A 61889-nucleotide genomic window follows, 5' to 3' on the forward strand; every position below is an offset into this window, starting at 1 on the left:
GCAGTGTGTAAATGGGGCCATAGGAAAGCATTGTGTGATTTTAGGTGCAGTAGATAACTTCATCTATCCGCAGATAAAAGCTGAAAGGGGCCTTAAGTAGTCAGCATACCAAGACATTTTGGACAATTTTATGCTCCCATAAACAGTTTAAGGATGGCGAGTTTGGGGTGGAGGAACTTGACTATCCTGCAGAGAGTCCTGACCTCAACCTGATAGAACACCTTTGGGATGAATTAGAGAGGGGACTGTGAGCCAGGCCTTCTCGTCCACATCAGTGCCTGACCTCACAAAGAATGGTCAAACCTTCCCATAGACACACTTCTGGACCATGTGGACAGCCTTCCCAATAGAGTTGAATCTGTTATAGCTGCAAAGGGTAGGCCAACCCAATATTGAACCCTACGAACTAAGACTGGGACCAGTGGCGTAACAACCGGGGGGGGCGCAGGTGTGTCTGCCCTGGGCGCTGAGCTGAGGGGGGGGCCGGCGCCCCCCGGTTATAACTGGGATGAGGCGGGTCTCTGTTGCTGCGGTCCGGACTCTTGCTGCGGTCGGGACTCCGGTCAGACTCGGACTCTCTCTGCTCCGTGACTGCCCGTGCGTATGTGCGGCCGCCGGGCCGCTTGTAGTGCCGCTCCCCTCACGCAGGCAGCAGGCTCTTCCCACAGTGAGTCGGTGGTTTCAGAACAAGGTCTGTCTGCTCTATGTGTTGTGTCCTGACTCCTGGGTATAGCCAGCCCGCCCGGTGGTGACAGTCACAGGTGTGGCACTGCCTGGTCAGGTCAGTGATACCCATATGTATGCTGTGCTGTCAGACAGTATCAGGTGTTGGGGACGGCCGGGTGACCATGATGGGTCCCGGTCTCATGTGGGTTAGTTTAACTTAGTTAGTGAAGGTAGGGTCCCAGTTGTAGTTCACAATTAATATAATGCCATTATAGAACATAGAAATTCTGGGCCAGATTCAGATAGATCAGCGGATCTTTAGATCCGCTGATCTATCTGATTTAAGATCCGCCAGCGCAAGTTTTAGAGGCAAGTGGGTAATTCACAAAAACACTTACCCTCCAAACTTGCGGCGGCGGATCGTAATTCCTCCGGCGGAATTCAAATTCCGCAGCTAGGGGTAGTGTCCCCGCGCCGAGCGAATAGCGCATGCGCCGTCCGGAAATTTTCCCAGCGTGCATTGCTCCAAATGACGTCGCAACGACGTCAGTGGTTTCGACGCTTACGTAAATGACGTCCATCCGTATACGCAAACGACGTTAATTTAAATTTTGTCGCGGGAACGACGGCCATACTTAACATTGGCTGCGCCTCATAGAAGCAGGGGTAACTATGCGCCGGGAAAACCCTTACGTAAACGTCGTAAAAACACTGCGTCGGGCCCGCGTACGTTCGTGAATTGGCGTATCTCGCTGATTTACATATTCTCTGCGTAAATCAGCGAGAACGCCCCCAGCGGCCATTTTTAAATTGCAGTTAAGATCAGACGGTGTAACACAGTTACACCTGTCGGATCTTAAGCATATCTATGCGTAACTGATTCTATGAATCAGTCGCATAGATACGACCGGCCTAACTCAGAGATACGACGGTGTATCAGGAGATACACCGTCGTATCTCTATGTGAATCTGGCCCCCTCTATGTTCTATAATGGCATTATATTAATTGTGAACTACAAGCGGTCAGTCCAACTGGGACTTGTAGTTCCCTGTAACTGATATGAGGATATATTAAAGTACTAGAAATACAATGCCTTTATAATATATGTTTCTATTGTTTTTTCATAAAAAATGTATTGCTCTTTACCACCATTAAAAATGTAATGCCCTTTACATGTGTTTAATTATCCTTATAACCAGAGTGGATGTTTATATACTTTTGGCAATATATGTTCAAGTACTCTCTGACCAAGAGCTCACCTGCAAGATGTCAGTCTCCAAGCAGTCAAAATGTACCATGATTTATACTAAAGTTCATCGTCTAAGCGGAATCGTCCTTTAATGTGTGGTGCCTTAAATATTGTAACTGGTTTGCGTCGATCTTATAGCTTGTCCTCTACACAGGTTCACAAGTGAACGATGCTAATTGCTATTAATTTAAAGGGGTGGTTCCCCCTAAAACAAATTTCTAACAATAGATTCGTAAGACCCGTTACACTGCGGGTAGGCTGGCTTTTGTTTTTGTTTTTTCGTACATACCGAGATCTCGCCGTTTCGTCCCTTGGCGGTGGGCGTTCCTAGTTGATTGACGTTTCTCCGACGGGCACATACGTGACGTCACGACTTTCCGAAAGAAGCCGAACGTCGCTGCGCAGGCGCCGTATAGAGCCGACTCTATACGGCGCCTGCGCAATGACGTTCGGCTTCTGTCGGAAAGAAATTTCTATTGTTAGAAATTTGTTTTAGGGGGAACTACCGCTTTAACTCTGTACAGAAATAATTTAACAGTAGGCACGAATGTGTGCACTTTATGCAAGAATAAAATATTCCACACAAAACAGGTTTTGATATATTGAGTCCATGATAGGAAAAGTCTTAAAAATTGTTAAATGAATTATAGCACTGAGAATAAAATGGCAAGGTAAGCCTTAAGAATAATAATACATTTGCCTGACCAAAGATTGCTTTTGTAATTCTTCCTCTGGTTCTATGTACCTGCTGACATTAATAGTGCATTCCAATAATTTTCACAATGATCCTGCACAAGTACAACACTATTTTATATACATTTTGATCATAGTTATTCTCTAGCAAATAAAAAAAAAGAAGGTTGTGCAGTTTTCTGTATATGGTTCCTTGAGGTGTTTTGAGCTGGAACAGGAGACCTCTGAACTTTAACTCAAGACAATGTCACCTTTATAAAGTTTCAGTCCCGTTAGTCTATTACATTGCACAACTGTTGTCATTTTTCAGTAAGAATGTGCTATTATATTTTTAAGTTGGGCCTTTACATTTTTGTGGTGCATTACGTTAAGGCAGCCCATTGAAATAAAGGGACTGCTAACACAGCCTAATGTGGCAAAAAACAAACATACACCAATTCTGGCAACGTAAGGCACTACTTGGTGAGCTGTCTTAGTGTGTTGGGGGTACCATTCAAAATGAATGGCACCGCAATGCATGTAACATGGGTTGCCATGTATTTCTGTGCCTCAAAAGTGTTAATGGGCCCTTTAACTCTGTCATGATAAAAGTATGAGGCCTGATGCTGATGACCTCTCTATGAATATTAGTTCTCTGGCTGTTATACTGATGTTTTGGCTTCCATGCTTTCAAAATCTCGGACCTGGAACACGTATAGGGGACAGGATTTCTGACACTCTTTTACAGCAGGCTTGTTCCAGGTCTATGATATAAAACTATGGATGCCAAACACAACACAGCAAGGTATCTAACATTTTCAAAAGAGCAGTGTCAGCCTTGCACGTTTCTCATAATAGAGTTGTAAGATGACTTGTGCATCCCTCCCCCCAAAGCAGTAAATGGCGGCCAGGGAAGGCAGCTCCACACTGGAATACCGGAGCCTCTCCCCACTTTGTGGCAATGGCACATTATGGTAAAGGTGGTCCTTGATGATATAGCCTTTGATAAGTCCACTTCTGCTCTATAAGGAGGGTCTTACATCTTACCCTCTAACACGCCTTGTATTTCTGAAACTATTTGCGAAACGTCCTTCTCCACATTTACTGTGATGAAATGTTCGGGTGCTGCTGGAGGCTCCAGTGTGTCAAACTGTGATGCTAACAAATCCACTGGCATGAAATGTCCTGTTCGTTTCTGAATCCTCTCTGAGATCAGTTTCCGTGAACCCTGTAAGTGGATAAAAAATATATCTGGATCCAGGTTTTCTTGCTGCTGTCTGTCAGATGTACATAAGTTTGTCCCAGTAGCCAGCGTTTCCCTGTAGGCTTTCTTCAGTGCAGAGCATGCCAACACCACATGATGACCACGGGCTTCATCACTAAGGGGAGAACAGAACACCAACATGATCATCACTCCCATCCTTTCCGCTTTTAGCAAATTGCTATTGTCTATTCTTATGGCCCTGTTCACACGGGGCAAGTAGCTCTGCACCCTGTGCAGGGCGATTTTTGTTTACCTGCACAGGTGCTGCATTCTTCCACGTACCGGCATATAATTTTAGTCTATTGGGACATGCAGCTGCATGGACAGAGCCACTGTTTCCTTATATGACACGTGGATGTGGTTCCCCGAACACACACAGGATGAGTTTGGGGACTCTCGCGCATAGAGACACAACAACTCTGTCCATGCAGGTGCATTTTCCAATATACTTAACTAGGATTCCAGCACGGGGATGCATGTGGCACCTGTGTATCCCCATGGCGGTAAAATATGGCTCTGTAAGTGGCATGGAGCTAATCCCCCAATTTGTTTAATATGTGAGGGGGTCTTAAAGTAAACCTGTCAAGAGAGAAGTACGGGACTGACCAGGCTGATCTTCTGGGAATCCTGTTTCCCTGGGTGTCATGCTGATCCTCTGGCTTCAAAGCTTACTGACCTTGAACTTGCAAACCATGGGTTGCAGGAAAGAAATTAGCTTGATTTCCCCATCACCACAGACAGTGTTGATGAGGGCATCCCTATGCCGGGTCGTTGTCTTCTCCTGGCGGGGGCGGGGAAGCTACAGCAGCCACTACCGGTATTCTGAAATGCATGTTGTGCAATTTGTCATTTTACCAGAGCGTTTTGAAATTACGGGCGATTCGAAACGCCCAGGTGTGAATGCAGCCTCAATTCTATGATGATGAATGCAGCTCTCGAGTGGAGAAAAGATTTTTAAAATTCAAGTTCTATGATTTTCTAGGAGGGGGACGCATTCCTTAAGTATATCCAAAGCCAGCACATTGCTGTTCTTCCCTTACTTACTGCCCTATGTGAGAAGATCTCCTAAAGCGAATTAAATCAGACCTTAGACCAGGGGTGGGCAATTATTTTTTCGATGGGGCCACATGAGAAACTAAAAATATTTTGGAGGGCCGGGCCAAAAGGCTAAACTCAATACTGCATAAAATCAATTGTATTTCTTTATAAAAATCAGTAAATATCATTGTTGGAAAACTGGGGGACAGAGGCTGGGGACATGGCACAGGAGGGGGACAGAGGCTGGGGACATGGCACAGGAGGGGGACAGAGGCTGGGGACATGGCACAGGAGGGGGACAGAGGCTGGGGACATGACACAGGAGGGGGACAGAGGCTGGGGACATGACACAGGAGGGGGACAGAGGCTGGGGACATGACACAGGAGGGGGACAGAGGCTGGGGACATGGCACAGGAGGGGGACAGAGGCTGGGGACATGACACAGGAGGGGGACAGAGGCTGGGGACATGACACAGGAGGGGGACAGACGCTGGGGACATGACACAGGAGGGGGACAGAGGCTGGGGACATGGCACAGGAGGGGGACAGAGGCTGGGGACATGACACAGGAGGGGGACAGAGGCTGGGGACATGACACAGGAGGGGGACAGAGGCTGGGGACATGACACAGGAGGGGGACAGAGGCTGGGGACATGACACAGGAGGGGGACAGAGGCTGGGGACATGACACAGGAGGGGGACAGAGGTTGGGGACATGGCACAGGAGGGGGACAGAGGCTGGGGACATGGCACAGGAGGGGGACAGAGGCTGGGGACATGGCACAGGAGGGGGACAGAGTCTGGGGACATGGCACAGGAGGGGGACAGAGGCTGGGGACATGACACAGGAGGGGGACATGACACAGGAGGGGGACAGAGGCTGGGGACATGACACAGGAGGGGGACAGAGGCTGGGGACATGACACAAGAGGGGGACAGAGGCTGGGGACATGACACAGGAGGGGGACAGAGGCTGGGGACATGACACAGGAGGGGGACAGACGCTGGGGACATGACACAGGAGGGGGACAGACGCTGGGGACATGACACAGGAGGGGGACAGACGCTGGGGACATGGCACAGGAGGGGGACAGAGGCTGGGGACATGACACAAGAGGGGGACAGAGGCTGGGGACATGACACAGGAGGGGGACAGAGGCTGGGGACATGACACAGGAGGGGGACAGACGCTGGGGACATGACACAGGAGGGGGACAGACGCTGGGGACATGGCACAGGAGGGGGACAGAGGCTGGGGACATGACACAGGAGGGGGACAGAGGCTGGGGACATGACACAGGAGGGGGACAGACGCTGGGGACATGACACAGGAGGGGGACAGACGCTGGGGACATGACACAGGAGGGGGACAGACGCTGGGGACATGGCACAGGAGGGGGACAGAGGCTGGGGACATGACACAGGAGAAGGACAGAGGCTGGGGACATGACACAGGAGGGGGACAGACGCTGGGGACATGACACAGGAGGGGGACAGAGGCTGGGGACATGACACAGGAGGGGGACAGAGGCTGGGGACATGGCACAGGAGGGGGACAGAGGCTGGGGACATGACACAGGAGGGGGACAGAGGCTGGGGACATGACACAGGAGGGGGACAGAGGCTGGGGACATGACACAGGAGGGGGACAGAGGCTGGGGACATGGCACAGGAGGGGGACAGAGGCTGGGGACATGACACAGGAGGGGGACAGAGGCTGGGGACATGACACAGGAGGGGGACAGAGGCTGGGGACATGACACAGGAGGGGGACAGAGGCTGGGGACATGACACAGGAGGGGGACAGAGGCTGGGGACATGGCACAGGAGGGGGACAGAGGCTGGGGACATGGCACAGGAGGGGGACAGAGGCTGGGGACATGGCACAGGAGGGGGACAGAGTCTGGGGACATGGCACAGGAGGGGGACAGAGGCTGGGGACATGACACAGGAGGGGGACATGACACAGGAGGGGGACAGAGGCTGGGGACATGACACAGGAGGGGGACAGAGGCTGGGGACATGACACAAGAGGGGGACAGAGGCTGGGGACATGACACAGGAGGGGGACAGAGGCTGGGGACATGACACAGGAGGGGGACAGACGCTGGGGACATGACACAGGAGGGGGACAGACGCTGGGGACATGACACAGGAGGGGGACAGACGCTGGGGACATGGCACAGGAGGGGGACAGAGGCTGGGGACATGACACAAGAGGGGGACAGAGGCTGGGGACATGACACAGGAGGGGGACAGAGGCTGGGGACATGACACAGGAGGGGGACAGACGCTGGGGACATGACACAGGAGGGGGACAGACGCTGGGGACATGGCACAGGAGGGGGACAGAGGCTGGGGACATGACACAGGAGGGGGACAGAGGCTGGGGACATGACACAGGAGGGGGACAGACGCTGGGGACATGACACAGGAGGGGGACAGACGCTGGGGACATGACACAGGAGGGGGACAGACGCTGGGGACATGGCACAGGAGGGGGACAGAGGCTGGGGACATGACACAGGAGAAGGACAGAGGCTGGGGACATGACACAGGAGGGGGACAGACGCTGGGGACATGACACAGGAGGGGGACAGACGCTGGGGACATGGCACAGGAGGGGGACAGACGCTGGGGACATGGCACAGGAGGGGGACAGAGGCTGGGGACATGACACAGGAGGGGGACAGACGCTGGGGACATGACACAGGAGGGGGACAGACGCTGGGGACATGACACAGGAGGGGGACAGACGCTGGGGACATGGCACAGGAGGGGGACAGAGGCTGGGGACATGGCACAGGAGGGGGACAGACGCTGGGGACATGACACAGGAGGGGGACAGACGCTGGGGACATGACACAGGAGGGGGACAGAGGCTGGGGACAGGCAGCCACTGTTTAATCAATAACAATTGATTAAACAGTGGCTGCATGTGATGGCACAGTGGCTGCGTGTGATGGCACAGTGGTTGCGTTTGATGGGCACAGTGGCGACAATTGATGGCACAGTGGCTGCGTGTGATGGGCACAGTGGCAACAATTGATGGCACAGTGACTGCGTGTGTTGGCACAGTGGCTGCATGTGATGGCACAGTGGCTGCGTTTGATGGGCACAGTGGCTGCGTGTGATTGGCACAGTGGCTGCGTTTGATGGGCAGAGTGGCTGCGTGTTATTGGCACAGTGGCTGCGTGTGATTGGCACAGTGGCTGCGTTTGATGGGCACAGTGGCTGCATGTGATTGGCACAGTGGCTGCGTGTGATTGGCACAGTGGCTGCGTGTGATTGGCACAGTGGCTGCATGTGATTGGCACAGTGGCTGCATGTGATTGGCACAGTGGCTGTGTTTGGGAACAGTGGCAACAATTGATTGCACAGTGGCTGCGTGTGATTGGCACAGTGGCTGTGTTTGGGAACAGTGGCAACAATTGATTGCACAGTGGCTGCGTGTGATTGGCACAGTGGCTGTGTTTGGGAACAGTGGCAACAATTGATTGCACAGTGGCTGCGTGTGATTGGCACAGTGGCTGTGTTTGGGAACAGTGGCAACAATTGATTGCACAGTGGCTGCGTGTGATTGGCACAGTGGCTGCGTTTGATGGGAACAGTGGCTGCGTGTGATTGGCACAGTGGCTACGTGTGATTGGCACAGTGGCTGCGTGTGATTGGCACAGTGGCGACAATTTATGGTGGCAAAGTGGCTGCGTGTGTTGGCACAAGTGGCTGCGTGTGTTGGCACAAGTGGCTGCATGCGTTGGCACAAGTGGCTGCGTGTGATGGGCACAGTGACCCCTCCCGGCCCTGCCTACTGTTATCACCGCGGCGGGGAACATAACAGACAGCGTTCGTTTGAACAGCTGTTTTCCCCGCTGCGCATAGACACTCCCCCTTGGACGGATCTGTCCAATCGCGAGCAAGGGGGAGTGTCTATGTGACTCCCCCTTGCTCGCGATTGGACAGATCCGTCCAAGGGGAGGTGTCTATGCCATAGACACTCCCCCTTGGACGGATCTGTCCAATCGCGAGCAAGGGGGAGTGTCTATGTGACTCCCCCTTGCTCGCGATTGGACAGATCTGTCCAAGGGGGAGTGTCTATGCGCGGCGGGGAAAACAGCTGTTCAAACGAACGCTGTCTGTTATGTTCCCCGCCGCGGTGATAACAGTAGGCTGCGGCGGCGGGGGTGGGCCGGATTAAAAGGTCCGCCGGGCCGTATACAGCCCGCGGGCCGTAGTTTGCCCAGGTCTGCCTTAGACAGTAGCCGTGGGAACAAGTGTCCATATTGGAAGATTTCCCCTCTATTCCCGTTTTGGTGATACCTCAAAATTGTGGATTTTCCATGATTGTCTATTCTGGCAGGTGTGGGGATGATTTCAAAGCATTGCATTGTGGTTTAATCATACATTATCCCAATGGGTGTTATTGCCCTTTTTTTTAGCTCTACTGTACCCCAATGCACCTTAACACATATATTTGTTTACAAGTCTTTTATTGAAAAAAGGAAACGGGTAATAACAGGGGCGGACTGACAACTCATGGGGCCCCCGGGCAATAGGAGATTATGGGGCCCCCAGGCTTAGAGATGGCCGCCATCTTTTTTTGATGCAACATGAATGTGGGCAAACCCATACGGAGAGGCACCAAGCTCCGTGACATGCCGAGTGGCTTAGAGTTGGTGACCCACTAAATTCACCAGAAGCCTCTCATGGGCAAACAATTGCAGCCTCACTGTGCCCCATCAAATGCAGCCAACTGTGCCCCATCAAATGCAGCCCACGGTGCCCCATCAAATGCAGCCCACGGTGCCCCATCAAATGCAGCCCACGGTGCCCCATCAAATGCAGCCAACTGTGCCCCATCAAATGCAGCCAACTGTGCCCCATCAAATGCAGCCAACTGTGCCCCATCAAATGCAGCCAACTGTGCCCCATCAAATGCAGCCAACTGTGCCCCATCAAATGCAGCCAACTGTGCCCCATCAAATGCAGCCACTGTGCCCCATCAAATGCAGCCAACTGTGCCCCATCAAATGCAGCCAACTGTGCCCCATCAAATGCAGCCAACTGTGCCCCATCAAATGCAGCCAACTGTGCCCCATCAAATGCAGCCAACTGTGCCCCATCAAATGCAGCCACTGTGCCCCATCAAATGCAGCCAACTGTGCGCCATCAAATGCAGCCAACTATGCCATCAAATGCAGCCAACTGTGTCCCATTAAATGCAGCCACTGTGACCCTCAGCACCCCCCCCACCATCTTGGTGGCAGGTCAGGCAGTGAGTGACGGCAGTGAGATGTGGGACGGGCAGCGGCGAGCTGCTTACTCCCTGCATCTCTTCTTTTCTCCTGCTAGGCATCCAATAGGAGTGCCTGTCCTTTCAGCCAATCACATGATGGGTATCAGACCCGCACTTCCTGATTGGCGGAGTGCCGGTTCATTGTTATACATTCTACATAGAGGGGGTGGTGCCCTTAATGGATGGACCGCCCCCTGGTATACACATGTACATGCACTGTATACATACACAGTGTATATATATATATATATATATATATATATATATATATATATATATATAGTGAGAAGTGCCATGCTTCTGTGCTGAACTTCTCCAATCTCTGCTACATCTCCCTACTCATCACCTGCCCACCAATACACAGGCACAGCCTCCTCTCCTGTATTACCACATGTGAGCTGCTGGGGCACTACAAGTACCAGCATGGCAGAAGGGGCAGGAGCAGTGTGTTCTATCAGGATAATTTTTGGAAAAAAAGTGCTGGTGTGTGTATATATAGATATATATTTATCGATATATACACACACCAGCACTTTTTTTCCAAAAATCATCCTGATAGAACACACTGCTCCTGCCCCTTCTGCCATGCTGGTACTTGTAGTGCCCCAGCAGCTCACAGACATAGCATGTGGTAATACAGGAGAGGAGGCTGTGCCTGTGTATTGGTGGGCAGGTGATGAGTAGGGAGATGTAGCAGAGATTGGAGAAGTTCAGCACAGAAGCATGGCACTTCTCACACACAGATAAACGATCTAACAGCAAGAGGAGCCCTGCTGCTACACAGCCTCCCCCCTCCCCCTCCCCTCCTCACCAGGATAGGTAAGCAGTACTGATAATACAATTCTTCCAGCTTACCTTTTATGAGGCAGAAATCCACCCCACACTGCAGGCTGTCCCCTCCTCCCTCTCATCTCTCCAGCAGTCGACATCTCCTGCTCATATGTCAAAAAAGCCGCGCTGGAGAAGGGGGCGTGTACACTGTGCTCCCATTGGCTGAGAAGGCAGTGGAGAGGCGGGGAAGCTACAATCTCGAGATTTGTACATCAAAATTATGTCGGTAGTGGCCATTTCAGTGATGGATGTCAGAAAACACTGATTCCAACAAACTGTCCCTGCTTTTACCAAGGCTGCCAACCCCTGATGGGGCCCCCTAGTGGCCAGGGGCCCTCGGTCCGTGCCCGACTGACCGAATGGTCAGTCCGCCCCTGGGTAATAACAAGAGTACCACAACGAGGACATAGATACTGTAAACAAGGATATGCACAACTTAATGGCGCCTCTTGCATTTGGAAGTCAATATAAAAAAACATTGAAACCATGATGCGTTTACAAAGGACTTGAGGGTTTACAATCAATAAACAATAATATCCCCAAGACCCCTTTCACACTGAGGAGTTTTTCAGGCGGTACAGCGCTAAAAATGGCGCTGCTATACCGCCTGAAAAACTCGAGGGCTTTCACACTGAGGCGATGCGCTGGCGGGAGAAAAAAATCTCCTGTCAGCAGCATCTTTGGAGCGGTGAGAGCGGCGTGTATACCGCTCCTTCACATTTAAAACAATGGGAACCGCAGCAATACCGCCCGCAATGCGCCTCTGTAGAGGCACATAGCAGGAGGTATTAACCCTTTATCGGCCGCAAGTGGGGGTTAATACCGCACTGCTAGCAGCCGAATCCCGCAGCAAATCCGACGGTATAGCGCCACTATTTTTAGCGGTGCTATACCGCCAGCGCGGCTCCCGCCCATGTGTGAAAGGGGCCTAAGGCTCCATCACATTATTACAGGCAGAATGGTCGCGATTCCGTATCACAGCAAATCGCGGGACACTCTTGCAATTCCCATCACTCCTAATGGCACCCCAATCGCGTTGCGATTGGAAGTGACAGAGATCGCAAGGGCGTCCCACGATTTGCCATGTTTCAGGATCATAGTCAAAGAGAAGCCCACTTTATCCAGTGGGTAAAAAAAAAAAAAAAAAACCTTCCTGACTTTTTATCTAAAAGAGAAAAACTATTTTGGATTAGAATTATTTTCATATTTTGACTGCTGTGTCTTAGCTAAAAGAGATTTCTGACCTAGCAGACATGACAAAATAGGAATAGAGGGGAAGTGAAGTATTTTACAATCTTTAAAATGTTGTAATGTGGAAGTGAATAATTCACAAGAATAGTAAAAATGGTCTGGGCACGTGATGTTCAAAATGGGAGACAGTGCTAGACAAGGAAAGCGTTAAAGTACCAGCAAGTAACTTAAAAACTGGCAACTCCTCTTGCTGGGACGACACTATAGTGAGACCTCAACTCTGAGCTCTTTAACATCCCCTCACTATCCCACAATCCAGCAACAGTACCTAATAGCATTTCTACTATTGGCTCTGTCTGCTCCAATACGATTGGACTAACCTGATTTCTATTCTGATTTGTTTACCACTGATGCCAAGTGAAGTTGATGGTGTATGTTGTTTAAAGCCCCGTTGACATAGTACACTTTTTTTTTTAAAGTCCTGTACCTCTGCATGATATGATTATTGCTAGAAATGCCTTAAAATTCCTGTGCTCACACTGCAGTGCTCTGTGCTGGCAGAGGTGAGTAACAAATAGACACCTCTCTGCACACGCTTCTAAAGGCCTGTATTTCAGAGAAGAGGAGGAAGTGTGTATCATCAGGTCTGTTACATTAGAATGCACTAACTATGGTGCCTACTGAACTGTAGAGTTCACTTTTTAGGAAAATAATAAATGCACATATTTGTTAACACAAATGTGCATTTATTATTTTTCCTACAGGAGTCTTCAAAGCATTGCACCCATGCTCAGTGGATTGTGGGTGTAATGTCAGGCTATTGCACACGCCCCCTCCAGCTTTTTTTCCTGCACCCCCTTACAGGCTTTCAGTTAGAAAGCTGGAGGAAGAGTGAATGGACTACAAGCGCACTGATTAGCACACTCCTAGTCCATTAAAGACTACAAGCCATCTGCCACGATGGCACTTGAAGTTCACTCATTCAAAGATTCAGATTTTTAAAGCGACACAGCCAATTTTAAATGTGACAGTGGGTGTGGGGGAGAGGATTCCCTGCCTGCTGTCTCAGGGGAAGAGGATTAGGAGCTGGAACATGTTACATCCTAAATACTGGTGTAACACGTTCCTTAACCATTTCCCATTGGCCATATAACAGAATGACATGCGCAGAGTTGTTAAGTTATCCTGACTGGATGTCATATGACGTCCAGCAGGATAAGCCGCAATTGCGCGCCCGTGGGGAACGGTGGTGTGATGTGTCAGTCTGACAACTCAGATCGCGGTATGACATAGGCTCTTTACCACATGATTAGCTGTGACCAATCACAGTGTGTAACCATGAAGTGCTGGTAAGTGGCTTTCCTCGGTTTGCGCTGACAGGAGAGCCGATCGGTGGCTTTCCTGTCAGAGAGAGGGGGGGGGGGGGGTCTGTACTGATAATCAGCACATTGATTATTAGCTCAGCCCCTATCAGAGGTGCCCACAACATCTTCCAGTCAGTGCCCAAAGTGCAAATCAGTGCCCATCAGTAATGACTATCAGTGCCACCTATCGTTGCCCATCAGTGCTGCATATCAGTAAAGAACAAAAAGTAATAAAGCTGCGCTATAACACATGTGTGAAAATCATAATTAAGTGAATATATGAAAGACACCAAAAACAAGTCCATAAGCAAAGAATATATATATATATATATGAAACACCATATATCTTGAATTTGTCCATAAACCACCAGAAAATGAATCTGGGCGGTCCTATACAGCACCAAGACAGACTTGTGCACCTCCACCACATAGAATTCAAGCTTACCATAAAGCAAGCTCTAAAAGCCTGCGGCTATAACCCAGCCAGGGTCTTATCCAGAGATTCAGCAACAGAATCTCTAGGTATAGATGATAGGCAGACCACAGCAAACCTCCAGGGATAGTCGATCACTCAGGTCACAGATACAGGCCAATCAATTACCCAAAATGAAGAGGAATTCACATAGTGTGAAATCGTAACAATAGTATGTTTAATGAATAAAAGTTGCACTTGCACAGGTAAAATCATCAAGGTATATAAAAAAAAAAAAGCCGGCCGGCTAGCAAACACCCATCCACTGCAAGGATACAACATGATGACGTCAGCACGTCCAACCTCCTGAGCGTGTTTCGTCATATAAGTGCTGCCTATTGGTGCCCATCAGTGCTGCATATCAGTGACAATCAATTCTACATATTAGTGCCTCCTCATCAGTGCTCGTCGGTGAAGGAGAAAACAAAATTTTATAACTGAAAACCTTTTTTTTTTTTTGTTTAGCAAAAAATAAAAACCCCAGTGGTGATCAAATACCACCAAAAGAAAGCTCTATTTGGGGGAAGAAAATGCAAAAAAAAATGTTTGGGTACAGTGTTGAGTATGACCATCGAACAACCATACGAGCATCGAAAGATGAAAATTGTCCTGGGCAGGAAAGGGGGGGGGGGGTGAGTGCCCTGTATTGAAGTGGTTAAGGTGAACATATCCTTTAAAACACCCTGCACGACTGCTGTAACAGTTAATTGAAGGTAAGAGTATGAAAATGGATGTTAATTATACAAAGTCAATTTCAACTGGGCCCTCCCCACTCTTCTTCTTTAAAAGGTCAGTCCACCTAAAAATGACACAATTTTTTTCAGTGTCTGGCAAGTTGAGATGCATCCTGGATTATTACATGTCTAATGCCCTGTACACACGATCAGAGTTTCTGTCGGAATAAACTCTGACGCGTTTTTCCGACAGATTTTCGTTCAAGCTGTCTTGCATACACACTGTCACACCAAATTAAGTTCAATGCTTCCGAGCATGCGTCGACTTGATTCTGAGCATGCGTGTATTTCTCCGTGGGAGATCCATACAGACAAACGGAATTTCCAATAGAATTTTTTTCCGTCAGAAAAAAAGAGAACATGTTTTCTTTCTAATATAAAAAGAAAGAAAAATTGCGCCAACCAGTAGTACAATAATATAAACAGTGAAGTCCTTTGTGTCTTCTACACGTGAAACACAGAAAAAATGTGCACCATATAAGTGCATAAATCGTGAACAAATTGTTAAAAAGATCCAATAACAAAGTCCATAAACGAAATTTTCAACCCAGGCAGCACCCAGTGTGAAGATAATTGACAGTCGTGACCCGCCACCATATGGACTGAGGCTTACCACAAGGTAATTTGATAACAGCGTTATTCAAATAACTGTAGGATACTTCTAAACATCGGATAATAGCCAGGAATACACCAGGTCACGGTCCCTTTAAGAAGTCCACGATGGGGTGCAGCAGCGTATAATAGCGATTTACGTCCTCATAGCATGTCACAGCCCAGTCAGTGTCAACATGAAAGGAAGGAGACCGCACATAGGGTAGTATGCACTGATGGTCTGGCCACTCACAGGTTAATCTCCTGGCTGAGCGTTTGATGGGACTGCCGCTTGTCAGTTGTCAGCGCTGCTGGGAGAACTCTAGTTCTCCCAGCAGCGCTGACAACTGACAAGCGGCAGTCCCATCAAACGCTCAGCCAGGAGATTAACCTGTGAGTGGCCAGACCATCAGTGCATACTACCCTATGTGCGGTCTCCTTCATTTCATGTTGACACTGACTGGGCTGTGACATGCTATGAGGACGTAAATCGCTATTATACGCTGCTGCACCCCATCGTGGACTTCTTAAAGGGACCGTGACCTGGTGTATTCCTGGCTATTATCCGATGTTTAGAAGTATCCTACAGTTATTTGAATAACGCTGTTATCAAATTACCTTGTGGTAAGCCTCAGTCCATATGGTGGCGGGTCACGACTGTCAATTATCTTCACACTGGGTGCTGCCTGGGTTGAAAATTTCGTTTATGGACTTTGTTATTGGATCTTTTTAACAATTTGTTCACGATTTATGCACTTATATGGTGCACATTTTTTCTGTGTTTCACGTGTAGAAGACACAAAGGACTTCACTGTTTATATTATTGTACTACTGGTTGGCGCAATTTTTCTTTCTTTTTATATTTGTTTTGTGTTAGTTCACGCTATTGCAGCCTTCCCATTTATTCACTTAATTTATATTCGATTAGCGCAATTTTCCTTTTTTCCATGTTTTCTTTCTAACTCCGTCTGAATTTCGGAATTTCCGACGGAAAAAGTCAGATGGGGCATACACACGGTCGGAATATCCGATGAAAAAACGCCGTCTGACTTTTTCCATCGGAATTTCCGATCGTGTGTACGAGGCATTAGGGGATGCAAGGTCTTCAGTCTTACAGCCAGGCTACATTTCTAACTACCTTTGGGAGTTTCAAATCCTCCAGTTGCAGTCTTGAAAATATAGATTACATTAATAATACAGCAGAGAGGGGGTCTCTTGTAATGGCTATAATAATGTGCTAATTCTGAAAGTCGCAGAGATCTCACCATCAGACTCTCCAAGAGACATAGGTAATCATTATTTGGTTTAGCTCGACTGTTAATGACAAAAATAAATATCCGTTTTGCACGTACTAACCCTTTAAAAACCGAATCAGTCCAAACAGCCACATGTAGCAATATATTACTTATATCACACAACCCTGCCTGGACTTTTAGATCAAATACCTATGGGATATTTCCTATTCTCTACTGCATAAACACGGAATTAAATAAAAGAGCAATCACAGAGCACTGAATACTGTAAAAAAGTGTTACGCTTGGCCAGAAATGAGCTTTCCTTTATGGTCACTGATTAATTCTTTGTAGAGCATGTGTGCATGAGTGCTTCATTAATCATTCCTACAGTCATCAAAACAAAATATTTCAATTTACAGTATTTGATCACATTAAGGAAAGTAGCACAATTACAAATACAAATGTTAGTAGCTTTTACATGGCTTCTATGAGGTGCCTTGAAAACAATTTCTTATATCTGATGTACAAGAGGTGTCTGCATCTGTTTATTCATACTTTTCCTTTTTTTAATTACAGATAGTGCTACATGGCAGATTCAATATACTTTTCCTTAAAGTGTCACTATAGTAAAATATATATATATATATATATATATACAATACACTCAATCACTAGCTTTAACACAGCAGTGTATGTTTTTCTAAATCTCCTCTTGTAACTGGGCATGCTTTCAAGAAAAAGGGGCAGGTACATTTAACCACTTTACCCCCTTAAATACCTCAATGAAGGGCACTTATACCCCCTTCCTGCCCAGGCCATTTTTCAGCTTTCATCGCTGTCACACTTTGAATGACAAATGCGCAGTCATGCTACACTGTAACCATGTGAAATTGATATTTTATTCACACAAATAGAGCTTTCTTTTGGTGGTATTTAACCACTCCTAGGTTCCCCCCCCCCCCCCCCCCCCCCAAAAAAAAGACAAACATTTTGAAAAAAATAAATAGGAGTTTTTCTTAGTTTCTGTCAGTAAATTTTGCAAATAAGTAATTTTTCTCCTTCACTGATGGGCACTGATAGCCTGCACTGAGGTGGCACTTTCGGCACTGATAAGGGGGCATGAATATGCCACACTTATGGGCATTGGGCACAGATAGGCAGCAGTGGTGGGCATTGATGGGCAGCACTAACTGGCATCACTTGTGGGCACCGATTGCTGACACTTTTGGGCATAGATTGGTGGCAATTATGGGGATTGGTTAGCACCGATTGCTGCTAGTGGTGGGCAATCAATTGTAATCAGGGCACTGATGATCAGTGCCCTGATTACATACCTAGCTGTCCCCTGTGAGGAGATGCCGCTGATGGGCTCTCCTCACCTCACACTCTGTCAGTGTGAGGCGAGGAAAGCCGATTACGGCATCTCCGGGTTTACATGTGACTGGCTGTGGGCGGGCGGCAACTGGTTAATGACCAGAGCATTTTTTTCGATTCGGTACTGTGTCGCTTTAACTGACAATTGCGTCGTGCAACAAATATAGATTTCTTTTGGTGGTATTTGGTCACCATTTTACTTTTTGCTATAATAAATATCCCCAAAAATATATGAAAAACAAAGTTGTTTCTCAGTTTAGGCCGATATGTATTCTTCTACATTGTTTTGGTAAAAAAAAAATAGCAATAGGCGAATATTGATTGGTTTTCACAAACGTTATAGCATCTACAAAATAGATTTATGGCATTTTTTTTATTATTATTTTTTTTGTATTAGTAATGGCGGGGATCTGTGATTTTTATCAGGACTGCGGCCGACAGATCGGACATTTTTTACACTATTTTGGGACCACTGACATTTATACAGTGATCAGAGCTAAAAATAACCACAGATAACTGTGTAAATGTCACTGGCAGGGAAGGGTTTAAACACTATGGCCCAGATTCAAGTAGAGGGTGCATCTTTTGGCCGGCGTAGCGCATCTCATATGCGCTACGCCGACGTAACATAGAGAAGAAGTAAGTTATGGCGGCGTAGCGTAAATGGGCCGGCGTAAGCCCGCCTAATTCAAAGTAGGCAGGTAGTGGGCGTGTTGTATTAAAATGAATCGTGACCCCATGTAAATGAAGCGCCGAACGAACGGCGCATGCGCGCGCATGCTCAGAATCACGTTAAATTTACTCCCTAAGATACGCCAGCTCAATGCCTACGACGTGAACGTAACCTACGCCCAGCCCCATTCACACACGACTTACGTAAACAACGTAAAATCGACGGCAGTTCCGACGTCCATACCCTAACATGACTTAGACCAGCTATTTGGTGGTTTATCTTTACGCCGGACATATGCCTTACGTAAACGGCGTAGCTTACTGCGACGGGCGCAAGTACGTTCGTGAATCGGCGTATCTAGGTAATTTACATATTCGACGCGTAAATCAATGGAAGCGCCCCTAGCGGCCAGTGTAAATATGCACCCAAGATACCACGGCGTAGGAGACTTACGTCGGTCCGAAGGAGACAGAATTCAGGCGTATCCGGTTTCAAGAATACGGCGCATAGATACGACGGCGCATCCATGGATTTACGCGGCGTATATAAAGTATAAAGATACGTTGGCGTAAGTCTTTGTGAATCTGGCTATATGAGGCGATCAAGGGGTGGGGGGTGGGCTACCAGGAACATGACAGGGAGCAGTAGATCCCTGTCATATCACTAGGCAGAACAGGGAAATACCTTGCTAGCATAGGCATTTCCACGTTCTGCCTCTCCTCGTCACGATCACCGGCCACGCAGTGGCATACCCGCGCCTGCTAGCCCGGGATTACGAAGGGTTGTACGGGTATGCCCTTTTGCGCACCTGTGCCATTCTGCTGACGTACATCGGCATGTGGAGGTTAAAGGAAGTCCCAGTCTCGGCTTCCAAATGGTCAGAGCAGCTGATAATCAGCCACTGATTTCAGCAGATTGATAAAAGTAAAGACAAACCTCTGTCCTGCAAAATTGGGAGCTGATGGAGAGATAAAGCAGAAATTGGCAGGATCAACAGGTATTTAAGCTCTCCATACACAGGGTGAAAAAAAAATCAAACAGAATCCCCCATCTCTGTTAATCACTTAAGCCCCAGACCATTATGCAGCTAAAGGACCTGGCCCCATTTTGCGATTTAACTGACAATTGTGCGGTCGTGCGACGTGGCTCCCAAACAAAATTGGCTTTTTTCCCCACAAATAGAGCTTTCTTTTGGTGGTATTTGATCACCTCTGCGGTTTTTATTTTTTGCGCTATAAACAAAAATAGAGCGACAATTTTGAAAAAAATGCAATATTTGTTACTTTTTGCTATAATAAATATCCCCCAAAAAGATATAAAACACATTTATTTACGTATTCTTCTACATATTTTTGGTAAAAAAAAAAAAATCACAATAAGCATTTATTGATTGGTTTGCGCAAAATTTATAGCGTCTACCAAATAAAGGATAGTTTTATTGCATTTTTATTAATAATTTTTTTTTCTAGTAATGGCGGCGATCAGCGATTTTTATCTTGACTGCGACATTATGGCGGACACTTCTGACACTATTTTGGGACCATTGTCGTTTTTACAGCGAACAATGCTATAAAAATGCACTGGTTACTGTAAAAATGACACTGGAAGTGAAGAGGTTAACCAGGAGGGGGAGCTGTAGGGGTTAAGTGTGCCTTAAGGGAGTGTTCTTACTGTGGGGGAGGCGTGGCTGTGCGTGTGACGTCACTAATCGTCATTCCCTAACACAGGGAACAGACGATCAGTGACAGCCACACTAGGAAGCACAGGGAGAGGTTTGTTTACACTTACCTCTCCCCGTTCTTCCTCTCTGTGACCCGATCGCGGGACACCGGCGGCGATCGGGTCCGCTGTTCCCGCGGGGACGGTCACGGAGAAGAGGACAGGCAGCGCGCTCGCGACCCACGGCTGGGATCTTAAAGGGGACGTACATGTACGCCCTTGTGCCCAGCCGTGCCATTTTGACGACGTATATCGTCGTGCGGCGGTCCTCAAGCGATTAAACAATGCCGACAGATAAATCTCCTGATATGGCTTTTGTCAGGCAGGAGGGTGCCAACAGGGGCACCTGTAGACAAGATCAATAGGTATTTAAGATTGCTATACACAGGCTCAACTAAAAGAAAAGTAAAGACAAACCTCTGTCCTGCAAAATTGGGAGCTGATGGAGAGATAAAGCAGAAATTGGCAGGATCAACAGGTATTTAAGCTCTCCATACACAGGGTGAAAAAAAAATCAAACAGAATCCCCCATCTCTGTTAATCACTTAAGCCCCAGACCATTATGCAGCTAAAGGACCTGGCCCCATTTTGCGATTTAACTGACAATTGTGCGGTCGTGCGACGTGGCTCCCAAACAAAATTGGCTTTTTTCCCCACAAATAGAGCTTTCTTTTGGTGGTATTTGATCACCTCTGCGGTTTTTATTTTTTGCGCTATAAACAAAAATAGAGCGACAATTTTGAAAAAAATGCAATATTTGTTACTTTTTGCTATAATAAATATCCCCCAAAAAGATATAAAACACATTTATTTACGTATTCTTCTACATATTTTTGGTAAAAAAAAAAAAAATCACAATAAGCATTTATTGATTGGTTTGCGCAAAATTTATAGCGTCTACCAAATAAAGGATAGTTTTATTGCATTTTTATTAATAATTTTTTTTTCTAGTAATGGCGGCGATCAGCGATTTTTATCTTGACTGCGACATTATGGCGGACACTTCTGACACTATTTTGGGACCATTGTCGTTTTTACAGCGAACAATGCTATAAAAATGCACTGGTTACTGTAAAAATGACACTGGAAGTGAAGAGGTTAACCAGGAGGGGGAGCTGTAGGGGTTAAGTGTGCCTTAAGGGAGTGTTCTTACTGTGGGGGAGGCGTGGCTGTGCGTGTGACGTCACTGATCGTCATTCCCTAACACAGGGAACAGACGATCAGTGACAGCCACACTAGGAAGCACAGGGAGAGGTTTGTTTACACTTACCTCTCCCCGTTCTTCCTCTCTGTGACCCGATCGCGGGACACCGGCGGCGATCGGGTCCGCTGTTCCCGCGGGGACGGTCACGGAGAAGAGGACAGGCAGCGCGCTCGCGACCCACGGCTGGGATCTTAAAGGGGACGTACATGTACGCCCTTGTGCCCAGCCGTGCCATTTTGACGACGTATATCGTCGTGCGGCGGTCCTCAAGCGATTAAACAATGCCGACAGATAAATCTCCTGATATGGCTTTTGTCAGGCAGGAGGGTGCCAACAGGGGCACCTGTAGACAAGATCAATAGGTATTTAAGATTGCTATACACAGGCTCAACTAAAAGAAATATATAAAAAAAAAAAACTCCATCCACACTAAACAGTGCAGATACATTATATTATCAAGTATTGGGACGCCTACCCTTACATGCACACAAACTTTAATGGCATCTCAGTCAAGTTCCTCCACCCCAAACTCACTCATCAATGTCTTTATGGACTTGCTTTGTGCACTGGTCCAAATCATTTGGTGGAGGGGGAATTATGGTGTGGGGTTGTTTTTCAGGGGTTGGGCTTGGCCCCTTAGTTCCAGTGAAGGGAACTCTTAAGGCGTCAGCAAACCAAGACACTTGACAATTTCATGCTCCCAACTTTGTGGGAACAGTTTCCTGTTCAAACATGACTGCACATTCATGCACAAAGAAGGACATGGATGAGCGAGTTTGGGGTTGAGGAAAATGACTGGCGTGCACAGTCCTGACCTTAACCCGATAGAATATCTTTGTGGAGTGGAGTGGAGACGGCAAGCCAGGCCTTCTTGTTCACATCAGTGCCTGACCTCACAAATGCGCTTCTGGAAGAATGGTTGAACAATCCCATAGAAACACTGCTAAACCTTGTGGACAGCCTTCCCAGAAGAGTTGAAGCTGTTATAGCTGCAAAGGGTGGGCCAACCCTACGGACTAAGACTGGAATGCCATTAATGTTCATATACATGTAAAGGCAGGTGTCCCAATACTTTTGGTGATATCGTGTGGATGAATCTCCCTCTGTGGCTATTGTCAGCTGGGAGAGTGCCAACAGGGACACCCATAGTGCCAATTAAACCCCAACCAATAGCCAACTATATCTTTGCTCCGTTAAGAAGCATAGTCAACTCTTCAAGGTACACATATTGATAAATATTGTCAGGGAAGGTAAAATTACAGCTTGTTCTCCAGCTTATCAGCAATTTTTGTAAAGCTTACTCACCTCGTTATCAGGTTATGCAACTTACAGAGCCAAGGTTGTCTGTCCTGCAAATGGTAAGCAAAAACATTCCTGTAGGTTAAAATACATACACACACACAGCTACTGTATATCATCTTTTCAAAATTATGATCAGTGTGCTCGCTATAAGTGTGACATCAAAGCCATAGCATGGCAGATTAAATTGTGCCCAGAATGGAGTTACAACAGACATGAGCTGAACCATTTCCTCCCTTTAACCACTTAAGCCCTGGACCATTTTGTTGCTAAATGCCCAGGCCAGGTTTTGCGATTCGGCACTGCGTCGCTTTAATAGACAATTGCGCGGTCGTGCGACGTGGCTCCCAAACAAAATTGGCGTCCCTTTTTCCCCACAAATAGAGCTTTCTTTGGTGGTATTTGATCACCTCTGCGGTTTTTATTTTTTGCGCTATAAACAAAAATAGAGCGACAATTTTGAAAAAAAAAATGAATATTTTTTACTTTTTGCTATAATAAATATCCCCCAAAAACATATATACATTTTTTTTTCCTCAGTTTAGGCCGATACGTATTCTTCTACATATTTTTGGCAAAAAAAAAATCGCAATAAGCGTTTATCGATTGGTTTCCGCAAAATGTATAGCATTTACAAAATAGGGGATAGTTTTATTGCATTTTTATGAATTATTTTTTTTCCTACTAATTGCGGCGATCAGCGATTTTTTTCGTGACTGCGACATTATGGCGGACACTTCGGACAATTTTGACACATTTTTGGGACCATTGTCATTTTCACAGCAAAAAATGCATTTAAATTGCATTGTTTATTGTGAAAATGACAGTTGCAGTTTGGGAGTTAACCACAGGGGGCGCTGTAGGAGTTAGGGTTCACCTAGTGTGTGTTTACAACTGTAGGGGGGTGTGGCTGTAGGACTGACGTCATTGATCGAGTCTCCCTATAAAAGGGATCACTCGATCGATCCAGCCGCCACAGTGAAGCACGGGGAAGCCGTGTTTACATACGGCTCTCCCCGTTCTTCAGCTCGAGGGAGCGATCGCGAGGGGGCGGCTATAAACGAAGCCGCGCCATCGGTCCCGGATCGCTCCCCGCAGGTTACCGACCGCCGCATGTACCGAGGGGGGGGTCCCGATCGGACCTCCGACCCGCGGAAAGGCGGGGACGTACATGTACGCCCATGCCTGTATGTGCCATTCTGTGGACGTACATATACATGCGGCGGTCGGCAACCGGTTAAGCTGGCCATACGTGGATCCACATCCGCTCCAGTTCAGCAGGGACCGGCCAAATTTCGATGCATGTGTGGCCACTGCAGTTAAATAGCAGTCGTTCTACTGGTCGACTTCTGTTCAACCACCCTTTGGGATAAAAGCCGCTCATCAGCAGAGGGGTCAATGCGCTTAAACCAGGGGTGCCCAACCTTTTAAACAGTGAGGGTCACTTAAGCGACTTGGTAACCGGTCACGGGTCACAATGAGCGGAGCGGGTAGATGGCATGTCTGTGTCCGCTCTGCATATGCGGATACGGACGCAGTCCACAATACTTTTTAGCGGATTGTATTGGAGGTAGAACACAAGTTGGTTAATGTCTGCCACTACTTAGAGGTGAATGGAGGGCCCAAGGCTGCTTTTACACTGATGCGCTGCGGTTTACCCGCACCGTGGGTGCAACGCAGTGTACCTTTGGCTTTCCTGAACTTTGCAATAGACTATTATATTCTGCAGGTTTGGTGCACTTTCAGAAAGCTCACCAAACTCACAGGTAATAACAGAAGTCTACGGCTCAGGACAGGTAACCCGCAGGTAAATTGCTCTGCACCTGCAGATCAGTTTGAAAGCAGCCCAGTAACCACTGCAGAACAGATATGCCCATATATACACTGTGATTTTAGTAATAAACTTTAATAACAGTATTCTATTCCATCCCAGAGCAGGAGGTCACGGGCCACATCAGAGGGCTCCGTGGGCCACTGTTTGGGCACCCCTGCCTTAAACACTACACTTTCCAAATGGATCACTGACCCCGTTCAACACTCTACTGCGTTAATTCAGTTGATCCTCATATGAAGCCGATTTTAGACCCCGAGCCTAGGTTCACAAAGACTGCGGGAATGAAATCGTGTGAGTTCAGCTGAACTCGCACAATTTCATTCCCGCTTGTCAGTCCCAAATTTGGGGGTGATTTCAGAGACATCTGTGCTTTTTTCTGCACAGATGTCAATGGAAATCGCACCCCGAAATCGCCAAAAGTTATACAGAAACTACCTTTGAGGAATTGGTGCGGCGTCACAACGATTTGGACGCTGCCATTGCCGCCGATTTGACATGCCAAATTGCATCAATGTGAACCAGGGCTAAAGGGCAATCTGAAGTAAAGGAATGGGGTTCTGTCTGCCAGTGTTTCTGTACACACAAATAGTCATCTCAGGTGACCATTCATACGTTTTCTAATGAAGAGAGACTGCAAAAACGGAAAAAAAAAGCTTCAGCATTAGCTCATAACTGTGACGGGATAATTTTTCTAGCCTGTCTGATCCTTTTCCCCCCTTGGCCAGTAGTGCCTGTGGGTAGCTCACAAACATTATTGTATTTATTGGCGTATAACACTCACTTTTTTTCCCTGAAAATAGAGGGAAAACTGTGCCTGCGTGTTATACGCAGGGGGCTGTGGAAAGTTTTTTTCCTGAAGCTTCCTTTTTAAAGTTAGGGTGCGTGTTATACGCCTGTGCGTGTTATACGTCGATAAATACGGTAACCTATTTTGATCTAACCAAAAATAGTGTCTAAACATCACCCAGAAATTCTGGAAGCTATTCTTATTCTACACCCACTCACCCAATTAGTAATGGTCATCTCCTGGATTTTTATAATGGGACAGCTCTGACCTCTAATGGAGGCAGAGTTACTTTTTCTGAAGAGAAGCCTGCACATACTTATCACAGGGAAATATTTTAACTATCAATGCCTTAGCTTTTTGGGAGAAGAAGCTACTGGATACCCTATTGCTGGAGCTCTAAACAGCAGTGTCGCTGGCTCTTCAGGCCCTGGGAACATGGTAAAGGGAGTGGAGACCACTGTTGATATATGAATGCTGGTATTACATGGTGTGATTTTGTTCGTAGTTATTAACATCTGTAAATCTTTCTGATTTTGCTGATACTGGAAAAGCCAACGCCTCTCCAAGGCTATTTTAGGCAAGCAGTTTTCATTAAACAATTGTGCTTTTTTTTTTTTTTTTTTATCATCATATGCTACTTTTGAGGAAACAGTGTGTTCACTTTTAGACATTAATTATTTTACACCTTTATAACCTCATTTCAAAAAGCACAGCTGAAAGTCTGGTGTGGCCATATTATTTATGGAAATTTCTAGGAGAAAGAAGGCAGAGAAGAAGAACATCTGAAACTTCTCCCAGGAATTGATATAAGGCCAGAGTAGTGCTTACAGACATTTCTTTCCAAGTATTTTTCTTTGAAGAAGAGCAGTACTTGTCAGATATGATAAAAATGAGTGATAGGTTTGCCAGCTCAATCTAATATGCATTGGGAACCCCGGAGGAGATGTCACTATCAGTCAGCATTTATCAGCGGCCAGCTATCACCTCAGCTAACAGTTTAGTCAGGATGTATTGCAGGATGCTGCTGACTTGCTGGGGAAGACAGATGATTATGTAGGTGAATGTGATGCACTGACACTTAGGTCACTAAAAACCCATTCAGTTAGTAAACCACAATAGAAATGTATGTAAAGCAATCATAGACATATGTGAACAGAAATGGACAGTGTCTTTTTTTGGGGGAGGGACACAAGGAATGCTGTCAGGTATTTTGAAAAAGAAAGATTTATATTTAGCAAATATGAACTTCTATTGAATATGCTATTTGATTAGCTGCAACACGGACGTGCTAGTTTCAGCGCTCTCTGAGGCACTGGCTTGGAACAAGTATACTAAATCCAATCTGACTACACTGGCAGCACTAAGACTAGAAGCAGCCAGGCAACTTGCATTTTTAGATGGCCATCTACAAGTGCATGTAATTCTATATACAATACAATGTCCTTTAACCACTTAAGCCCCGGACCATTTTGCAGCTAAATGCCCAGGCCAGGTTTTGTGATTCGGCACTGCGTCGCTTTAACAGACAATTGCGCGGTCGTGCGACGTGGCTCCCAAACAAAATTGGCGTCCTTTTTTTCCCCACAAATAGAGCTTTCTTTTGGTGGTATTTGATCACCTCTGCGGTTTTTATTTTTTGCGCTATAAACAAAAATAGAGCGACAATTTTGAAAAAAATGCAATATTTTTTAGTTTTTGCTGTAATAAATATCCCCCAAAAATATATATAACATTTTTTTCCCTCAGTTTAGGCCGATACGTATTCTTCTACCTATTTTTGGTAAAAAAAAAAAATCGCAATAAGCGTTTATCGGTTGGTTTGCGCAAAATTTATAGCGTTTACAAAATAGGGGATAGTTTTATTGCATTTTTTACTACTAATGGCGGCGATCAGCGATTTTTTTCGTGACTGCGACATTATGGCGGACACTTCGGACAATTTTGACACATTTTTGGGACCATTGTCATTTTCACAGCAAAAAATGCATTGTTTATTGTGAAAATGACAGTTGCAGTTTGGGAGTTAACCACAGGGGGCGCTGTAGGAGTTAGGGTTCACCTAGTGTGTGTTTACAACTGTAGGGGGTGTGGCTGTAGGTCTGATGTCATTGATCGAGTCTCCCTATAAAAAGGATCACTCGATCGATGCAGCCACCACAGTGAAGCACGGGGAAGCCGTGTTTACATACGGCTCTCCCCGTTCTTCAGCTCCGGGGAGCGATCGCGAGGGGGCGGCTAGAAACGAATAGCCGCGCCCTCGTCCCGGATCGCTCCCCACATGTTACCGACCGCCACATGTACCGGGGGGGGGGGTCCCGATCGGACCCCCGACCCGCGGAAAGGCGGGGACGTACATGTACGCCCATATGTCTGTACGTGCCATTCTGTGGACGTATATGTACATGTGGCGGGCGTTAACCGGTTAATTAAAATCAAACTTTACCCATAGTGTCTTGATCGCCGCCATTACTGGTAAAAAAATGTAAGTGGCTTTGATTTAATTTGAAGGAGAACACATCAAGTGGTTGATTTTGAACACTGGTTGACTTTTTGGTGGAATCATTTTCCTCTTTAACCACTTGCCGACCGGCTCACGCCGATATACGTTGGCAGAATGGCACGGCTGGGCAGATTAACACATATATATATATACGTTGCCCTTTAAGACGCGGTATTGTGGGCACGCGCGCCACCAGCGGGCTCCGTGAGTGTGACCGCGGGTCCCGCGGACTCGATGTTCGCGGGGATACCCGCGATCGTTTCACAGAGAGGGAGAACTGGCAAATGCTGATGTAAACAAGCATTTCCCCGTTCTGCCTAGTGACAAGGACACTGATCACAGCTCCCTGTAATCGGGAGCAGTGATCAGTGTCGTGTTGTGATGGATCTGGAAAAAATTTATATTTTGAATTCTTTTATTAGAACTACTAAAATGTTTAATCTTTTATATTTTCATATTGTTTCTATATTGCTGTTTTTTTTTATATTTCTTTTTATATATGCATGTGTGAAAAGTATATGTATCACAATAAGTGTTTATTTTCCTTGATAAGATTTGTCAGATATGAAATTAAGTTTTAAAAGTAATGAACTCAGCATTAAAAATACGAAGGATTATTGAAAGCAGCTCCATCCCCCCCCTCCTTTCTACTGCATTCTAAAGTGGAATTCAACCTCCCCTCTTCCTGTCTTCATCTGACCAGAAGATTTCTTCCAAATAAGGACTTCCATTCCTTGCCCTTTGCTCCTGGACTTTGGAATGTGCCATGTGCTACAGACGTCACAGGGAGGGAGGAGGGTAGAGTGGGTGATTGGGAGGGATCGATGGGTGTGTGTCTGTATAATGTGAACCAATCAACTGTATGCTTTGTGATTCTGTGGTTTTAATAAAAAGCCAGCAGGCTCTAGTGACTTCCTCTTTGCTGGCTGAACGTTGGAAGGTGAGGATGTGAAATCTTTTTGTCTATAGATTGCACTGTCTCGCCATATTAATTTGAATCAGGCGGCAGAAATGAGTTAGCCCTGAGATTGTCAGGAAATCAATTAATTAATCCACATCAGTGTCACACGTAGCCCATCCCCCCGTAGAACACATCCCTAGGACACACTTAACCCCTTCAGCGCCCCTACTGGTTAACCCCTTCACTGACAGTGTCACTTTTACAGTAATCAGTGCATTTTTATAGCACTGATCGCTGTTAAAATGACAATGGTCCGGAAAATGTGTCAAAAGTGTCCGATGTGTCTGCTATAAAGTCACCGTCAAAATAAAATCGCAGATCGCCATCATTACTAGTAAAAAAATCTTGCAATTTTTTTTTTTTTTTTTTTTACCAAAAATATGTATAAGAATACATATTGGCCTAAACTGAGAAAAAAAATTGTTTATATATTTTTTGGGGGGACATTTATTATAGTAAAAAGTAAAAAATACCCCTTTCTTTTTTTAAATTGTCGCTCTTTTTTTTGTTGATAGCACAAAAAATAAATACCACCAAAAGAAAGCTCTATTTGTGGGGAAAAAAAGGATGTAAATTTTGTTTGGGAATATAAAAGAGGTGTAATTGCACTAAAATCAACCCATATATTCATAAAAACACCAAGTTGTGTGAATGTGTGAAGTGTTGCTGATAATACCGTGAATTTTAATATTCATCTATATTAGTGTGAGATACACATTTATCGTTATTGCAGCTTTTATCATTTGGTCATCCACTATTATCCATCTATTTAATAATATCAGCGCTTTATTTATTAATTTTAATTTTGTTTGGGAGCCACACCGCACGACCGCGCAATTGTCAGTTAAAGCGATGAAGTCCTGAATTGCAAAAAATGCTCTGGTCTTTGGCCAACTAAATGGCCCGGGCTGAAGTGGTTAAAAACTTTTTTTTTGATTGACATTTTTTTTATGTATACACAATATGATATAACTGTGTTTTTTTTATTGGGTTGCACACTTATATCTTTCTTACACCCTTTTAGCCAAAGTATTCTGGCTATCTTAGGCAGCAGCACCTTCAGTATATATATCACATTTTTTAGGAGAAGTGCAAATATATGTTTTTTACTACATAATGTTATCTGATGTGTTGGAAAACTTCTCATACTGATAACAGAGGAATGAAGCACCAGAGAGAAACAACACTTTGAGCTTCGGATAGAGAGAAGTAAACACTACACATATACGTGCTTTGCTCAAATTCCATGGCTGGGGTTTATAACCACTTTAATTCCTAAACAGCTTCCTTTACCTTAATGCAGTCCTCCTTCGCTTACCTCATCCTTCGATTTTGCTTTTAAATGTCCTTATTTCTCCTGACTCTCCTGTAGTCTAAGGGAGGGGGCGAGCAAGACACTCCACACCAGGGAGAAAGCCTCACATTACTGTGTGGATTTACAGACAGAAGAACAGGAAGTGAGGATTTCTCAGAAGAAATAAGGACATTTAAAAGCAAAATGGAAGGATGAGGTAAGTGAAGGAGGACTGCACTAAGGTAAAGGAAGCTATTTAGGAAAAAAAAAATTGTACCTTTACAACCCCTTTAAGCAAAGTAATCATACACAACTTAGGTTTATATGTTTAAAAAACTATGCATACAGCCTTTTGAGTGCCTTGTAAGGATGGCTATACGTTTTTCAATAATCACAAACAAGACGATTTGTGATGATTGCTGTATAGCTCAGTCTTTTTATTGCAATTGCTGGCAGTTGGACAAGGACTGTCTGTGATCCAGGTAGGTGCTGAAGAGAACAACCGTTGAGGCACCAGGGCTGTGGAGTCGGTAGATAAATGTTCCGACTCCTCAGTTTTATGTACTTCCGACTCCGACTCCCCGACTCCGACTCCTCAGTTTTATGTACTTCCGACTCCGACTCCCCGACTCCGAATCCTCTGTATTAATATGCAAATGTATTTTATACATTCCTTGAGGGAAAGAAACGCAACCTACCACAGGACTACTGGCTGGGAAGCCAACATTCTACTGTATTGCACAGTTTACAGGGCTGCTGCTTTCTCCTTTGTGTGCTTATCTGCTGCTGAAGATAGGGCAGTGGGAGGATCCAGGAAGGGGCATTTATTCTAAAACATGATTTTCCTAGGAGAATCCCATAGTCATGTTTAAAGTTTAAGCTAACAATCGGAGTTTACAAGTTTTTATAGCCTTAGCTAAATGACAGCAGTTTTTCCAATGGTTTACAGCTTCAGTCTTGAACTATTGGCCCTCCATTCCCTTCACTTATACAAGTGTCTCACTCTCTAGTCCTGCAAAAAACATATTTATTTAATCCCTTATCAGTGAGAGGCTAGGCAGGGCCGTCTTTACCGCAGGGCAAATGGGGCAGGTGCCCTGGGCCCTGTCACTGTTGGGGGCCCAAAGCAACCCCCTTTGAAAAAAAAAAAAAAAAAATTTTTTTTTTTTTTTTTTTTTTAGGGGTCCGGAGGCCCCCAGGGGCCCGGAGGACCCCAGGGCCCCAGATGGCAACCCCCCCTTTTTTTATTTATTTTTAAATAAAAAAAAAAAAATTATATATTTTTATTAAACGGACAATTTTTTAATATATTTTTATTTTATTTTTTATTAAAGGGCCAATTTTTTTTTTAGAGGTCTGGGGGTCCCCCGGGGCCCATAGTTCCCCAGGGCCCCGGATGACAACCCCCCTTTTTTATAAAAAAAATCTTTTTATTTATATATATATATATATATATATATATATATATATATATATATAAATGTTTATTATTATTATTATTATATGACCCAGGGGTCCCCAGGGCCCCGGATGGCAACCCCCCTTATTTTTTATAAAAAACATTTTTTTTATATATTTTATTTCTTTTTTTTCTTTTTATATATATATATATATATATATATATATATATATATATATATATATATAATTCTTTTTTTTTATTAAAGGGCTCAGAGTTCCCCAGGGCCCCATGTGGCAAACACCCTTTATTTTTTTTATAAATGTTTATTTTTTTATTTTTGTTTATATATTTTTTTATTTATTTTTTATTTAAGGGCCCAAAGGTCCCCAGGGCCCTGGATGGCAACCCCCCCTTTTTTTTATAAATGTTTCTTTATATATATTTTTTATTAAAGGGCCCAGAGGTCCCGGATGGCAACCCCCTTTTTTTGTAATTTATTTTTATTAAAAAAAAAATATTAAAGGGCCCAGAGGTCCCCAGGGCCCCAGATGGCAACCCCCTTTTTAAAATATATTTTTTATATATATTTTTTATTTCTTTTTTCTTTTTATTAAAGGGCCCAGAGGTCCCCAGGGCCCCGGATGGCTACACCCCTTTTTTATATATATTTTTCTTTATTTCTTTCTTTATTTCTTTTTTTGTAAATGGCCCCCCGCTTCTAAATTTGCGGCAGCCCCCCCCTGCTTTATTAATTTTAGGCGGGAGCACCCCCCATCCCGGTTCTCTGCTCCAGGGGGCCCATGCCTGAAGCTGTGTAAGTGGCCTCATAATTCCTGATGGCGGCCCTGCCTCCCGTTAAGCCCCTGTGCTGCCCACAAATCAGGCTGAAAATCATCAGCGGCACGCAGCCAGTGACAGTACTGCTTCCCTTCCCAGTGTTTTAAAATGTACAGCACCCCTGGCTTCCCTTTAGATGCGCACTTCTCCCTTCCTGCCACTGGGTGCTGCTTGCATATAAAAGTGAATTAGAATGTGATTTTATAACATCCCCAGTTTGCTCTTCCTGAGGCTGACTTCTTCATGTCCTGCTCCTCAAGGTATGTCACTGTTTGCTAATCTATATTGTAAATTGAAGTTTTCTGTAGAGTGTGCCCAAAGTCTTTATAATATTTGATGATTCACTGCAGGTCTGGTCAGTGTTTTAAAAAGTTCCTCTATTTTACACATGGCATGGCATGGGGTCACAGCACCGTCTGTCCATTCTGCTTTAGCACCATGGGACCCCATGCCATGCCATGTGTAAAATAGAGGAACTTTTTAAATAACAGACCAGACCTGCAGTCCAGGCTGAGTAAAGCCTCAGAGCAGATGACATTACTGTCTGTATTTAACTGCTTGATGGGCTTATTTTGGGCCTGGCTGGTTCACATGTATGTGTTTTGGCGCCCCACATTTGCGCAGGCACAGCAGCCCATTCATTTGAATGGGCCGCCATGCCTGCGTTTCCTGCAAAGAAAAGCGCATGCCTCATGTAATAGGCTGCGCACACGGCACGCCTATGTCCATCAAGCACTGAAATACAGCACTGTCTGTTCATTCTGCTGTCTGCTGTGACTTATCTGCAGTTCCCGCACTGTCAAACTTGCTGCATTTTTAGATGTTTAGGTCACGCTTTTAAAAACACAGTGCGTTTGTGTGTGCAAGAACTGCAGGTAAGTAGCATGGTGCAAAAGCAGAATGGATTTCAAGGCAACTGTATTTTTAAAATGCTGAATGCACCTTTTTCTGCAGGAAACAAAGGCATGGCAGCCCATTCAAATCAATGGGCTGCTGTACCTGCACAAATGAGGACCGCCAAAACATACATGTGAACCAGCCAGGCCCAAAATAAGCTGGAGGGGGGCCCAAAAAAAATGTTTGCCCTGGGCCCAAACCATATTAAAGACGGCCCTGAGGCTAGGTTACACATGGATGCTGCGTTCCCTGTAAAAGCAGAACACAACACTATGGAAAGTATAAGTATTGCAGCTCCTAATTGTGCGTTGCGTGCCATATAGTGGAGCACATGAAAAGCATGCTTCTTCACGGTCACTTAACGTGTTCGTTTTGCGGTTACGTGAGGCACTGCATGCATTGGTCTTTATTCTTACAGTAGAGAAGTCATTAATTATAACTTTTTGTGAATTGGGACATTTAAACTTGCTTTTTTTTTTTTTTTTTATTCCAATCTAAATTTAGTAGGAGTAGGAGTCGGAGTCGGTGCATTGTTTGCCGACTCCGACTCCAGGTACCCAAAATTTTCCCCGACTCCGACTCCACAGCCCTGGAGGCAACAGTCTTCAGTAAATATTTAAAAATACTGCAATTGATTTAAGTCCTGGATTATCTTTAGAGTAGCACAGATCTCATTAAATCCAAGGTGTTCTTTAATGCAAATATGGACCACAGCCTCCTTCTGCCAACACACCCTTCTACTGGTCAGTTGAAGCCCATGGGAATTTGTGGTCACTTTTGTCCTAATATATCACCCTAGATTTTATAAATCCTATGGCTCTTTGAAGATAAATGTAGGAGATGAACAGCCTCCTGGAGTCCTGGAACATACCTACTCTTTCTTTCTACATAAATTAACATCACAACTCATTATCACATGGATACAATGTATGAAATATGTTTACCTGATCATTTAATGGGATCCCTTTTCCCATTTTCATTTTATTGTTCTGTGGATGGTAATCATCTGCATCGTAGAATTCCCACCCTAGCTACAATAAAAGAAGCAGAGTGCTTTAAAATTGTCATTATAGACAGTGGGGCTGATTTACTAAATTTGGAGAGTGCAAAATCTGAGCAGCTATGCACAGAAACGAAATCAGCTTTCAGGTTTTTTTTTTTATGTCAAAGCTTAAAGGGGTTGTAAAGGTAAAAAAAAAAAAATCCCTAAGTAGCTTCCTTTACCTTAGTGCAGTCCTCCTTCACTTACCTCATCCTTTGATTTATGCCTTTAAATGTCCTTATTTCTTCAGAGAAATCCTCACCTCCTGTTCTTCTGTCTGTAACTCCACACAGTAATGCAAGGCCTTTTCCCTGGTGTGGAGAAAGCCTCTTGAGGGGGGAGGGGGCAAGCAGGAGTGTCAGGATGCTCTCTACTTTGCAGATAGTGAAAAGAGCTGTGGGTTAGTGGGCGTCCTGACACTCCTGCTCGCCCCCTCAAGAGGCTTTCTCCACACCAGGGAGAAAGCCTTGCATTACTGTGTGGAGTTACAGACAGAAGAACAGGAAGTGAGGATTTCTCAGAAGAAATAAGGACATTTAAAAGCAAAATGGAAGTATGAGGTAAGTGGAGGAGGACTGCAGGTAAAGGAAGCTATTTAGGGGGGGGGGGGGAATACCTTTACAACTCCTTTAACAAGCTGATTGGCTAACATGCACAACTGCACCAGAATTTTGCACTTTCCAGTTTTATAGTAAATCAACTCCAATGGATTTCTAATAGCTAAGACATTAGTAAAAAGTAATACTTGAGGACGTTAACTAAAAACACTGCACTGTGCATTGCATACTACTAACCTCAGAATCCTGCGTTACACACTACTAACTCCTGAACTTTGCAATATTTACTCCTGACCCCCTATACTCTGTGTTACATATTACTTATCTCAGAGTTACCTACCCCTGACCACGGCACTTTGTGTACTACTGACCTCTGAGCTATTTCTGCTCCTTTCACACGGGTGGATAGAATGCAGCTTTTAGCTGCGGATAGATCAAGCTATCTACCACAGCTAAACTCAGACAATGCTTTCCTATGTCCCCATTCACACACTGCATTTAGCAATGGTTTCGTTACATGGGGTTTTTGTGCGGTTAAAAAAGATAAATTTGACTGCGTCCAGGATCGATTTATTGCAGCTATCTGCACATAACTGCAGGTAATCACAGTGTACTATTTCACTTGCGGATAGCAGCGACAACAAGGAAAGAAAAACAACAGGAAGCACATCAGAAATGGCAAGAATGTTCCAACGCAGCCGCACGTAAACGCAAGTGAATGCTGTGCCAGGATTCTCAGAATTTCAAAATAACAAAACATGCATTTAACTGTGGCAGAACAGCCGCCTGTGTGAAAGGGGCCTTACTTCTGACCCCTGAACTCTGCATTACCTACTACTGACCTCAGAGCCCTGCATTACTTACTTATTACTAGTGATCTTTTATCTCTTCCACATTGTTCAGATAGCTCTCCATCTTTTCCAGGGTTGCCTACCCCTGGCTTATAAACACCAGCCGGTTCTTTATATTACAGGGTTGGCAACCTGCCAAGAGTCTCTTCATCACAAAAAAAGTGAGATTAATTCAGGGTTGCCAACTTTCAGTAAATTTACAAACAGTTTGTAAAATCCATAATTGTTGCATCTGTCCAGAAATGTCCGTTAGGACACGCAGCCTACATGTCCGTAATGGACATTCAAGGACAGTTGAAAAAAGTACAGATTTTGCAAACTATTCGTAAATTTGCTGAAAGTTGGCATACCTGGATTAATGTGCCTATCCTTTTTAAAAAACCCTTCTACCTGTACATATACATAGATAAGTAAATGGATGGGTCGGGTGTGACTATGTACAGAAACATGCCAGAGTGAGAGCAATAATTCTAGGGACATCATTCATGGTTAACTTAACTGTGTTCTGTGCAGCCACATACAGGGAGCCTGTTCAAATCAATGACGGGATTTCCACATCCCAGAGTATATATCCGTGCAGGATGGATGCAAGTATCAGAAGTCAGTCTGTCTGTGTTCTGATCTCTGCAGCAGTCCTACAGATGTACAGTCCGGGATGCGCTTGGAGATCCATGCAGGTTGCCTGCCTGTCACTGATCTGAATGGAAGGCCTGTGCATCCCACACGGGTGAAGACAGATCATTACACCCATGTAAATGGGGCCTTACAGGGCAGCTCTGGCTCAGGAAAAATCCTGACTATACAATCGGAATCCACCAAGATGCCTGGACTGGCAGCTGGCTCAGACTCTCAGCAAACTCAAGGGAGACTGAACTAGCTTCTCTTACCCCCTCTACAGCCCAGCGCTTCAGTGAGCACTGAAGGGGCAAAGCACTGTCTCTGCTCAGTGAAGACTGAGAACTGAGTGATCATCGGTCTTTTATCGCTCAGTTCTTGGTCGTAGAAGCAGTGAGGGACATTTGCAGATCGATGCTGCATCCACCTAGGTACAGTGAGGAAAATAAGTATTTGAACACCCTGCTATTTTGCAAGTTCTCCCACTTGGAAATCATGGAGGGGTCTGAAATTGTCATCGTAGGTGCATGTCCACTGTGAGAGACATAATCAAAAAAAAAATTCCAGAAATCACAATTTATGATTTTTTAACTATTTATTTGTATGATACAGCTGCAAATAAGTATTTGAACACCTGTCTATCAGCTAGAATTCTGACCCTCAAAGACCTGTTAGTCTGCCTTTAAAATGTCCACCTCCACTCCATTTATTATCCTAAATTAGATGCACCTGTTTCAGGTCATTAGCTGCATAAAGACACCTGTCCACCCCATACAATCAGTAAGAATCCAACTACTAACATGGCCAAGACCAAAGAGCTGTCCAAAGACACTAGAGACAAAATTGTACACCTCCACAAGGCTGGAAAGGGCTACGGGGAAATTGCCAAGCAGCTTGGTGAAAAAAAGGTCCACTGTTGGAGCAATCATTAGAAAATGGAAGAAGCTAAACATGACTGTCAATCTCCCTCGGACTGGGGCTCCATGCAAAATCTCACCTCGTGGGGTCTCAATGATCCTAAGAAAGGTGAGAAATCAGCCCAGGACTACACGGGAGGAGCTGGTCAATGACCTGAAAAGAGCTGGGACCACCGTTTTCAAGGTTACTGTTGGTAATACACTAAGACGTCATGGTTTGAAATCATGCATGGCACGGAAGGTTCCCCTGCTTAAACCAGCACATGTCAAGGCCCGTCTTAAGTTTGCCAATGACAATTTGGATGATCCAGAGGAGTCATGGGAGAAAGTCATGTGGTCAGATGAGACCAAAATAGAACTTTTTGGTCATAATTCCACTAACCGTGTTTGGAGGAAGAAGAATGATGAGTACCATCCCAAGAACACCATCCCTACTGTGAAGCATGGGGGTGGTAGCATCATGCTTTGGGGGTGTTTTTCTGCACATGGGACAGGGTGACTGCACTGTATTAAGGAGAGGATGACCGGGGCCATGTATTGCGAGATTTTGGGCAACAACCTCCTTCCCTCAGTTAGAGCTTTGAAGATGGGTCGAGGCTGGGTCTTCCAACATGACAATGACCCGAAGCACACAGCCAGGATAACCAAGGAGTGGCTCTGTAAGAAGCATATCAAGGTTCTGGCGTGGCCTAGCCAGTCTCCAGACCTAAACCCAATAGAGAATCTTTGGAGGGAGCTCAAACTCTGTGTTTCTCAGCGACAGCCCAGAAACCTGACTGATCTAGAGAAGATCTGTGTGGAGGAGTGGGCCAAAATCCCTCCTCCAGTGTGTGCAAACCTGGTGAAAAACTACAAGAAACGTTTGACCTCTGTAATTACAAACAAAGGCTACTGTACCAAATATTAACATTGATTTTCTCAGGTGTTCAAATACTTATTTGCAGCTGTATCATACAAATAAATAGTTAAAAAAATCATACATTGTGATTTCTGGATTTTTTTTTTGATTATGTCTCTCACAGTGGACATGCACCTACGATAACAATTTCAGACCCCTCCATGATTTCCAAGTGGGAGAACTTGCAAAATAGCAGGGTGTTCAAATACTTATTTTCATCACTGTAAGTGTGTGTATATACATATTTTTTTTAAACCCATAATTCTCTTTTAAAATGTCATCTATGAATTTTAGATTTCTCTATCACCCAATACACAGTAGACTTATTGCACTGTTTAGTTCTGTTTTCCCAATGTACTTTGATAATAAACCTACCTTATTTGCCAGTTGGGATCCTACTTCAGTTCTGTAAGAAAATCAAATGTGAAGAGACAATGATGTAGACAGGTCATTGATGTCTGAACTTATAATCAGGCAATGTAGAGGATATTGAAGGACTGACAACTATCATAAATGACCCAAGTACTTCATGCAAGTCATAGAGATCTTAGAGAAACCCGTAAATGGCTAATAAAAAACAGTTCTCCCTCCTGCAACTACACCTACCCTTTAATTTCCTGTCGCATCCTTTCCCTCTCAATCCAAGCACCCAAGACCTTAGACTGCTGGTGTATGGGAGAGAGGACACTGCAGGACCAGTCTAGTAGAAGCGGGTAATTAAATCTTATCTTTGTCATGCCACCTAGACCTAAACAAGCAGTTGCCCTTTGCAGTGGAACTGCAAGAGAGAATTTTCAAGTTTCCCAGAGTTGCCTAGATACGAGCAGCGAAAGTCTCTTACGCCGTCATATCTTAGGGTGCAATATTTACGCTGACCGCTAGGGGCGCTTCCCTAGACTTCCGCGTAGAATATGCAAATGAGATAGATACGCCGATTCAGAAACGTACGTCCGCCCGGCGCATTTTTTTACGTCGTTTACGTAAGGCTTTTTCCGGCGTGAAGTTACCCCTGCTATATGAGGCGTAGCCAATGTTAAGTATGGACGTCGGGACAGCATCAAATTTTCCGTCGTTTGCTTAAGTCGTACGCAAATAGGGCTGAAAATTCGCCCGTGATACTGAGCATGCGCGCGCATGCGCCGTTCGAAAAGAGCGTCATTTACGTGGGGTCAACAAACATTTACATACAACACGCCCCCTACCAGCCTAGTTTGAATTAGGCGGGCTTATGCCGTGTCAGATACACTACGCCGCCGTAACTTAGAGCGCAAGTTGTTTCTAAATACGGGACCTCCAAGTTACGGCGGCGTAGTGTATCTGAGATACGCTACGCCCGCCTAAAGATAGGCAGATGTCTCTGAATCCGGGCCTCAGGCTGCATTCACACCCCTGCGACAAGTAACGCCGCGTACGCGGCGTATTTTGCCGCGAATAGTGTAATTATTTTTTTTTTATTTTTTTTTTTGCAAATCCTTCCCATTGATTTGTATGGCCGAACGCCAATGCCGCCTGAAAAAAAGGGTCCGGGACTTTTTTTCAGGCGGCAGGCGTATGGCCTCTATGAGATGTGAACCATCTCATAGACAGCAATGGGAATTCTCCCCTCCAGCGGCACGAGCGTCCGGCGTCGGGCGTTTTGTCGCGGAGGTGTGAATGGGGCCTAAATCTGTAGGTACTAATTAAATATAGATCCGGGCCCGGATTCAGAGACATCTGCCTATCTTTAGGCGGGCGTAGCGTATCTCAGATACACTACGCCGCCGTAACTTAGAGGACCTCACGTTGCATGTTCTAAAAGCGGAGTTCCACCCAAGAGTAGAACTTCCGCTTTAAGCACTCCTCACCCCCTTACATGCCACATTTGGCATGTCATTTTTTTTGGGGGGGGGGAGTGGGGGCTTCGGTAGGAGTGGGACTTCCTGTCCCACTTCCTCCTTCCGCCCAGGGACCGCCTAGGGACTCCTCCTCTCGCCATTGGGTGGCCCCTCCCTGTAAGCGATCGCCTGGGACACGTGACAGGTTCCAGGAGATCGCCTGTCCACTCATAGAGCGCAGCGCGTCTCGCGCATGTGCAGTGAATGCCCGGGCGTAAAGCCGAAAGCTGTCACGCCCGAGTGCCCACAATGTGAATGGAGGTGCCGGCAGAGAGGGGGGGGGGGAGCGACGCTCTGGGCAGCCGCATCACTGGACCGTGGAGCAGGTAAGTGGCTGTTTATTAAAAGTCAGCAGCTACACTTTTTGTAGCTGCTGACTTTTAATAAACACTAAAAGGCTGGAACTCCGCTTTAATGCCATAAATGCAAAGAAGTTGAGAAACACAAGGGTGCCTGTGCAATATAAAGTGTGAGCCCATTGTATAATACAAGCAAAGCCACACTGCATTATTGACACACATATGCCACCATGATTCCACCTTCTATATAGTATATCTCCTCACTAACACAGCACAGCTTGTGTCCTCATGTAAACATACTGCTCCCTCCTCCTCTATGTACACAGCTCTAACCTCTATACTGCTAAGCCCCTCACATCTCATGTACAGGACCCTCACACACACACACATTATACATACTTCCCACAGCCGCTCACTCCCATTATCACCACTATCATTGCCCTCGGGCTCACTCCGTGCTGTAACCAGGAAGTCTGCTGGATTCTACTGTATATATGTCTGTTAGTAGAGCACCCCTGCAGGCTTCATCAGGTAATGCACAAGAGCACGTCCCTGCCTTTAACCACTTCCATACAGGGCTTTAATACACACCTCCATACCAGGCCTATTCTGGCACTTCTCTCCTACATGTACAAATCATCATTTTTTTGCTAGAAAATTACGCAGAACCCCCAAACATTATATATGTTTTTTTAGCAGACACCCTAGGGAATAAAACGACGGTCATTGATACGTTTTATCTTGCACGGTATTTGCGCAATCATTTTTCAAACGCCTTTTTTTTGGAAAAAAAATGTTTCATGAATTAAAAAAAGAACAAAACAGTAAAGTTAGCCCAATTTTTTTGTAAAATATGAAAGATTATGTTACACCAAATAAATAGATACCTAACATGTCACGCTTTAAAATTGCGCACACTCATGGAATGGCGCCAAACTTCGATACTTAAAAATCTCCATAGGCAACGTTTTGAAATTTTTTACAGGTTACCAGTTTAGATTTACAGAGGAGATCTAGTGCTAGAATTGTTGCTGGCACTCTAACGCACGCGGCGATACCTCACATATGTGGTTTAAACGGCGTTTACATATGTCGACGAGACTTGTGTGTGCGTTCGCTTCTGCGCGCAGAGCTACTGGGGACAGGGGCGTTAAAAAAATTGTTTTTATTTCTTTATTTACTGGGGCCAGAAGATGGACGCTGTCTACACAGGGGACATCGCTGGATTCTTTTGTAGGTGAGTGGCACATAATGGACTAGTATGCAATGCGTAACTAGCCCAATATGCTTTTCATTTGCAGCGAGCAAAAGAGGAAGTAAAACCCATCAGGGTTTACTTCCTCTTTAACCTGTTCCTTACCGCACCATTGACAAATGACGTCCGCAGGAACCCTTCGTCTTACAGAGTGGACGTCATATGACGTCCACCGCGTCTCACTGCTCCTGCGGCCCCCTGGGGGCTCGTATTGCGGCGATCGGGGAAGAGGCGTGTCCCCCGGACACAGCCCAACCCCGCACAGCACATCCCATCCCCGATCCGGAGCCGTTCGTGCCGCTCTTCGGTTGTTTATGTGACCGGCTGCATTCCATCACAGCCGGTCACATTGCATCCTTCCGCCTTGCATGCCGCTCGTGCGCGGCCCCCGGGGGCGCGCACGCGCGGCGATCGGGGACGAGGCTCGTCCCTTGGACATAGCCCAGCCCCGATCAGGGTAAAGAGCCAATGAAATTTGGCTCTTTACCACGTGACCGGCTGTGTCCAATCACAGCCGGTCACAAGTGTAAACAAAGCAGACTGTAACTGCTGTTGCTGTGTCTTTCTCCTCACACACCGATCCTGTGTGAGGAGAAAATCTGAAACAGTGAGTTACAGTGCAATTGTAAAAAAGTGTCACCTACTGTGCCCAGATTGTCCCCCCCTGGAATAAAGAGTACCTGTCACCCCTCCATCAACAGTACCAGAGTACCTGTCACCCCTCCATCAACAGTACCAGAGTACCTGTCACCCACCCCAAACAAAAGTACCTGCACCCCCCCCCCCATCAAGAGTACCTGTCACCCCACCATCAAAAGTACCTAAGTACCTGTCACCCACCCCAATCAAAAGTACCTGAGTACCCGTCACCCCCCCATCAAGAGTACCCGAGTACCGTCACCTCCATCAGGAGTACCGTCACCTCCATCAGGAGTACCCGAGTACCGTCACCTCCATCAGGAGTACCGTCACCTCCATCAGGAGTACCCGAGTACCGTCACCTCCATCAGGAGTACCCGAGTACCCGTCACCCCCATCGGGAGTACCGTCACCTCCATCAGGAGTACCCGAGTACCGTCACCTCCATCAGGAGTACCCGAGTACCGTCACCTCCATCAGGAGTACCGTCACCTCCATCAGGAGTACCCGAGTACCGTCACCTCCATCAGGAGTACCCGAGTACCCGTCACCCCCATCGGGAGTACCTGAGAACCGTCACTTCCAATCAGAAGTACCTGAGTACCGTCACCTCCATCAGGTGTACCCGAGTACCCGTCACCCCCATCAGGTGTACCTGAGAACCGTCACCTCCATCAGAAGTACCCGAGTTCCGTCACCTCCATCAGGAGTACCCGTCACCTCCATCAGGAGTACCCGTCACCTCCATCAGGAGTACCTGTCCCGTGAGCCCAGCAGTGCCTGACGTGCAGCCAATTTCTAGCTGACATACAGCCCATTAGTCCTTGTCGTGCAGCCCTGTCCTACAGCCAGCCACCATGTCCAAAAGATTTTACACCACAGAACAGGCATACCAAGTGCTAGCCCAGACCGATGAGAGCAGCGGGGAGCTCTCAACGTCCCAGTGCAGTTCTGATTCAATTTCCGATTCTGGTTCGCAATATGAGCCCCCCGAAGGCAGTATATCTGAATCAGAGGAGGAAGTAGTCCGTCCAAAAAAACGACGGACTGAACCCCAGGCAGCTACCAGCAGAGCCGGACACCCCAATGGCCAATCAGCAAATGCCAATGGCGCTAGACCCCAGGAGGAGAGGCCAAGTACAAGCACTTCTAGACCCCAGGAGGAGATGCCAAGTACAAGCACTTCTAGACCTCAGGAGGAAAGACCCAGTACCAGCTCTGAAATTCCACGCCAAAGAATTAGGGCCCAAACCCATCTTCCGGATGCCTTGGCCAACCCATTGTGGCTGCCTTCTAGCACAGGGTCAGCCACAATCCCCCCTTTTACAGCACAGCCAGGTGTGCAGGCCAACACCGAAGGTTTCTCTGAAATAGATTATTTTAATTTATTTTTCACTGATGAGTTACTTCACAGCATCTTAGACCAAACAAATGTTTTTGCACATCAGTTCATTGAAACCAACCCCAACTCATGCTATGCCCGCCCCTTTGTATGGAGACCCCTAACAATCCAGGAGCTTAGATTGTTTTTAGGCCTTACGCTAAACATGGGGCTTACAAAAAAAAATGAATTACATTCATACTGGTCTAAAAAGCCCATCCACCATATGCCACTTTTTTCTTCTACAATGCCCAGGTCCCGCTATGACATGATCATGCGGTTTTTGCATTTCAGCGATAACTCACAGTGCCCCCCCCCGAAATCATACGGACTTTGATAGATTGTATAAAGTTCGCCCCCTAATTGATTTTTTTAACAAGAAGTTTGCCGAAGTTTACATCCCGGAACAGAACATCTCTGTGGACGAATCCCTGGTCCATTTCACAGGCCGGCTGGGAATCAAACAATATATTCCCAGTAAAAGAGCGAGGTACGGCTTGAAGCTAAACAAGCTCTGCGAAAGCTCCTCCGGCTATGTGAATGCCTTTCGTGTGTACGAAGGCAAGGACTCCCAGCTCCAGCCCCCTGAGTGTCCATCGTATATGGGAATAAGCGGGAAAATTGTATGGGAGTTGGCATTCCCACTTTTCCAAAAGGGGTATCACATATACATGGACAATTACTACACCAGTCTGCCCCTTTATCGCCACCTATTCCTAAATAAAACTTTGGCCTGTGGTACTGTACGTAAAAACAGGAAAGGCTTCCCACAGTGTCTAGTTACCACAAGGCTACAAAGGGGGGAATCGGCAAGCCTGAGGAACGAAGAAGTTTTGGCCGTGAAGTGGAGGGATAAGAAAGACGTTTACGTCATGTCCACCATCCATGATGACACCTCAGTGGAAATTCACAGGAGACGCCGCACCGTTCAAAAGCCTTACTCTATCAGCGAATACAATAAATTCATGGGGGGGGTGGATTTAAATGATCAAATGCTGCAGCCCTATCTCTCAACACGCAAGTACCTCTTTTGGTACAAAAAAATTGCAATATACTTGATCCATATGGCCCTTTATAATGCATATGTCACTTACCACAAAACAACGGAAATGCCCATCCCCTTCATCAGATTTATTGAAAAAATTGTCACTGCCCTGATCTATCCGCAAGTCTCCCCCCCAGAAAGCATTCGCTCTGATTGTGTCAGCAGATTGCACGAGCGTCATTTTCCTGAAAATATTCCACCATCAGCAACCGGAAGAAGACGCCAAAAAAAATGTCGGGTTTGCAGCAAAAGTGGAATTAGGAAAGACACCAGTAACTATTGCCCCGACTGTCCCAGCCAACCTGGCCTATGTAACGGAAAATGCTTCAGACGATATCACACTCTCGAAGACTATTAACCAAAATTTCTAATAGACTGCCATTTCCCCAGTTTCAAATTATGTGCTGATTATTTCCCTGCTGCCTCAACCAACCAACCTAATGCCTCAACTCAACTGACCCTGGCCTGTTAATCGACTATGCCTCTGCCTGCCGTCTGCATTGTTTATCCGCCATTTTTCTGCCTTTCACGTGAACTGACCCTGGACTGTTTCTCGACTATGCCTCTGCCTGCCGTCTGCATTGTTTATCCGCCATGTTTCTGCCTTTCACGTGAACTGACCCTGGACTGCTTCTCGACTCTGCCTACCGTCTATTTATGCCTTTTACCTGCACTGACCTCGGCTTGTTGACCATGTTTTTGCCTGCCCCTTGGACTGATCTTTTACCCTGCTACACAGGGGTCTCACATATGTGAGGGGCCCCAGAATAGTGTTCGGAGTTCAGAAAACCAGTTTTTGGTTTTCTGTGTTCCCAGAACAGGGTCTGGTTGCCCGGAGGCTTCAAAGCGATTTGGGTGGGAGAAGCCTCTACCCCTGTCCCCATTCTTCCCTGACCGAGGCCCTAAACTTGATGGTCCTGCCTGCTGCCTGGACTTTGGCTGCACTAACCATACCTCTGACTGCACTATGGACAGTATTCCTGCCTGCTGCATGGACGATCCTTTCGCTGCTGCTGACCGCATCTGCCTGCTACCTGGACCGATGCTCTCCTCTGTGGACCACTGCACTACAAAGACAGCAGGTAATCTTTTCTTTACTCTTTACTCAGAAGAATGTATTTTGGTTTATAATTGGTATGTACAGTACATGCTATGGGTTAGAAATATGAAGGACCTTCAACAATGTCATAGGTTGGCAGGAATTTGTGTGTGTAATTTATGCTCCTAGAACGCCTGTAGGTGCTACTTCAATGTTGGACCTCTGTATATGGCCAGGCTGTGTAAAAGTCTCACACATTTGGTATCGTTTTACTCAGGAGGAGTAGCAGAATGTATTTTGGGGTGTCATTTTTGCTGTGTACATGCTATGTGTTAGAAATATCTTATAAATTGACAACTTTGTGTAAAAAAAAATGCGTTTTCATTTTTTTCCCCATTTTCCAAAAACGTCTGGAAAAAAATGAACCGTTCAAAAGACTCATTATGCCTCATAGATTATACGTTGGGGTGTTAGCTTTCCAAAATGGGGTCACTTTGTGGACAATTCCATTGTCCTGGTGCTCCAGGGCCTTCAAAAGTGTAACATATGGTTGAGAGATTAGATGTGTAATTTATGCTCCTAGAACACCTGTAGGTGCTACTTCAATGTTGGACCTCTGTATATGGCCAGGCTGTGTAAAAGTCTCACACATTTGGTATCGTTTTACTCAGGAGGAGTAGCAGAATGTATTTTGGGGTGTCATTTTTGCTGTGTACATGCTATGTGTTAGAAATATCTTATAAATGGACAACTTTGTATAAAAAAAAATGCGTTTTCATTTTTTTCCCCATTTTCCAAAAACGTCTGGAAAAAAATGAACCGTTCAAAAGACTCATTATGCCTCATAGATTATACGTTGGGGTGTTAGCTTTCCAAAATGGGGTCACTTTGTGGACAATTCCACTGTCCTGGTGCTCCAGGGCCTTCAAAAGTGTAACAGGTGGTTGAGAGATTAGATGTGTAATTTATGCTCCTAGAACGCCTGTAGGTGCTACTTCAATGTTGGACCTCTGTATATGGCCAGGCTGTGTAAAAGTCTCACACATTTGGTATCGTTTTACTCAGGAGGAGTAGCAGAATGTATTTTGGGGTGTCATTTTTGCTGTGTACATGCTATGTGTTAGAAATATCTTATAAATGGACAACTTTGTGTAAAAAAAAATGCGTTTTCATTTTTTTCCCCATTTTCCAAAAACGTCTGGAAAAAAATTAACCGTTCAAAAGACTCATTATGCCTCATAGATTATACGTTGGGGTGTTAGCTTTCCAAAATGGGGTCACTTTGTGGACAATTCCACTGTCCTGGTGCTCCAGGGCCTTCAAAAGTGTAACAGGTGGTTGAGAGATTAGATGTGTAATTTATGCTCCTAGAACGCCTGTAGGTGCTACTTCAATGTTGGACCTCTGTATATGGCCAGGCTGTGTAAAAGTCTCACACATTTGGTATTGTTTTACTCAGGAGGAGTAGCAGAATGTATTTTGGGGTGTCATTTTTGCTGTGTACATGCTATGTGTTAGAAATATCTTATAAATGGACAACTTTGTGTAAAAAAAAATGCGTTTTCATTTTTTTCCCCATTTTCCAAAAACGTCTGGAAAAAAATGAACCGTTCAAAAGACTCATTATGCCTCATAGATTATACGTTGTGGTGTTAGCTTTCCAAAATGGGGTCATTTTGTGGGAAGTTCCGTTGTCATAGTGCTCCAGGGCCTTCAAAAGTGTGATAGGTTGTCATCTAATGAGATGTGTAATTTCTGCTCCTAGAACTCCTGGAGGCGCTACTTACATGTTGGGCCTCTATATGTGGCCAGGCTGTGTAAAAGTCCCACACATGTGGTATCACTATACTCAGGAGAAGCAGCAGAATGTATTTTGGGGCGTCATTGTAAGTTTGCATGTGCTGTGTGAGAGAACTAACTTGTTATTATGACAATTTTGTCATAAAAAAAACAAATCTTAATTTTCCCAAGAATTGTGGGAAAAAAAATACAACTTCAAAAAATTCACCATGCCTCTTACTAAATACCTTGGAATGTCTACTTTCCAAAATGGGGTCATTTGGGGGGTATTTGTACTTTGCTGGCTTGTTAGGATCTCAAGAATTAGATAGGACGTCAGTACTTCAGGTGTGATCAGATGTGATCATTTTTCAATGATTTGCACCATAGCTTGTAGACTCTATAACGTTCACAGAGACCAAATAATACACACTAATTTGGGTTATTTTTACAAAAGATATGTAGCAGTATACATTTTGGCCCAAATTTATGAAGAAAACATTTTTTTTTGCAAAATTTTAAGATAGAAACGAAAAAAAAGTGTTTTTTTTTCGAAAATTTCTCTCTTTTTTTGCTTATATTGCAAAAAATAATAAACCCAGCAGTGATTAAATACCACCAAACGAAAGCTCTGTTTGTGAGAACAAAATGATAAAAAATTTGTTTGGATACAATGTAGCATGACTGAGTAATTGTCATTCAAAGTGTGAGAGCACTGAAAGCTGAAAATTGGTCTGGGCAGGAAGGGTATATTAATGCCCTGTATGGAAGTGGTTAAAGTGGAACTTCAAGGGGTTGTAAAGGTTTGTTTTTTCTTCTCTAAATAGGTTCCTTTAACCACTTCAGCCCCGGACCATTTTGCTGGTCAATGACCGGGCCACTTTTTGAGATTTCGGCACTGCATCGCTTTAACTGACAATTGCGCGGTTGTGCGATGTGGCTCCAAAACAAAAATGGCGTTCTTTTTTTCCCACAAATAGAGCTTTCTTTTGGTGGTATTTGATCACCTCTGCGGTTTTTATTTTTTGCGCTATAAACAAAAATAGAGCGACAATTTTGAAAAAAAAAATAATATTTTTTACTTTTTGCTATAATAAATATCTCCCAAAAATATATAAAAAGATTATTTTTTTTCTCAGTTTAGGCCGATACGTAATCTTCTACATATTTTTCCTAAAAAAAAGCAACGAGTTGGGCATTGAATGGTCGATAGCTCCCCCCTTATCTGCCTGTCTGACTAATACATCCTTCCTCTCTTCTAGTTTTCTTATACCACTTTTGATATCTCCTGGATCAAACGTTTTCTTTATCTTCATGTCATGTGGGTCCTTTAACACCATACGTTTGAATGCTTCGATATGACCTTCATTACTTATTGGCGGGTTAAATACTGACTTGTTCCTCAAATTGCTAAATAGCACCTCATTTTCTGAAGTACTATTTCTCACTACCCCTTCACCAGGTTTGTTCATCATGTACTTTTTTATGTGGAGGCTTCTGGCAAATTTGTTTATATCCACATACGCGTCAAATTTATTGAAGTTTTTCTTTGGGGCAAATTTGAGGCCTTTATCCAGCACTTTGATTTCCTATTTAGTGAGCTCCACTCCACTAATATTAATAACCCCTTCTCCTATTATTCTCTTCTTCTTCTGTTTCCTTGCTCCCGCCCTGCATCCTCTCCTCGATTTCCGTTTCTTCCAGATTGATTTTCCGGGAACCTTCCTGATGTTCTTCTCGTTCTCTCTTCTCTGTCTTGATTCCTCTGAGGGTCCTGGTTCCTGGGACCTCCTTTCCGCATTTCTCCTGATCTGTGTTCCGGACTCCAATTCCTCGATCTCTGTACCCCATATTCCTGATGACACCTCAGGGATTCTTGGCGTCTCTGCTCTAAAAAACGCCTCGGTGATCCATTTCTATTTTCCCTTCCATATGGAAAATGATGATTGGGTGTTCTCCCGTTCTCATAATGTCTTGGGGTTCTTCCACTCCCACCATCATCTCCTCTTAGATGGTCATACTGGTTATATATGGGCACATTATAAGAGTAATCATAGCCTCTTCTCCCTTCCTGTTGGTAATGCTCACCTTCCCTTCTTTGATTTTCATAGTAATTATTTCCATTTTGGTAGGTTTGATTTCTCCACGGGGGTGTTCGTGATCTTCCCCTATTGGGCATCTGCTGAAATGGTCTCGTGCATTATAGGTATTTTGGTTATGCCAATTATTTTTCCGAAATGGTTTCCATCCATTGTTGTTTCCATTTTTTCTGGGTTTTGGATTAGGGGTATTAACCACTTGATCAGTCCCCATTGGATTGGCAGTCTGATTACTCTCTCTTTCATTAATAATATTTTCTTTTTTATCCTGTTCAGGCGAACTCCTATTGGAGGCAGTCCCAGATTCTTCCAATTTACTTTGCCATTTAAAAACTAAATCATCCTCATAGACTTATCGTTTGAGATCATCGCACTAGTATTTAATTTTTTGGGGTTTATCACCCATTAATATTATAATTACTTGCAGGAAACTGTAACTTTCACTAAACCTAGCCTTAACCTTTTTTTTTTTTTAATTGTACAATGCTTCAGTTGCTACCGGTTTATGGCCTATGCCAAAATGATATCTTACAACCATGGGCGTCCGCTGAAATTTTTTCAGGGGGGGGGGGGCGCTTCGGCAGCGGCGATACACAGTCACATTTAACCCTTTCTTCTAATGCTAGTGGGGGTTAAAAGCGCCCCCGCTAGCGGCCGAATAGCGCAGCTAAAACTATGGTAAAGTGCCGCTTTTTAGCGGCCAGCTGGCACTATGAAATAGCTCTTGAGATAATTCAGCTTCACTCCATAGCCTAGAGAATGTACAGACCCCCTTTCAGCACAGATGGACACCCCTTCAGCACAGACCCCCCCTTCAGCACAGACCCCTCCATTCAGCACAGATGGACCCCCCATTCTGCACAGACCCCTCCATTCAGCACAGATGGACCCCCCATTCTGCACAGACCCCTCCATTCAGCAAAGATGGACCCCCCCCCCATTCTGCACAGGCCCCTCCATTCAGCACAGATGAACCCCCCTTTCAGCACAGACCCCCCCCTTCAGCACAGATGGACCCCCTTTAAGCACAGATGGACCCCCTTTCAGCACATGATCCCCCCTTCAGCACATACCCCCCTTCAGTACAGACTCCCCTTCAGCACAGATGGACCCCTATTCAGCACAAACCCCCCTTCAGCACAGATGTACCCCCCTTCCCCCATCTCATTCAGTACCTCAGATCAGCCATCAGTGCGGCACAGGCAGCAGGTTCCCTCCCCCTGTGTACACATAAACACTGGAGGGGGAGGCAGCTTCACTCTGCTCGCTGTGCCTGTGTGACATCCGGCCCGGGACTGCTCAGACAGCCCGCGGCCACGAGACTCTTCAACACTTTCTCGATTTTTCAGGGGGGTCAATTGCCCCCCCTTGCCCTATGGAGTGGACGCCCATGCTTACAACCCAGTGGTTTTTCATTTGGAAGTGGTTTGGAGGGGCTTTCTCATTTAAGCACACCTTCCACCTTGTCTGAGCTAAAGGCAGATGATTCCAGGAAGTAAATGCTACATGAATCCTCTGCCCTTACTCGAGATGACCACAGCTTAAAAATGCTTCGGGGTGTTTTCAAAGTGATATTTTAACAAAACAAAGCATGGAGCCATGGATGAATGGAGAGTTTGCATATTAAAAATGACTTAAAAAGCATATTGAGTTTGCGGTGCTCAGATACAGTTTAGTTCTGCTTTAATAAATATATACAAAAAGCAAACTATCATTTCACAATGTTGACCCTCGTAAATTCATGGTGTAATAGAACACACTCTAAAGCACTTGTTACTGTCTAGGTAAATTTACAATGGGAATGTGTTGTATTGCTGAAGTTTCCATTATTGATGTAGTGTTTGCTTAGCCATGTCAGCACTCAAGCTTCCAGCTTGCCATTATCCTGATGGATTGCCTTGTCCTCAGATTCTTCTTTACAGTCATAAAGTTTACAGTGTGCTCTACCAACAAAGAAGAAGAAGCAATATCCGCTCTTCATGATCATTCCCTGCGTTCTGTAACCAATAATAGTACTGTACGACTATTTCAAAAATATTGTATTCTGGTGTGTCTGTGTGTGTAGTTAAACCGAACTTCAGTCATGTGTTTCATCTTTCCATCTATTAGGCTTCATTTCCATGGACTTTTTAAAAAAACGGGCTGTAAAGCTAGTACAGATGCCAGAAAAAAAAGCGGCGTTTTGCATTGAATTCAATGCACGTTTTGCTGCGTTTTTCTGTTTCTTTTCAAAATCAATGGTTCCCTATGGGAGCCCATTGATTTGAATAGAGGTCGCACCAGAAGTCGGATCAAGAGGATCCGACTTGCGGGGCGACTGGTGTGCAGGGAATCTTGAAGGGGAACCCTGCGCAAATTTAAAAAAAATTTGCGTGAGGTTCCCTCCTTCGGTCTGGTATGGATTTTAAGGGGAACACCTACGCCACCCAGAGCATGCTGGGACTGTGACGTCATAAGAGGCCTATATAAATCATCGCGCACCGCACACCCGGCATTACAGCGGGAGGGAGCGTCGTGGCAACATCGGAAGAAGAAGGCAGAAGGCGACGAGGAAGACCGGAGCGGGCTGGCAGCTGCTAGTAAAAGAGCTGCAAGAAGATAGCAGCGGCCAGCCCTGAACAAGGCACCGGAGAGCGGGAGAAGAACCGGGGAGAGCGGAGAAGACCCCCGAAGGCAGGAGAAGCCCCCGGAGCTCATCCCCACCCCCATTCCTGACCGGCCTGGGCGGCATGCTCGGATAAGGGTCTGGTATGGATTTTGGGGGAACCCCCATGCCGTTTTTTCGGCGTAGGTGTTCCCCTTAAAATCCATACCAGACCGAACTGTCTGGTATCATCTTGGGGGGGAACCTCACGCAATTTTTTTTTTAATTTGCAAGGGGTTCCCCTTCAAGATTCTCTGCTCACCAGTCGCCCCGCAAGTCGGATCATCTTGATCCGACTTCTGGTGCGACCTCTATTCAAATCATAGGGAACCATTGATTTTGAATAGAGAAAGAAACGCAGGACGAGGCTTAACACAGCGTTAAGCCTCATAAAATCACTTTTGCCGGCGTCTGATGTCTTTACAGCTCTAACGCTGGAGCTTCAGAACGCACTGGTCCTGGTTTTTTTTGCAGCTTAAAAACGGCTCAGCCATCTACAGCTCAAAAACGTGATGGTTGACATGAAACCATAGACTAACATGGAGAGACGTTTTTAAGCTGCAAAAAATGTTCAGAAAAGTGGCTGTAAAAACGTTTGTGGAAATGAAGCCTTAAATCTTCTGCCCTTGTTGTTTTAACTTTGGATAGTAAAACATTTTTTTTTTTTTGCCAGTAAATACTTTATACAGCCCACTTTCCTGTTTCTTGTGTGGTCATTAGCCTAGGCTTATGACATCATGCACAGCTCTCTCGCTCACTCTCGTGAGAGTTTACCTGGAAGGGAGTCATAAGAGGGCCAATGAGAGCTGCAGTGTGTGTAAATCCAGGAAGCAAACAGGGAGCAGCATCAGCTGCCCACAGTTAAAATGGATGCAGGCAGACTCAGTGGAGGGAGATTTCTGCAGCATATTTGGCAAGTACAGAATCACAGTATATCTAAAATAATATGTAAAGTGGTTGTATGGAAGCGTTAGAATGGCAAAGATTTCCAACCAAAGTGACAATGGCAAAAGTTGGAACAGGGTGAAAAATTGTAAGGGGTGCTTAAGTAGTTGCAGCAACAGTTATATTAAGGTTTAATCACTTGACGACTGCCCCATAGTAGATTTACTGCTACAGAATGACTCTGTGCAGAATGACGTATATATACATGATTCTGTACTTCCGGGTTTTGGGCACTAGTGATTTTACACAGTGGGAGCTTATCAGTGGGTCCCTCAAACCCGATGTACACCTGAACCAGCTGATCGTTCGTTACCCATGTAAACAAGGCAGACTGTCATTCTGTGAGTACAGAAGACATGGATCCTGTGTTTCTGTGAAGCAGAAACACAGATCCATGTCTTCCAGTAGTAAGAGCACCTCCCCCACAGTTAGTAAGAACTCTCTAGGCACACCTTTAACCCTTTGATCGCCCCTATTGTTAACCTCTTTCCTGTCAGTGTCATTAGTACAGTGACAGTGTATATTTTTAGCACTGAACAGCTGTTCTGACCTGTGGAGAGGTGAAAGGGGCACAGGAGGAGGACACAGCATACTGATGATGTGGAGGAGAATTTATATGAATTTATATGATGGTGGACGGAGGAGGAGGCCACTGTGAGGAGGACACTATCATATTTGCAGTCTCTGTCCCCTCATGTGTTATATCCGCCTCTGTAGTTCCCCCCAGCCTCTGTCCAACTCTAGTGTCATGTCCGCAGCCTCTGTCCCCCTCGTGTATGTCCGCAGCCTCTGTCCCCCTCATGTGTTATGTCCGCAGCCTCTGTCCCCCTCATGTGTCATGTCCGCAGCCTCTGTCCCCCTCATGTGTTATATCCGCCTCTGTCGTTCCCCCCAGCCTCTGTCCAACTCTAGTGTCATGTCCGCAGCCTCTGTCCCCCTCGTGTATGTCCGCAGCCTCTGTCCCCCTCATGTGTTATGTCCGCAGCCTCTGTCCCCCTCATGTGTTATGTCCGCAGCCTCTGTCCCCCTCATGTGTCATGTCCGCAGCCTCTGTCCCCCTCATGTGTCATGTCCGCAGCCTCTGTCCCCCTCATGTGTTATGTCTGCAGCCTCTGTCCCCCTCATGTGTTATGCCCGCAGCCTCTGTCCCCCCCATGTGTTATATTTCCGCAGCCTCTGTCCCCCTCATGTGTCATGTCCGCAGCCTCTGTCCCCCTCATGTGTTATGCCTGCAGCCTCTGTCCCTCTCCTGTGTCGTGTCCGTAGCCTCTGACCATCTCCTGTCTTTTATCATGTCTGCAGTCTCTAAAGGGGATCCTAGAAATGAGTCAAGAGTGGGAGCGCCAGGATGGGGGTTACGGGAAGAAACAGATGTGTGGACTGGTCCTCTTTATACTCCTACATACATGAATAGAGCTATAACAGGTCTTTTTTATACTCCCATACATGTAAACAACCATAACAGGTCCTCTTTATACTCCTATATACATGTATAGAGCCATGACAGGTCCACTTCAGTTATCATGATATAAAATAATGGATGTGGGGGCATTTTGGTGGGCGCGATTTTTTTTGGGGGGGGGGGAAGCATTTCATTCTTGGTACCAGGCAGCATTTATTAACCAAATAACTTATGTACATCGATTATTATATGCACTAGAAACATACAGTAAATGGAGAAATCTATTAAGCTGTTATAGACTTTAAGGGAAAATTACTAAAACTGGTCCACAATGGGCATAGTAACCAATCAGCTTCTATCTTCAGCTCATTCAATTAAGCTTTGACAATAAAACCTAGAAGCTGATTGGTTACTATTCCCAGCTGCACCAGATTCTGTGTGCACCAGTGTTAGTAAATCTCCCCCAATGCCTGAACGGGGGTCATGAAAAGATCCTATACATTTAAAAATGCCAGGTGAAGACCTTTCCATTAGTTATCATACGCAATTCTTTATTCTGGGAAGACATCCAACATAACCTCCCAGCCACTGACACTTCAGTTATTCATGTTTTAACACATAATCAAATTTCAGAAAAAGCAACACAACCTGACAGGACAAGTTATATTTATGACTAAATAACAATGTGGGAAAAAAAAAAAATACCATAAGAAATATTACCTTACATTGTAACCAATATTTCACAAATATGCAATTAACTGTACTGCACTCTTCGTTTTTTCGTCATTTCTATGTTACAATTGTACTAATGTACTTATGAAATAACGTCAGGCTATGAAAACAGCTACATGTTTTGCTCTAACTAGACATGTTGTTTAACTACTTGAGTACCGGCATGTAATACCCTTTCACTACTATGTTTCAGTTTCCAGTGTAGTATGACTGACAATTACTCTGTCATGCAACACTGCACCTCAAAAACTATATATATATATATATATATATATATATCTATATTTATATAGATAGATGTACAGTATATATAGATATATTTTTTATTAAACAGAAATAACTTTTTGCTTGCAGTGTTGTAAGACTGAGCAATGTTGTGGAAATTAAAACATGCTTGGGGAAGCGCGGGACCTGGGAATAGTGCACTAGATACAATAATGTACTGAGAAAAAAGGAAGTGAAGGGGTGCTGGTCAAATACGGTGGCAGGATGGAATCGAAGGTGTTAATGATCAGATGTGCAGCTTAAGGGAGGTGATGGTTTAATATGCAGGTCACCAGAGACAACATGGCGGTTGTCTGTGTAGAAGAGGGAGCATGAAAGGGTTAATAAAAAAATTATCCCTGTGTCCAGGGCTGGTGCTACCACTAGGCAAACTAGGTCTCAGCATTAGCAGCCACCGCTCCATAGTGTCAGAGGCGCAGCGGTGGCAGAGGACTGTGTCCAGACTCCCGAATGAATGGAAGCAAGCAAATTAATTAATTAATGGGCACTGGTAGGCTGCATTTGATGGGTGCTGGTGAGGCTACATTTGATGGGCGCTAGTGAGGCTGCATTTCATGGGCTCTGGTGAGGATGCATTGATGAGCACTGGTGAGGCTTCATTTGATGGGCGCTGGTGAAGCTGCATTTGATGGGCGCTGGTGAGGCTGCATTTGATGGGCGCTGGTGAGGCTGAATTTGATGGGTGCTGGTGAGGCTACATTTGATGGGCGCTAGTGAGGCTGCATTTCATGGGCTCTGGTGAGGATGCATTGATGAGCACTGGTGAGGCTGCATTTGATGGGCGCTGGTGAAGCTGCATTTGATGGGCGCTGGTGAGGCTGCATTTGATGGGCGCTGGTGAGGCTGCATTTGATGGGCGCTGGTGAGGCTGAATTTGATGGGTGCTGGTGAGGCTGAATTTGATGGGTGCTGGTGAGGCTGCATTTATGGGTGCTGGTGAGGCTGCATTTGATGGGCGCTGGTGAGGCTGCATTTGATGGGCGCTGGTGAGGCTGAATTTGATGGGCGCTGGTGAGGCTGAATTTGATGGGCGCTGGTGAGGCTAAATTTGATGGGTGCTGGTGAGGCTGCATTTATGGGCACTGGTGAGGCTGCATTTGATGGGCACTGGTGAGGCTGCATTTGATGGGCGCTGGTGAAACTGCATTTATGGGCGCTGGTGAGGCTGCATTTATGGACGCTGGTGAGGCTGCATTTAATGGGAACTGGTGGGCTGCATTTGATGGGCGCTTCATTAAAAGGTGGGGTTTACATGGGCAGGGGAAAGGGGGTGGCAGCAGGGGTGGAGCCAAGGGGGGGCAGCAAAATGAAGCTTTGCCTAGGGTGTGAAAAATCCTTGCACCAGCCCTGCCTGTGTCAATAAAATAGAAATAATAATTTGCTCTTTCCCCATTGACACCTTGTACATGATCTCTCTCCTTCTGTAAGAGAGGGGGAGGGATCAACACTGTAAACAATAGCATGTGATCACTGTGATGACCAATCCCTCGCTATAAAAGGGTGGCCTGACAGCAGCCATAGTATCAGTGTGTTTAAGCTGCTTAGTAAGTGTACAGGGAGAGCTGACGGTCTGTAAAGGAAAAGATTAGTTAGGCGGATCAGCTTATAAACGGTGCTTGTGTTCTGTGTATTGCAGTGGTGGAGTACGTTGCCTCCTCCGTGTCCACAGGTCTTTAATAAAGATCTCAAAAGTCAGCAGCTAGTCTGATTGATAACTGTTTGACAAGCAATCCTTAACTGCCTTTTTTTCTGGTTATTTGGGTCTTTTTTAACCACTTCCATACCAGGCACTTACGCACCTTCCTGCCCAAGCCAATTTTCAGCTTTCAGCGCTGCCGCAATTGGAATGACAATTGCGCAGTCATGCAACATTGTACCCAAACAATTTTTTTATCATTTTGTTCCCACAAATAGACCTTTCTTTTGGTGGTATTTGATCACCTCTGCAATTTTTTTTCTTGCACAACGAATAAAAAAATACAGAAAATTTTGAAAAAAAACTATTTTTTATTTGTTTCTGTTAAATAATTTTTTCATTTAAATACGTTTTCTTCTTCAATGACTGCCACTGATATTTCTGCACTGACTGGCACTGATAAGGCGGCACCAATGAGGTGGCACTGATAAGCACTGATGATGGGCACTGATAGGCGGCACTGATGGGCACTGATAGGCGGCACTAGTATGCGGCACTGATGGGCACTCATAGGCGGCACTGATGGGTACTTATGGGCGGCACTAATGGGTGACACAGATAGGCCCTTATGGTCACTGATAGGTGGGCACGGATGGGCACTGATAAGTGGCACTGAGGGACACTGAGTGGAACTGATTACTGGTGTGTGGCTTTGCTGGACATCACTGTTTTAACTACTGTACTGTTGTGCCAGTCAGTGCCCATTTGTGGGCACTGATTGGCATATTTTTGGAATTTTTTGGAACATGTGGATGGCCATGGGGGATGTTCCTGGCCATCCACATGTTGAAGGCTTCCCTGGTGGTCCTGGTGGCTTCCCTGGTGGTCCAGTGTGGGCATCCAAGGGGGGCTGTGCTGATGAATAATCAGCCTGAACCCCCCCTGTCAGGAGAGCCGCCGATCGGCTGCCACACGCGAGTGAGGAAGAGCCGATCAACAGCTCTTCCTCTTTACATCGTGATCAGCCGTGATTGGACACGGCTGATCACGTGGTAAAGAGCCTCCCTCGGAGGCTCTTTACTGAGATCGGTGTAGCAATATGTCAGACTGACACACCGCACCACCGATCGCCGCGATGCGCGCCCCCACGGGCGCGCGGCGACTGTTATCCTGCAAGACGTCAATAGACGTCCACTCAGGATAACAGAACCACTTCCCAGACATCAATATACTATTGACCGGGCGGGAAGTGGTTAAGCTTGTAGTTGATTTGAGGGTCGTAATCACTTTTTGCTATTGATCTGTTTATAGGAAAGGCTGTCTGTTTTGGTCCGTGGTATTTGTGGGGGGGGGGGGGGGGGGTGTCTAAGCTTTTATTTTGTGTTGACAGCGCCCTTTTTGTAAGTCTGTGTGACTAAAGTGCAGCATTCACTTCTTCTTGCCCATCTGTTGTTGAGTTAGCCTTTTGTTCTCAGCAGACCACTGCATCATTTCTAAAGAAAAGAGCACCAAGTATAAAGGCCTGTACACACGATCAGAAAATCGGAAGTAAAATGTAATCTGGTGAACGATCTGGCGATTTTCGGATCGTTAGTATGGTGCTTTAGACAGCTGATCTACGAGGACTGCTGCAACAGCTTCGATCTAAGGTAAGTATTTCATAATAAGCTAGTATGCAATGCATACTAGCTCATTATGCCTTTGTCTTGCATTTTTTTTATATGGGTTTACCACTACTTTAACACATTACATCACTTCTGAAGTTGAATTCAGTAGTACGAGAATTTTCCTACGTTGAGTGACCTCTTCACTTTCCATATGAAACTAGCAGCATACAAAAAAACGATAATCTGATCATGTGTACCCCGGATTTAGACAGTAAGCACTACCGTATCAACCACACTCTGCACATTTATTATGTTTATTTTCTGTGGGGTAGTGAATTTGGGTTGGCAAAATGGACCCCCCATACTTTCACTAAAAATCACATCAGCAGGTAGCTGTGCTTGCTGATATGAAATCAACTTACATTAATTAGTGAAACTTTTTTTTTTTTCATTTTCTGTACAATTACTGTTTTTCCACCTGCTGGTTGAGTGAGGCAGTGCATGTCTATGTAACCAGGGTCTCACAGATGCATCCTAGGAAGGCTACATCACGCAGTGCCTTTCCCCTGCATTGCCACATGTTCTCAGACCCAAGGATCATAAAAGTAAAGGGATTCATCTGCCCTTAGTGAAAATGGCTTCTGTGAGAAGTAAGGGGAGGAAAAGAAAAATGAGATATGCAAAGAATAAAAAAACTAAAATTATCTATAAATATCTATTTATCATCATTAAACATTTCTAAAGGCACCTTTGTTGTAATTTCCTAAATAAGAATAAAGTTCCGCTTTAAATTTATCTCATGTATTGTTCTTTGTATTTTCATTTTCCCTTTTATAATAGAAAGGGAGATAATAACGTTACAATACAAAAAAAAATACAAGAAGGTTAAAGTGGTTGTAAACCCTGTACAACCACTTTTCCCTACAGGTAAGCCTATAATAAGGTTTAACTGTAGGTACTGGAAATATTTCCTAAACCTGTACGGTTTAGGTGATATTCACCATATACGCCTTTTTTAAAAGAAAAATATTTAATAAACCAATATTACTCTATATACGCTTTAACTATATGCCGACCAGCCGCCGCAGTTCTACGGCGGCAGGTCGGCTCTCCTGCGCGAGAGCCTGTAGCTCTACGTCGGCTCTTGACGCGGCCACTAGGGGCGCGTGCGCACCGCCCGCTCGCTCCTGATTCCCGCGCGCGTGCCCGGCGGTCGCAACCACCGCCGGGCACCCGCGATTGCTCGTTACAGAGCGGGGACTGGGAGCTGTGTGTGTAAACACACAGCTCCCAGTCCTGTCAGGGGGAGAAATGCCTGACCGTCTGTTCATACAATGTATGAACAGCGATCAGTCATTTCCCCTAGTGAGTGCACCCCCTACAGTTAGAACACACAAAGGGAACATACTTAATTCTTTCCCCGCCCCCTAGTGTTAACCCCTTCCCTGCCAGTGCATTTTTATAGTAATCAATGCATTTTTATAGCACTGATCGCTATAAAAATGCCAATGGTCCCAAAAATGTGTCAAAAGTGTCCAAAAGTGTCTGCCTTAATATCGCAGTACCGAAAAAAAAATCGCTGATCGCCGACATTACTAGTAAAAAAAAAATATTAATAAAAATGCCATAAAACTACCCCCTATTTTGTAAACGCTATAACTTTTGCGCAAACCAATCAATAAACAGTTATTACAATTTTTTTTTACGAAAAATATGAAGAAGAATACGTATCGGCCTAAACTGAGGAAAACATTTTTTTTTATATATTTTTGGGGGATATTTATTATGGTAAAAAGTAAAAATTATTTTTTTTTTTCAAAATTGTCGCTCTATTTTTGTTTATAGCGCAAAAACTAAAAACCGCACAGGTGATCAAATACCACAAAAAGAAAGCTCTATTTGTGGGAAAAAAAGGACGCAAATTTTGTTTGGGAGCCACGTCGCACGACCGCGCAATTGTCAGTTAAAGCGACGCAGTGCCGAATCGCAAAAAGTGCTCTGGTCTTTGACCAGCAATATGGTCCTGGGCTGAAGTGGTTAAGAAATCTGTGCCTTAAAAGTCCACTACAAGGGGATTTTGTTTTTCTCTATGCACACTGAAGAAAGGGCACGATTGTGACATTTCTATAGTGCCTGTGCAATGACCAATGTGCGGGGGAGTGACGTCACGCGCATGAGCAGGAGTGACGTCATGCAACTCCGGGCCAGTAACAGAGCTGGAGTCCACGGCCCCCGGAAGGAAAATGGACGCGATTTCACAGCGGGGACATTGTGGGTTTCTTCTGCAGGTAACTGGCACATAATGGGCTAGTATGCGATGCATACTAGCCCATTATGCTTTTACTTTGCAGGTAACAAAAGGAAGTAAAACCCATTAGAGTTTACGTCCTTTTTAAGAGGGCCCTGCTCACAAGAACTGACAATCCCTTAATGTTTTATATTACTTCTTTCCCTGTCTGTTTTTTTTGTGGAAAAAAAACCATAAATGAAAGTAGAACTTCACTCTCACAATCAATATTGCCTGTTTTTGATCCTTATGCTGCTATAAAAAGTAAATAGATAGGAAAGCATATTATATATACTTGGTTTAACCTTTTTTTTATATAAATAATTCTTCAGTTACATCCTGATTTCCAAGCCTAGGCCAGAATGATGTCATACATCCCAGGATTTATTAGGAAGGGAGAAGGGTCTTTCTCAGCTAAACACACCTTTCTTCCCACCCAGATCACCCCTTGTACTAGCGTCATCCTGTGTATCATCCAGTGTACAGACACGTGCAGGTCACACGACCAGGAGGGAAGGGGACCCACTGTGCCCTGTCATGCGCTACACACCCCAAGTAATCCATTGTATTTATCTGCAGCACTGGATCTGCCGCATCATCTCCCTTGCTGGCCAGGAGAGGGAAGGGTGCGCTGTGAAGTAGTACAGTGCCCAGTATAGTGCGTACAAACAGGAA

The 61889-nt window shown here is 45.3% G+C and overlaps 1 protein-coding gene across 1 annotated transcript; it reads right to left on the reverse strand.

Moving 5' to 3' along the window:
• Positions 1-2443: 2443 nt before the first annotated feature.
• Positions 2444-40925, reverse strand: IDNK (IDNK gluconokinase). The gene is made up of 5 exons (XM_040355600.1): positions 40839-40925; positions 38642-38672; positions 34331-34417; positions 22881-22924; positions 2444-3967 (listed from the first exon to the last, which is right to left on the reverse strand). The coding sequence occupies exons 1-5, from the start codon at positions 40874-40876 to the stop codon at positions 3625-3627; spliced, it is 543 nt and encodes a 180-aa protein (XP_040211534.1). The 5' UTR covers positions 40877-40925; the 3' UTR covers positions 2444-3624.
• Positions 40926-61889: the final 20964 nt, after the last annotated feature.

This window comes from Rana temporaria, chromosome 1 (genome assembly GCF_905171775.1).
Source record: "Rana temporaria chromosome 1, aRanTem1.1, whole genome shotgun sequence".
In the NCBI taxonomy this organism is placed as follows: domain Eukaryota; kingdom Metazoa; phylum Chordata; class Amphibia; order Anura; family Ranidae; genus Rana; species Rana temporaria.

Bases quoted from the DNA above. Each gene is read 5' to 3' on its own strand.
- IDNK (XM_040355600.1), bottom strand. From the start codon at position 40,876: ATGATAGTGGTGATAATGGGAGTGAGCGGCTGTGGGAA. The intron at 34,418-38,641 runs GTAGGTTTATTA...CTTTTATTGTAG, and splicing joins GATCCCAACTGGCAAATAAG to CTAGGGTGGGAATTCTACGA. The intron at 22,925-34,330 runs GTAAACATATTT...TACCATTTGCAG, and splicing joins GGATCCCATTAAATGATCAG to GACAGACAACCTTGGCTCTG.